This window comes from Helianthus annuus, chromosome 14 (genome assembly GCF_002127325.2).
Source record: "Helianthus annuus cultivar XRQ/B chromosome 14, HanXRQr2.0-SUNRISE, whole genome shotgun sequence".
NCBI lineage: Eukaryota > Viridiplantae > Streptophyta > Magnoliopsida > Asterales > Asteraceae > Helianthus > Helianthus annuus.
Genome location: NC_035446.2, coordinates 165,021,518 through 165,093,606, shown reverse-complemented (window position 1 = coordinate 165,093,606; position 72,089 = coordinate 165,021,518). Strand labels below are relative to the sequence as shown.

The 72,089-nt window shown below is 38.8% G+C and overlaps 2 protein-coding genes and 2 long non-coding RNA genes across 4 annotated transcripts; 2 read left to right on the top strand and 2 right to left on the bottom strand.

Moving 5' to 3' along the window:
* The first annotated feature begins 22,952 nt into the window (after positions 1 to 22,952).
* On the top strand, positions 22,953 to 27,036 carry LOC110886501 (probable methyltransferase PMT11). The gene is made up of 9 exons (XM_022134316.2): positions 22,953 to 23,980; positions 24,117 to 24,266; positions 24,345 to 24,615; positions 24,707 to 24,817; positions 24,909 to 25,068; positions 25,289 to 25,546; positions 25,635 to 25,757; positions 26,423 to 26,500; positions 26,587 to 27,036. The coding sequence occupies exons 1-9, from the start codon at positions 23,309 to 23,311 to the stop codon at positions 26,786 to 26,788; spliced, it is 2,025 nt and encodes a 674-aa protein (XP_021990008.1). The 5' UTR covers positions 22,953 to 23,308; the 3' UTR covers positions 26,789 to 27,036.
* A 5,079-nt stretch (positions 27,037 to 32,115) lies between these two features.
* On the top strand, positions 32,116 to 44,496 carry LOC110886504. The gene is made up of 7 exons (XR_002562843.2): positions 32,116 to 32,857; positions 33,673 to 33,751; positions 34,215 to 38,901; positions 39,717 to 39,795; positions 40,259 to 42,978; positions 43,791 to 43,869; positions 44,333 to 44,496. It is a non-coding gene; the product is annotated as an uncharacterized LOC110886504 (long non-coding RNA).
* Positions 44,497 to 46,438: 1,942 nt separating this feature from the next.
* Positions 46,439 to 48,399, bottom strand: LOC110886506. The gene is made up of 2 exons (XR_002562844.2): positions 47,827 to 48,399; positions 46,439 to 46,715 (listed from the first exon to the last, which is right to left on the bottom strand). It is a non-coding gene; the product is annotated as an uncharacterized LOC110886506 (long non-coding RNA).
* A 2,981-nt stretch (positions 48,400 to 51,380) lies between these two features.
* LOC110886507 (protein phosphatase 2C 37) lies at positions 51,381 to 53,144 on the bottom strand. The gene is made up of 4 exons (XM_022134317.2): positions 52,597 to 53,144; positions 52,184 to 52,510; positions 51,989 to 52,094; positions 51,381 to 51,880 (listed from the first exon to the last, which is right to left on the bottom strand). The coding sequence occupies exons 1-4, from the start codon at positions 53,017 to 53,019 to the stop codon at positions 51,549 to 51,551; spliced, it is 1,188 nt and encodes a 395-aa protein (XP_021990009.1). The 5' UTR covers positions 53,020 to 53,144; the 3' UTR covers positions 51,381 to 51,548.
* Positions 53,145 to 72,089: the final 18,945 nt, after the last annotated feature.

The following is a 72,089-nucleotide window of genomic DNA, read 5'->3' as shown; positions in this document are numbered from 1 at the left end:
AAGCTAAAGGAAGTGACATGGCTTATGCCATGAGTTGGGAGGAATTTAAACAGCTGATAGAAAGGAAGTTCTACCCTGAATACGAGAAAGAGCAGATGGCGAACAAATTCCTAAGCCACCGAATGGTGGATATAGATTGCCGAGGGTATACCTCAAAATTCTTTGAGTATGCCAGAATTGTACCTACTCTGGCTTCGCCAGAACCGGTACTTATTTCTCGCTATATTTGGGGTTTAATTAGCGAGATTCGTGATATTGTCAAAGCTGCGAGACCACGCACAATTGACGATGCAGTAGAACTAGCCAACACTTTAACTGACGGACTGATACGCACTCGAGAAGAAAATAGAAAGAAGGATTTGGCTCAGAAAATTTCTCAAGGATTTCGTGTGGGTAGTGGTAGTAACTTCAAGAAAAGAGGAACCGGGCGGTTTTCCAACATCCCATTCTGCAGTACCTGTAAAAAGAAGCATTTTGGAAAATGCAGAGGGTACTGTAGTTTCTGCAAAACTCCAGGACATCAGGAAGAAGACTGCAGAAGGAAGAAAACAATAGTCTGCTATAACTGTGGAGAAACCGGGCATTATAAGCCAGATTGCCCTAAATTAGTCAAACTAGCCGAGAACAAAGCTAAACCGGCTGAAGGAACCACCAAGAGGAACGCTAGAGCCTTCCAATTGACTACTCAGGAAGCCGAACTAATTCCTGATGTCATAGCTGGTACGTTTTTAGTCCACAACATTTATGCAAAAGTATTATTTGACTCTGGTGCAAACCAAAGTTTTATAAATACTTCATTCTGCCAAGCCCTTAATTTACCTTTAACCAACCTTAGGCAGATTTTTACAGTCGAAACGGCAGATGGAAATTCTGTTAAAATAAATAAGGTTTTGCAAGGAGGAACGATAGAACTATTAGGCCATAAATTCTCTGCAAACCTGTTACCAATGAACTTAGCCGAATTCGATGTCGTATTAGGAATGGATTGGTTAATAGCCAACCATGCTCGAATTCTCTGTGATAAAAATTCCATAGAAATCCATACACCCACAGGAGAATTAGTAATAATTACCGGAGACAAACCCCAAAAGCCACTGAAATTTATTTCAGTAATGAAGTTGGCAAGTTATTCAAGAAAACAAGGAATAGTATATATGGTTTCAGTAGTTGTTAATACCAAAAGTAAGAAACTGGAGGATATTCCAATAGTATCCGAATACCCAGATGTCTTTCCAGAAGAATTACCAGGATTACCACCCGATAGGGAGGTAGAATTTAGAATTCATCTAATTCCAGGAACTGTACCGATAGCCAAGGCACCCTATCGGTTAGCACCTACTGAAATGTTAGAACTAAAGAGACAATTAGATGAATTACTAAGTAAAGGATTTATACGACCAAGTTCCTCTCCATGGGGAGCCCCGGTGTTGTTTGTAAAGAAGAAAGATGGATCAATGAGAATGTGTATCGATTATAGGGAATTAAACAAAGTCACAATTAAGAATCGATACCCATTACCTAGGATTGATGATCTTTTTGATCAATTGCAAGGAGCTAGATATTTTTCTAAGATAGATTTGCGCTCCGGATATCATCAATTAAAGGTACAAGAAGAAGACATACCTAAAACTGCTTTCAGAACTAGGTATGGACATTACGAGTTTACAGTCATGCCCTTCGGATTAACAAATGCCCCAGCAGCATTTATGGACATGATGAATAGAATTTGTAAACCGTACTTGGACAAATTTGTGATCGTCTTCATCGACGATATACTTATTTACTCCAAAAGTCAGGAGGAACATTGTGAGCACCTACATGCACTCTTAACTTTGTTAAGAAAAGAAAAGCTTTATGCCAAATTCTCGAAGTGTGAATTTTGGCTCAAGGAAGTGCAATTCTTAGGACACATGGTGAATCACGAAGGTATTCACGTAGATCCCTCCAAGATTGAAGCCATCACCAAATGGAAAGCCCCGCAATCAGCAACGGAAGTTAGAAGTTTTCTAGGATTAGCTGGTTATTATAGACGCTTTATTTAAGATTTTTCTAAGATAGCCGTACCATTAACCAAGTTAACCTGTAAAGCTGTAAAATTTGAGTGGGGACCAAAACAGGAAGAAGCTTTTAGGATTTTAAAGCAAAGATTAACAAATGCCCCAATCTTAGCATTACCAGATGGAACAGAAGATTTTGAAGTTTACTGTGATGCTTCTATGCTAGGATTAGGATGTGTATTAATGCAACGCAAAAAGGTAATTGCGTATGCTTCAAGACAATTGAAAAAGCACGAAGAAAATTACACAACTCATGATTTAGAATTAGGAGCAGTAATTTTTGCCCTTAAGATTTGGAGACACTATCTGTACGGAAGTAAATTTACTGTCTATACAGATCATAAAAGTTTAAGGTACATATTTGGGCAAAAAGAGTTAAACATGAGGCAAAGAAGATGGATGGAAATCCTAAGCGATTACGACTGTGATATTCAATATCACGAAGGAAAGGCAAACGTAGTCGCAGATGCCTTAAGTCGTAAATACCACGAAAAGCAAAGGCGAATTCGTGCTCTTAGATTAAATCTCCAGATAGATTTAATGGAACAATTAAAGAACGCTCAAACCACAGCAATCAAGGATAATGCTGAAGGAATGAAAGGACAAATGAAAGAATTAGAACAAGGAAATGATGAAATTTGGAGATTCCATAAGAAAAGAATTTGGGTACCTAAACAGGGAAATTTAAGGAATAAGATTTTAGAAGAAGCCCATAAATCTAGGTATACCATGCACCCTGGAAATAATAAGATGTACCAAGATTTAAGAAATAATTTCTGGTGGATAGGTATGAAAAAGGATATAGCTAGTTATGTATCTAAGTGTCTTACTTGTTCACAAGTTAAGGCAGAACACCAGAAACCTTCAGGGCTACTTCAACAATTAGAAATGCCTGTTTGGAAATGGGAACTGATAACCATGGACTTCGTTACTAAGTTACCCAAAACCAGAAAAGGTAATGATGCGATTTGGGTAATCGTGGACCGATTAACCAAATCAGCTCATTTTCTACCCATGAAAGAAACTTTCAGCATGGCAAGATTAGCAAAATTATATGTAGATGAAGTAGTATCCCTACATGGAGTTCCACACTCGATTTTATCGGATAGGGATAGTCGTTTTACTTCACACTTCTGGACAAGTTTCCAAGAAGCCATGGGTACTCGATTAAATTTAAGTACGGCTTATCATCCCCAAACTGACGGACAAAGTGAAAGAACTATTCAAACATTGGAAGACATGCTTAGGGCATGTGTAATAGATTTTGGCGGAAATTGGGATGATCATTTGCCCTTAATTGAATTCTCCTATAACAATAGTTATCATACAAGTATTGAAGCTGCCCCGTTCGAAGCACTGTATGGACACAAGTGTAGAACTCCAGTTTGTTGGGCAGAGATAGGAGAAAATCAATTATCAGGACCTGAGATTGTACAAGAAACTACCGACAAGATTACTCAAATTAAAGAAAGACTAAAGACCGCTCGGGATCGCCAGAAAAGCTATGCCGACAATCGACGTAAGCCATTAGAATTCAAAGTCGGAGATAAGGTACTTTTAAAGGTTTCTCCTTGGAAAGGAGTAGTGCGATTTGGAAAGAAAGGGAAGCTAAGTCCAAGATACGTAGGACCATTCCAAGTAATCCAACGAATAGGACCAATTGCTTATCGTTTACAATTACCAGAAGAACTAGCAGGAATACATGATGTATTTCATGTATCCAATCTTAAGAAGTGTCTATCTGACGAATCTCTGGTAGTACCTCTCCAAGATATACAAGTAAATGAAAAGTTGAAGTTTATTGAGAAACCACTCCAAATAGAAGATAGAAAGATTAAGTTTCTCAAACATAAACGACTGGTGCTAGTCAAGGTCAAGTGGGATTCAAAGAGAGGACCTGAATATACTTGGGAACTGGAATCAGAGATAAAACGCAAGTATCCACACTTATTCCAGTAAATCTCGAGGACGAGATTTCTATTAAGGTGGGGAGGATGTAACAACACTCACCAAAATTAGTATTTATTAGTAGATTATGTGTTATTATATTTACCCGGAAACCCTACTTGAGAAACCCAAGTGATTTTACATAAACCCTAAAATTTTCAGAACAATCGGAAATCAGGATCAGGGCCCCTAAAACTCAGGGGGGTTAAACCCTAAGCTACGATTATCTAAATTAAACGTTGTCGAAATACAATTTTACGAATCCAGCGACTCAGCAAGGCTATGCAAGTGACGGGGCTACCCTAGGGTAGATGGTCACCCGCCGCGACACGCGACAGGATTGGTGTCCTGTGTCGCGACTCGCCTGGGGAACCAAATTTCAATATATATAGGGGGCTTGGCACTTGTAGTTTGCTGTTCGTTCGACGTAAAAATTCCAAATATACGTTGAGTTATACACTGTTTAATACAAAATACACACGAAAAACGAAACGCTGCCGCGACAAACAGGGTAATAACTCAAACGCTGCTACGATTAAATATCCGATCGATTTAAACTATCCAACAGGATGTTTAAGTGCTGCCCGCATTAGGGTTATACTTTGTTATTCATCGTGATTCTGACAGGATATTTGGGTATTGCCCAAATTCGGGCTATGCTCTGTTATTCGTTGTGAATCCGCTGGATATTCGAGTATTTGCACTTTGTCATTCGTTGTGAGGGTTACATCTCGTGAATTATCGTAAATGCTGTATTAGTTACTGACCTAGTTTTCGTATGCATTGTTATTTGAATTAGGTTAATCAAGCTAATCAGTAGGCTAAACCTTCGCTCGTTAAACTTGCAATGTGAGTCATTCTCTTTTTATCAACTGTTTTACAAAACTCCAAGTTATTTTCCAAAGTTATAATTACAAGGATTAAGTCGTGGTTATCTTGAATCACTGGCTAGTGGGGTATTGTGCACATTACTAATCTCTCACGGTTAGGCAAATAAGTCCTAACAGTGATAATCGTCACTACTTGGGGAAGGACCCAATAGTGGCATGACCATAGTCACCAGGAGGTGACAAGGCGCCAGATAAAAATAAGATACTGCCATTGTAATAGCTCTTATGCTGTAAATTATAACTAGGTGTCTTTTTATTAAAATAAATGATTCACTCAGTATTTCCCCGCTGACAAAATATTTTTACAACATGTTTCAGGTGACCTACTTTGAATCAAGTACAAGTGCTCAGGAGCACTCTGAAGCTTAAAGTAGTGGCTCGAATAAAGAAATAAACATGTTTGTAAAATGAAGAAATTATGAAATTTCTCTACTGTAAATTACGGGGTTTATCCCGAATTATCAATAAATAAAACTCGGGTATTTTCAAGTTTAAAATGATCCTGATAAGACTTCCGCTGTGAACATGAATACCACGTGATTTCTGTCCCGCGGCTCCTGGACCGGGTCAAACCGGACACGGGGGCCGTGACATGATGATATCCTGAACGTAGATCGATCTTAGAGAAACATGCTGCACCTTGTAGTTGATCAAACAAATCGTCAATTCGGGGCAAGGGGTATCGGTTCTTGATGGTTAGCTTATTCAACTCCCGATAGTCGATGCACATCCGGAACGACCCGTCCTTCTTTTTGAAAAGGACTGGCGCGCCCCAAGGAGAGGTGCTTGGGCGAATAAAGCCTTTTTCGAGTAGTTCCTGGAGTTGGTTCGAGAGTTCCCGCATTTCAGATGGAGCGAGTCGATAATGGGCTTTGGTAACAGGGTTAGCTCCAGGAATGAGGTCGATACGAAAGTCGATATCACGACTTAGTGGTAGTCCGGGAAGATCGTCAGGGAACACCTGAGGAAATTCACGAACCACTGGAACATCTTTGACTTCAACTTTCTTTTTCTTTCCCTTCTCCGCTACTACAATGTTGGCCAAGAAGGCTCGGTATTCCTTGCGGAGATACTTGCTGGCTTGAATACACGACATAAGCTTGAGACCTTTCGACGTTGTTTCACCGTACACACACAGAAGATCACCATTTGCAAGCGAGAATCGAATCATCTTTTCGAAGCATACGATTTCAGCATGGTTTTCACGAAGAAAGTCCATGCCTATTATGACATCAAAACTTCCGAGTTGCATCGGAATAAGGTCAATTGGGAAGATGTGATTGTTGAGTTCGAGAGTACAATCACGGAGTACTGAGTTAACGGCAATAGTTCTTCCTGTAGCAACTTCGACTTCGAATGACGAGGATAGATATGAGCGCTTACGACTAAGGAGCTTCTCGAATTCAAACGACACAAAGCAGTTATCGGCTCCAGTATCAAACAAACATGATGCATAAATACCATTCACAAGGAACGTACCATTAACCACGTTGTTATCCGCCTGAGCCTGGCGGGCATTGATGTTGAAGGTTCGGGCATGGGCTGCTTGCTGCTGTTGCTGAGGCTGTTGTTGCTGCTGTTGCTGTTGTTGCTGGGGCTCTTGCTTGACTACCCTGTTCGGGCACCTGTTTGCAAAGTGGTTAGGGTCACCACATGCAAAGCAGACTCGAGCATTGACTGCTGGTACTTGAGCTGCTGGTTGGCCTTGAGGGGCAGGGAGTAGAGCTTGGTTGACAGCGGCTTGAGCTGGGGCTTGACGGGGACCATAGCGACAGTTCGCAGTGAAATGACCGTACAGGTTGCAGTGAGCGCAAAAACGACAAGCTAGACCCACTGGATGATGATACGAATATGTCGGGCAGAATGGGTGAGGGCCTGTGTATGCACGCTTCGCTGGCGGTGCATTGATCACTGGAGCTGAGCGCTGGTGTTGCTACTGTTGAGCTGGTACAGCTTGTAGTGGAGTAGCGGTTGTCGCGGCAGCACAGCTCTTGTTGCTGGAGCTGTTGTTCTTCTTCCTTCTTCTTGAAGACTTGGAGGATTGAGCAGATGAGTCGGTGGGTGTTGCAGTGGCTTGATTCAGAGACTTGGTTTGCTTATCCCAGAAACCAGACTTGACTCGCTTATCGTTGATCTCAGCGGCGAGTAGGTAGGTTTCCTCGATCGTTGCTGGCTTGGCGGCGTGAACAAAGTCGGCTACACAGTCGGGTAGGGCTCGGATGTACTTCTTGATAGCTTGATCTGAGGTCTTGACTTGATCAGGACAAATGATGCTAAGCTGCTTGAAGCGAGCAGTGAGAGCAGCGTTGTCTCCATCCTTCTGCTTGATTCCCCAGAACTCGTCCTCCAGCTTTTGGCGCTCATGAGGAGGGCATAATTCTTCGATCATGATCGCCTTCAACTCCTTCCATGATAGCCCATAAGCTGCATCATTTCCGCGCTTGTTTCGTTCGGCCGTCCACCAATCTAGAGCACGGGACTGGAAGAAGCCTGTAGCATTGAGAGTACGGAGATGCTTGGGACATCCGCTCTGGCGTAGAGTGACTTCGACCGTGTCGAACCAGTGAAACATGGCTATAGGACCATCTTCGCCAGTGAACTCTTTTGGTCCGCATGCTTTGAACTGCTTGAAGCTGAAAGCAGCCTTGCTTGAATCCTTAGGGTTCTCAGCTCGGGATTCTTCTGACGACTTGCTAGCGTTTTCATACACCTCACTCACAGCTTTCGCCACAGTTTTGGAGATGATGGCAGCGAGACGTCTGTCCCTCTTTTCCTGGCGGGTAAGCGGAGTTCGGTGTCGGGATCCAGACGACGACATGGTCTGCAACAGACATCGTCACGAGACTCAACACAACGAAATCGAATCTCACCTCACGCGTCTACTACTATCTAAAGCTTGAAATCAGGTCGAAACACGTATCACACAGACACATAAGCACATAACCACAGATACACGTAAGCACAGAAGCACATAAGCACAGAGTCATATAAACACAAAAGCACGTAATCACTTATTCAAAGAGGTAGTCAGAAAACAGAAACCTATCCTTCAAAGCTCGCGTGTCGTTCGCTTAGCATGTCGAATAGCATCGTATTAGCCTAACTTAGTCGTATAGCATATCATATCGTAATATCGTCTAAATTGCAGCAACTAAGGATCGATTAGGGATAGAATAACAGTATGAGTCGTGTGTGTCGATTGAAATGATAGCAGAATCGAATAATATCCCAAAATATAAACACAAAACAGAGAAGCACGCATAAACATATAAAATCAACAAGTCATCAGAGTACGCGGTTGCGGTTCTCAGGATTGAAACACATAAAATCGAGAGGTAGATTGTCTGCGGCTACTAGACATCGACTACCCAAGGCAATTCGACTATTCACAGTAGGCTTGTCGTCACTTTCGACTCTAGAGGTCGTGTTTCTGCCTCGATTCTCGGGCATTCCACATGCGTTCCCTAGGTCATACTTGTGAGTTCAGGTCGTTGGAGTCCGTCGAATGCCTTGGTGAGATAAATAAAGTACAGAACAAACTGCCAAGGTCAGGGTTTCACCCCTTGGCTTAGCAATTTCTTCCTTGTTTTTAATAAAATAAAGGAGATTATGCATCAAAATATGGATTTCACTCCTGATTTGGTATAATCTCCCTTGTTTGTTGGTAAAAATAATGAGATAAGCATGAATAAACGAATAAAATTAGCATAAGTCAGGCAGTTTGGTCAGGAGTTTGCGGCTTTCACACCTATTCCTAACTAAATCTACCGACTTTATTTGAAAATTCGAGTGCAACGATAGTGAAGGATTGCAGAATAAGCACATAACCTTGGTCTGATGGTTCCTAACTATAGTCTAGGTTTCTAAAACAGCGACCCGGACTAGGTCGTGTCTGCCTAATTCCCTATAGTTATGGCTCTGATACCAATCTGTCACACCCCAACCGATGGCGGAATCATCGGGGTGCGGCACTGAGCGAAACAGATTGTCCAAAAGTTTCCACAACAACTATAATATAAATTCAGTTTAAATGACACGTCCCATACCGTGTCCCAAATAAATAAACAAGTTATCACAGAAAGCAACTAGGCAAATAACTCCGTTCCGACAACTCAGATTTAATTATTACAGACAAATGTTTATTATTTCTAGACTCCCTAGCCTTGGTTTCATCAGCATGCGCCTAAGCATCCTAGCAACTTAAACACCTGTCACATACGTTAAAATATAGTCAATACATATAATGTAAAGGTGAGCATACAAGTTTGATAATAGCATATAGAGTTCGAATAGTTTACGCATAACCAGCACGTACACAGAGGGCAATGATGCATGTAAATTACCGACATGGACCTATCAATACCAATGACTGCGGGTTGAGTGTCCGAGACAGTTCGCAATACATGATCACCACCGTAAATCATGCAAGTAGATTGTCCTTAACAACCCCCGTGTGAACGGGTGCTGAGTCCAAACTATAGTACTACGTTGCTAAGGCAGGCAGACAGCTTTCCACGTGTAAACATAATAACAAGCATACATTTAATCACGTAATACATGCAATCGGTTAGCGTTCGAATAGTTTGAATAGTGTGTTCGATTGTGATTTTGATAAGTAACGTATGTAACACCCAAAAGTGCTAAAGCAAAAAGGGTTCGAGTATACTCACAGTGATTGATTATGGATTGACGGGAGCACTGAGAGTAAGATTAGCCTGGCATTCCCTACTACGAACGAGTTGTGAAAACGATTAAGTGTTGAAGCATAGTATCTCATGATCCGAACAGTAATGTTTACCAATCGAGTGACCTATTCGATCGAACATTACTTCGTCAATACTATACTTCAAAAGTTTGGAAAAGTGGGACGCCATGTGCTAGCCGATCGGCTGGCCCGGTCGATCGACTGGTGTGTCCGATCGGCTGGGCTGTTCGATCAGCCTAGCCGTTCGGCCAGCAAGTCTGACCTGGTCGGCCTTTCGTCTAACACTTGGTCGTCTGGTTACTTGTCATTATATCGAGGTAGTTTGATAGCGAGTCGAACTATGATACCTTCGTTCTTACCCGTCTCTCCGGCTTGGACAGGAATCACCCAAGTCCGGCCGGTGAACGGTTCGGAATGTCGGTTTAGAGTTTAACCCGAAATCGGTGAACCTTGTTCGTAGAACCTGAATCTTGAACCTTTTAACTGTTTGAATGATTAGTTAGTCGGTTCAAGCTCCGTTTCTATCGGTTTGAAGGCATTGAGTGTAAAAGAGTTGAAAGAAAGTTGGAAATCCTTCTGTCAATCCTTCACATCATGAAAATGTTTAGATCTATGATAGATCTTAACTTGTTTATGAGGAAATCGGTTAGATCTAAGCTATTCATGGTTGAATGATGCCAAAATTTGATGTTCTTCAAGAACACCATGATGACATCACCCAAGAACACTTAGATCTTGGTGATTTCACGGTTAGAATCCAAGTTTTGAAAGATAGAAAGGTGTAGAATCAAGTAATGATCAAAATCTTACAAGATTTAGAGTGAAAACTTACCGGGATTGAGAGAAATCTGAGAAAAGATGAAGAACAAGAGCTGGCCGGTCAGTACTTTCCAAAAGTGGAAATGAAGACAAGGACAACCCTATTTATAGGCTTCCCAAAGAGGAAAGTGGCAGCCGATCGGCCAGGAGCTCCGATCGAGTGGGCTGCTCGATCGGCTGGCAAGATGCTAGCCGATCGGCTGGCCTGTTCGATCAGGATGCTTCCTGTTCGATCCGCCACACACTTCGAGTATTTTGCGACGATTTTCGACGTTTCGATTTCGATGGACGATGATACGAATACGATAGAGTTCCTAGTCAAATTACTTTTAATCCCAACCATTATATCTAACATACAATCTTCTATAAGTCACGTTTCGATGTCGGTTTCGATTAAGTTCGATTGCTTTTCGAGTTTCGATTCGATTTTCGATTGATTTGCTTGAATACCACACCAAACATAAAGTAAACACGCACAAGTAACACATAAGGCACACACACACGTATAACAATACCACAATTCGCATAATTCGAGTCTCGAGTTCGATTGATTGCTAGATCGGTTTGATTACTGATTAGTTATCTTTATCGCATTGTTACTTCCTATCATTCACAGTCGTAATTCGGTCGCATTGATTAAACATTCGATTACTTCGATTCTTGCTGATTACAACACTTACTCCACATAATACAACTAAAACATAAAATCGACTATCTACAGTCAAAGAAAGTCAAAGTTGACTTGGACTTTGACTTTGACTTTGACATTCGAAAACACGGGGTGTTACAGACTTACAGTACGCCCGTTGTGTGCATACTTAGTACATCACTTTACAATACATCTCATGCTACGTACGCCCATTGTGTGCATACTTAGTACATCACTTTACAATACATCTCATGCTACGTACGCCCATTGTGTGCATACTTAGTACATCACTCTACAATACACTTCATGCTACGTACGCCCATTGTGTGCATACTTAGTACATTGTTTTACATTGCATTTCTGTTGCATATGCTCATCCAGCATATGAACACATTATACTACATTTCGAACTGTTGTAACCATTTGACTATGTGAACCGTCTTAACCCTTTGATTATATGAACCGTCTGTAACCCTTGAACCGTGTGAACCAGTTATATCTGTTGACATGATTTACATTTGACAATAGACATTTGACTATACATAAACATTTCTACCATTGTTAAACATTTCATCTTGATGGTTGGGTTTGAGCAAGTGGTCTAAGTAACGAGGCGTGTGTAATATGATACAAGCATGGTGGATACGCCGCTGGTACTTCCTATATATAAGTGTTTGTATGGTATTACATATCGTAGCGTTATTTGAATCATTTCAATTTGAGACATATAACATTTTATACAAATAACACACTTTTCATGAGACATTGGTTTACAAACGACTTATCTTATACAAACTCATTTTACATGGTTATCCATTTAACCATACAGTGTTCTTTTATTTATACATATCATCTGATCTTATCGTTTTTCAAAGGATTTACAAGACAAAACAAATTACAAGGTTCATGACTAAACATTTTCTCAAACATAAGTCATGAATTCCGTTTTCACAAAACCAATGTATCTCACAGACATTTTTATGCTGACGTACCTATTTTCACATGTGTTTTCAGGAGATGATGCATAGGACTTATCAAGACATACTTAGGCGGACCTGTGCCTTAGTGACTTAAAACGAGACAAGAACTAGTTAAATTATGTTATGTACTCTTTGGTTCTTGTTTAAAACAATGTAAACTTTCATGTTTGATTAATAAAACGAAACTTCAATTGCCATGGATTTGAATCAACTGATTCTGTTACAACACTCCCCGACGTTTCCGCCACGTTTTGTATGTTCTACGTGGTCGGGGTGTGACATTTAGTGTACATATAAAACTTTTGCTGTAAACGGTTTAACATATTCGAACAGTACCCGGGTATTTCCACTTATTTAAGCTATAATATTTTAACGTTATAGTATTCGAACCGTATATACGCTTTTCAAAATTTTAACATTATATGCTTTTCGACGACATCGACTAAATAAATTAACGACGTCGTCGACTAAATAATAAAAAAAAAACATTATATATTTTTAACTCGTTATATATTTTAAGCGAGTTAACGTTGTAACCTGGTGAGAATTTATACCACAAATAGGCCGAATGTTGAAACAAAATTCTGAAAGGTTATATACGCTGCGTATAGAGCTATACGCAGCGTATATAAACCTTATAAAAATCTGATGCTTCAAACCTACCAAAATGACCCCAAATTTCCAGATGGTTTATATACGCTGCGTAGAGAGCTATACGTAGCATATATAAACCTTGTTTTCTGTGCAATGATTGGTTATTAGGCAGTAAGTTTCATGGTTTATCTACGCATCGTATAGGTCAATACGCAGCGTAGAGGGTTAACCCTATACGCTGCGTATTGACCTATACGATGCGTAGATAAACCCTAATTTTACTAGGGTTTGGTGTGTCAATAGGCACATTGGTGTGCCAATAGGCACACCCATGTTTAAATCCGAGTAAACTTCCGTTTTGCTCCCTGTGGTTTGGTCACTTTAACGGTTTTGCCCCAAACATTTAAAAATAGTCATTTTACTCTCTGATCTATGAAGCTTCTCTCTATTTCACTCCCCATCCCTAACGCCATCCAAATCAACTGTTAAATCCTAGTCATATGCCCCTCACATGAGGGGCATTTTAGTCTTTTCTATTCGCAGGTAATTTTAACATCTTTTTTATTTATAAGAAAAATAAAACTAAAAGAGAAATAATTATCATCTATTCACCATCATCTTCACCCACTTCATCCTGTATACTGTATTCACCATCTTTGATCTTCTTCTCCTGCAAGTGCCTCGTCGGCAATCATCACCACCGCCAACTCTTCTTCTGCCGCCGCCAATCATCACCATCGCCAACAATCACTTCCCTAACCCCAAAACACCGGAATCATCATCACCACCCCACCTACATCTGCCGCCATCACCATCACCACCCCACCCACTACACCTGCTCTCTCTCTCTCCCTCTCTCTCCAAGTCAACCACCTTTTTATCAAAAGGTTTTACCTTTTAAAACAAACCCTAGAATCAAACTCTAACTCGTATCATCAAAACCCCCAAATTTCAAAATCCCCATATTTCAAACTCCTATTTCTCTCTCATTCTTTGTTTAATTCAGAAAATACCAACAAAATGTGTATACAGAAAGAGAGAAAGGGACCGAATGAGAGAGAAATATGAGAGACAGAGAGAGGAACACGGAACGGTGGTGACGGTGGAGTCTGTTGATGATGGTGACGGTGAAGTCCGTTGAAATCTGGTTTTAGATCTGCATTTAAAGGATTTTTCGAGCAGTTAAGGAGGCCGCCGGAGCGTATGAGGGTGGTGCAAGATTGTGGCGGTCGGGTGGGGCTGTTGCAAGGTGGTTCTCGGGTGGGGCTGATACAACTTCATGGTAGTGGTGGTCAGTGGAAATGGTGGAAGGGGGTGGTGGTGGTTGTTCGGTGGGTTGGGTGATGTCTGATGGTGTGGGTGTAGGTTGGTAGGGAGAGATAGAGGATGGAATGGAAGGAAATGATTTCTTTTTTTATATACATATAATTAATAATAACATAAGGGAGAATGGGAAAAGACTAAAATGCCCATCATGTGAGGGGCATGTGATCAGGATTTAATAGTTGATTTGGATGGCGTTAGGGGCAGGGAGTGAAATAGATATAAGTTTCATAGATCAGGGAGTAAAATGGCTGTTTTTAAAGGTTTGGGGCAAAACCATTAAAGTAACCAAACCACAGGGAACAAAACGGAAGTTTACTCTTTAAATCCCATAAACTTCATCTCCAATTTCTTTTTGTAAGCTTCTCAAATCATGAAGAGATGATAAAATATGTATACCAACTTCAAGTTCGGGGCATTCATGCATAGTAGTTTAGGGCCTAATGTTTGAATTATAGTAAGCAGGGTACCCGACTATGCAGCAATATATTTGTAACGATAATAACAAAAAAACATTTAGGACTAACAATAGACAACATTTGGTGCAAGGCTCAAACAGATCTTGTGTCCACGGTTTTGAAGCTAATATTCCAACGACTCTTTATTAGTACTTACCAATAAAAGGAACCTTGTTGCTTAGGAAACTTTACTAAAGAACGAATATAAAAGGAAACTATTAGCACGTCATCAAGCATACTATGATACAGTTGGTGAAATGACATTTTGATTTTGAGAATCTTTAAGCGCATTTTTGTCACCAAACATGCTTTTTTAATTAGTATATAAGTATAACCGAACACATACCCTCTCTGCAAACATTATCCCAATTCAAAATCAGCGTACATGGTCCTAATTTACATGGAAGAGGTATGAATGTTACATTGCATATTCATGTTATGTCTGTTTGACTTTTGAAAGTCTTTTGTTAGATTGACACGTTATAAAGGTTTCGAAGATGGGTTAGAAAGAATCCTTTTTGCAACTGATTTAGTTGGAAGGGGCAATAGACATGTAAACCCAAAAGGAAATAGTTACATTTGGTTGGAAGAGGGGTTAAAAAGAATCCTTGTTACAACTGATTTAATTGGAAGGAGCAATATATATGTAAACCATGAGAAATAGTTACATTAATTTGGATTAGCACAACTAGGAAACTACAACCAAATGTTTTGTGCAATCAATCTTGCATTTAATATAATTACAAATGCATCAAGAACAAGGTATTAACGTACTAATGACTAAACTAACCTGGTTTTCCAGACTCGAACATCTCTTTCTCACGGTTGCATCCAAAGTTATACTACATGAAAAAACAGCTAAGTGAAGGCTAAAACATATATTTAACACTTGCGAAGACACAAATAAAACATGGAGATCTACAAGGTTTGTCCAATAAAATTGTCCAAAATACGTGGCTATGGACAACCTAAACTAAATGCATGTTAGAACGTGAGTTAAGCAGATTGACTACACACTTATCAGAGTGAACTATCGAAAAAGGCTCTCCAAATCGGCATTGTAAAAGGGAACCTCACGTCAAATGGCCTTGTTTCTCATTCAATTGTTGTCCAAACAGATGTCACACTTGGAAGGGAACTGATGTTGAAGGTAAATCCCCTAAACGCTACAAATCAACAGCAAGTTTAAGGTCAAACTAAATGAATTATTGAAGAATTATTATATGTTTAAGATAGGCATGTGCCATGATCAAATGAATGTCAAATTTATAACTTTTAAGTAGGGTTGATGAGTTTAAGATTTACTGTGTATTAAAATCTTGTTATGACTTTTGTAAGTGCATACAAACATTTTGCTGATGGGGGTATAGTGGTATACTCCATTTATGATACAAGTACTGAATTTTTCCAAGTCCCTTTTTTGTGTAACATGACAAATATGTACAATTTAATTTATTATGTACCTAACTTATTGAAGCCATTACGTGTTCGTAGATCAGTAGTTACATTTATATGTACAAGGAAGTGCGGTAGCTAATGGCTCGTCTTGCAAACGTTTTAGCCTTGGTGTTATGGACAATGGCCTCGTTGGTGGTGTCTCTAAAAATTTATGTACCATGTTCGAGCTCGAAAAAATATGTCATTTTGTAATGTTTTATTATTATTATTATTTTTAAAATCAAATGGGTATTGGACTCACCAAACCTAATGTCAATGGACTAACTTCTAAATCATAGAAAATGTTTTGTAAATGGGTGTTGGTTATTTAAAAAAAATTAACATATATATCGGATTTAAAAAAAAAACACATGCCCCTCGAAATCACGGCCCTATGTTGTGGTCCTCCCCACACACCCTCATCACCACCACTGAGCCTCTTAATAAAAATACTCTTCACTGACTGACATATACGTACATACAAAACATAACCATGATCAAATGAATGTCAACACATGAAATTTATAACTTTTAAGTAGGGTTGATGTGTTTAAGATGTATTGTGTATTAAAATTTCATTCTGACTTTTGTAAGTGCATGCAAATATTTTGATGGAGGTATACATGATACAAGTATTGTATTTGTCCAAGTCCCTTTTTTTTTGTATAACATGACAAATATGTATTATTTAATTTATTATGTGCGTAATTTATTAAAGCTATTATGTGTTAGTAGCTTAGTAGTTACATTTATGTGTACACGGAAATGTGGTAGCTAATGGATCGTCTTGCAAACGTTGTAGCCTTGGTGTTATGGACAATGGCCTCGTAATAACAAATACCCTTCACTGACATATACCTAGATACACAACATATAACAACTAGAGAGATGTAACCCAACTACCTAATAAATAATCGAAACCGGACGGATAGCACAACTACAAAACATATAACACTATACACGAAAGAGCCCAAAATAAGTACCTCAACAACGCTGCAATAAGTCATAGAGGTTAATCATATATAATGTATAAAGATAATATGTTCCTTATCAACACTCATAGTATATATACTTAGGTCACAACATAAAACAGAAATTAGAATATACCATATTAGTAGTTCAAAAGTCTTAGCAAATACGTGAATATGCAATAATGGATACATGTTCAGTAAGATCTATTGCATGGGAAACGTTTATATACAATCCAAAGTAATTACAAGGACACCATAGCAGAATGTCAAACAAATACCAGTTGTTAAATAAAAACTATAATTTAAATAAGTCTTTTACCATTATGAATTATCAAGTAATCTAAACATGAAATAAATAATAATAACCTCTAGCTTATAACGTAAGGGAACGCCTTGATCATCCTAGTTGTTTTTCGTCCTTTTCTATCGAATATAGCCTCTTACTATTTTATAGTATCAAGTAATCTTAATCTTAGATGTGATATACAGGGTTATAAGTTAGAAAAAGATGTAAGATAAAAAGAATATAAAATAGCCAACTTGTTATTCCTTGTCTTTCAACTCGGGCAAAATCTGAAAATAGATTTTTTAAGTAAATTACAAAAATCATAGACACAAGATTAAAAATTATGTCCTTTATCTTTAAAACTCATATTAGATGTTTACAAACCCTTACACATTATGTTCTTTAGCACTAACTGTGATGCGGAAGCTTAACGAAAAGTAAACCCGTTACCAAAATCCGGCAACGTAACCGAGAAGCCAAATCCGGCGATCTCAAAGAACCGATAATCAATTACGTCTCTAGCAAAGTTCACCATGAAAAATAAGAAAATAGGTTTTTAAACAAAGCTCCTATCCTGCAAGATAGGCATGGAACTTTTTAAAAGATAACAACGTTTCAAACTTCAAACCAAAAGATAAATAAATAAACTAACAAACTAAAAAAAACCCAATATCTCGAACCCGTGTGCACGGCTTAGGCCCGAGACGCGGACCGGCTCGCTATTGTCGTCTGGATCGGGATCATCCTCCCCCACTTGAAAAGGACTCGTCCTCGAGTCATCACTCTCGTCACTAGCTGCCTCGTACGGAATAAGATCAGCAACATTGAAGGTTGCCGATACGTTGTAGTGTCCCGGAAGATCGATCTGATATGCATTGTCATTAATTCTTTTGAGCACTCTGAAAGGTCCGTCAGCTCTCGGTTGAAGCTTCCCGTGTCTACCTGTAGGAAAACGGTCCTTGCGTAGATGAATCCACACAAGGTCACCCTCATTAAAAACTACCTTCTTCCGGTGTTTGTTTGCTCTCGCCTGGTACTTCAGATTGTGTTTGACAATTTCATCCCGCACCTGGCGATGTATAGCTTGGACCTGGTTAGCTCGTTCAGCCCCGTCAGCATAATACGTCCCCATATCCTCGGCTGGAACGAGATCGATGGGAGTGAATGGGTTCCGACCGTAAACCACAAAAAATGGCGACATACCTGTGGAGCTATGGCTCTCGATCTATTGTATGCGAACTCAGCTTGCGGGAGGATGGCGTCCCATTGTTTCGGGTTTTTTATCAACCAAACTACGAAGTAAATTGCCAAGGCTACGGTTAGTCACCTCAGTCTGATCGTCCGTTTGCGGGTGGTGGGAGCTGCTGAACTGTAATTTTGAGCCCAAACGCTTCCAAAGGGTCCTCCAAAAGTGACTCACGAACTTGACATCACGGTCAGAAGTGATCGTTTTTGGTATGCCATGTAAACGAACAATTTCACTGAAATAAAGGCGGGCTACCTGGTAGGCATCAAAAGTTTTGGCACACGGTAGGAAATGCGCCATATTCGAGAATCGATCGACGACAACCATAATGGAGTCTTTTTGTCGCTGGGTTCGTGGAAGTCCCAAAAAAAATCCAAAGTTACGTCTTCCCACGGGCCAGACGGAGTTGGAAGAGGTGTATATAGGCCCTGGTTGGTGCCGTGAGATTTGGCTACGTGACATGTTCGGCATCGACGAATAACCCGCATAACATCTTTTTCAAGCTTTGGCCAATAAAAATTTTCACGTACCAAAGTAACTGTTTTATCTCTACCAAAGTGACCCGCTAGAGTACCTTGATGGCACTCAAATGATGATGGCGTCTCGAAAGGATGACTTTGGAACACATAACTTGGACGCCTTGTATAAAAACCCGTCTCGTAGCACAAAGTCACCCGAAGGGTGGGTCTGGCACGCAACCCAATGGCTGCCGAAATCATGATCATCTCGGTACAAGTGTTTAACCGAGTCCAACCCGGCAATCGAAGTTCTGAAAAGAGCCGTGAGACAAGGACGTCGACTTAAAGCATCGGCGGCGGCGTTTGCATGTCCGGCTCGGTGTTTGATGACAAATGAGTACCCTTGTAGAAATTCAACCCACTTTGCGTGACGAGGGTTCAATTTAGATTGGCCTTGAATATACCGAAGTGCCTGATGGTCCAAAAAAAGAACGAACTCATTCGGTAGTAGATAATGTCGCCAATGCTCAAGTGTGCGGATAATAGCATAAAACTCTTTATCGTACGTGCTATATTTCCTCCGACAGTCGTTCAACTTCTCACTAAAAAAAGCGATAGGTTTGTTCTGTTGAGTCAAAGCGCCTCCTATACCCGTACCGGAAGCATCACACTCGACGGCAAAGACCACTTCGAAGTTCGGGAGTGCTAAAACAGGGGCCTCGGTCACGGTTTTCTTGAGGGTGTCAAACGCCTTTTGGGCCGCGGGGGTCCACTGAAATTTGGTGGACTTCAAACAATCTGTGATGGGCCCGACAAGAGAACTAAAATTTCGAATAAAACGCCGGTAAAACGACGCGAGGCCATGGAAACTCCGAATATCATGAAGTGATTTAGGCGTCGGCCACGTAACAATTGCATCGACTTTTTGTTTGTCCATCCGAATGCCTTGGGCGGAAACTAGATATCCCAAAAAAATCACCTCGGGTGTTAAAAAGTGACATTTTACCCGATTTGCAAACAACTTTTGGGCCCGTAGAACTTCAAAGATGGACCGTAAGTGGGCTAAGTGTTGCGGAACAGATTTGCTAAAAACAAGAATGTCATCAAAGTAAACCACAACGCATTTACCAATAAACGGTTTGAAAACATGGTTCATGAGACGCATGAAGGTACTCGGCGCATTGGATAGTCCGAAGGGCATGACCATCCATTCATACAAGCTGTCTCGTGTCTTGAAGGCAGTCTTCCACTCATCACTCGGTCGCATTCTAATTTGGTGGTATCCGCTTCATAAATCAATTTTTGAAAAAATAGACGCACCACACAACTGATCCAATAAATCTTCGAACCGAGGAATGGGAAAACGATATTTGATGGTGATCTTGTTAACTGCCCGACTATCAATACACATCCGGTAAGCACCGTTCGGTTTTGGCACAAGGAGAGCGGGAACGGCACAAGGGCTTATGCTTTCCCGAATAAGACCTTTATCAAGGAGGTCTCGCACCTGTCGTTGCAGCTCCTCAAATTCTTTCGGGTTCATTCGGTAAGCCGGTTTGTTTGGTATACTTGCACCCGGAAGAAAATCGATGCAGTGCTGAATTTCGCGCATTAATGGGAGACCTTTCGGAATGTCATCTGGAAATAAATCACTAAACTCGGACAACAACGGTGTGACTTCGATTGGTGGCGGATCGGCTATCGGGTTTTCCTCGGCTATGAGAAGGCCGAGAATCAAAGTGGACCCGGTTAGCCGTGAAAAATCCAAAAACTCGGAGCGAGAGACTAGCATGGCGGCGGGTTGGGACACCCGGGGGTCCATTGGAGCCAATGTAATATTAATACCATCTTTCTTAAAATAATAGGTATTTCGGAAGCCATCGTGTCGAGTCCGACGATCAAACTGCCACGGTCGGCCCAATAAAATGTGACACGCGTCCATCGGAATAACTTCACACCACACTTCATCAACATACTTGTTTCCGATAGAAAAGGGGACTAGACATCGATGAGTAACTTTGACAATGTTACCTTTTTTAACCACGAAAGCTGATAGGGCTCTGGATGGTCGTGTTTTTGAAACCCAAGTTTATCAACCATAACCGTAGAAACCATATTTTCACAACTCCCCCCATCGATGATCATGACACACACTTTCCCCTTTGACGTGCATTTGGTGCGAAAAATATTATGGCGTAACCAAGCGTTTTCATCCTCGGTTTTGGCAACAGTCGAGGTAAGGACACGCTGGGCAATGAGTGCCTCGCCACGGTCTGGAAATAAAATGTCGGACGGTTCGTCTTTGGCTTCGTCATCCGTGTCATAAACTGGCAACGTGTCGTCGGTAAGAGCCACGACTTGGCGATTTTGACACTCACGACGAAGGTGACCGATTCCATGACACTTGTAACAACGTTGGACCGAGGGAACGGTGGTGGCGGGACTGGTTTGGGCCGTGGCTAGTAAAGCATTTTGGGCAGACGTGGTTGGGCCGTCGACTTTGATTGGGCCCGGACGGCCCGGTATGTTACTTGGACCGGTGTTTCGGTTAGTGGTGGAGGTTTTTTGCTTGGCCCGTAGCTGTTTTTCAACCTTGTGTGCCAACATACAAACATCATCGAAACTCCAATAAGGTTGCAATTGAACAACATCGGCAATATCGGTGCGTAAACCCCCCAAAAATCTAGCTATCACTTGTTCATCTTCCTCATCAACCCCGCAACGCATACGTAATTTTTCAAATTCCATAATAAATTGTTCAACCGATAAATTGCCTTGCTTACAGTTGTGGTAATCAAGATAAGAGTCTTGACGGTGATTAGCCGGAAGGAATTTGGACTTTAGCAATTTTTTCATCTTCTCCCACGTTTCCACCTTTTGCTTCCCTTCGTATTGTCGCTTCTTCCGAACATGCTCCCACCATAACGAAGCATGTTTACTGAGTTTTATTGCCACGAGTTTGACCTTGAGATGTTCGGGAATATCACGTAATTCAAAAACCCTTTCAACCGTATGTAGCCACTCGATAAAATCATCGGGATGTAGTTGACCTTCGAACTCAGAAATTTCAACCCGTACTCCCAAAGCTTTCAAGGGGTCGATTGGAGGCGGTGACCGGTAACGATTAGGTCGTCCCCCGAACGGGTTTCGGCCATCATCAAACTCGGTATGGTAATCCGATTCAGTCAGTTCATCGTCCTTTGGCTCGTATCGAAGCTCTAATTCACGAACCCTACGTTGCAATCTTTCAAGTTCTACGTCACGAGGATCTGGATCACGATAATCTCCGTTGCCTCCTGCGGCGTATCGACGGTGAAAATCACGATTGTTCCTCCAGTTTTCAGCCATGGCTCTGATGCCAAATGATGCGGAAGCTTAACGAAAAGTAAACCCGTTACCAAAATTCGGCAACGTAACCGAGAAGCCAAATCCGGCGATCTCAAAGAACCGGTAATCAATTACGTCTCTAGCAAAGTTCACCATGAAAATAGGAAAATAGGTTTTTAAACAAAGCTCCTATCCTGCAAGATAGGCATGGAACTTTTTAAAAGATAACAACGTTTCAAATTTCAAACCAAAAGATAAATAAATAAACTAACAAACTAATAAAAACCCAATGTCTCGAACCTGTGTGCACGGCTTAGGCCCGAGACGCGGACCGGCTCGCTATTGTCGTCTGGATCGGGATCAAACTCAGTTGGTTTTCATAATAAAACCAGACCAAGTGAACCACACATAAGGGTATTTTGATCATTTTACCCTAAATACTAAAATAATTAATCATAAAATTAATAAATAAAACAATTATGCAGGGTCCATTTGATCAGATTTAACCATGAAAACTAACTAAGTTAGGGTCAAAAGACGTAATGTGCAAGGATTTGCAGAAATCAAGTACGTTTTTTTGTACTTTTTGAAGGTATAAGATCTATTTCACAATTTAGTGTCAACATAAAGAACGATTTTTTTTTTTTTTTTTTTTTTTTTTTTGTAATTTACTCTAGATTTACTGAAAAAAATAAAGAATAAAATATAACAGAATTCAATAACCCAAAAAACTGAAGGACTACAAATGAAACACAATAAAAGTTACGTGGTAAAGTTGTACATATCCCGTTGATAATCACGGAATCATGATTTTTTGTTGAACCAATCTTGATCTTGATGTGATACCGATACACAACGCAACCGACGGATTCATTCGCGGTTCTCGTTCGTCTCCTCGAAATCGCACACAGGATTTAAGGTTGGTAGGCACATGCTATATATTAATCTACACTTTCAGCCTTCGTGTAAGGCAATTCATTGTATGTAGGCACACAAATTTATACACAATATTATACAGCAACTAGAACCAAACACTTCACTGAATTGCTGCCACAGTTCAAGCTGAAGATAATGCGTGTTCCCACACAGATCTCCGTTGATTAAAATTCTAAATCACAGAGGTTGCGGATCAGATCAGATCTGGTGAATTTGATTGCAAAGATGAAGGGATTCAGTTGGTTAAAATCGCCACTACTAGTTAAAACAGCCGGATTTGCGTTCATAGCCCTAGCTTTTTTCTATTTAGGTAAGCATTGGTCCGACGATACTTATCAGCAATTGATCTTTTTCAGTTCAAATTCAGACCTAACTGCCAAAACTCCAATTGTTTCAATTTCACCAAATTTCAACAAAACTTTTGATGTCAAGTCGTTAATAAACGATACAAACGAAGTAGAATCAGTAGCTGATCACACGTTACCGGCGATTCCACCGGCAGCATTGGTTTCTCCGCCGCCACCACCGCCTCCGCCACCGCCGCCGCCGGCGGTGCAGAGGCTAGGGGTTGTGGATGAGAATGGAGTGATGAGGGATGAGTTTGAGGTGGGGGAGTATGATCCGGATGTGGTGGAGAATCGGAATAATGAAACGAAAGCGGCGGAGAGTGATGAAGGGGTTAAGTTTAGAGTTCCTAAGTTTGAGACTTGTCCGGTGAGTATGAGGGAGTATATACCGTGTTTGGATAATGTGGAGGCGATTAAGGCGTTGGAATCGACTGAGAAAGGGGAACGGTTTGAGCGGCATTGTCCGGAGAAGGATAAGGGGTTGAATTGTTTGGTACCGGCGCCTAAAGGGTACAAAGCCCCAATTCCTTGGCCGACGAGTCGCGATGAGGTGATCTTGCTCTTCGGTTTTATAATTTGCACTGAATATTGTTCTGTAATTGCCAGCTTAAAGAATTTGAATTATACAGCATTTTGCTAGCTTAATGTAGTCTTATGATATTTGTTTGTTTTGTACTTAAATACAGGTGTGGTTCAGTAACGTTCCACATGCGCAGCTTGCTGAATATAAGGGTGGTCAGAACTGGATTAATGTAGACAAGGATAAGTTTAAGTTTCCAGGAGGTGGTACACAGTTCATTCATGGGGCCGACAAGTATTTGGATCAGATTTCACAGGTATATTCTTAAAGGAATATCTGTAATGTTGCTTATTCCTGTAATAAAGTTAACAGTCTGGTTGATTTGTTTTGGAAGATGGTTCCAGAGATCACATTTGGAAACCATACGCGGGTTGCATTAGATGTTGGATGTGGCGTGGCAAGTTTTGGTGCTTATTTGTTTTCAAGAAACGTACTCACTATGTCTGTAGCTCCAAAAGATGTACATGAGAACCAGATTCAGTTTGCACTAGAGCGTGGTGTGCCTGCAATGGTGGCAGCATTTGCAACAAGGAGACTCTTATACCCGAGCCAAGCTTTTGACTTAATTCATTGCTCGAGATGTAGAGTCAACTGGACTCGTGATGGTAAGTGACATGTTATTTAGCTGCTTGTAATTCGTATTTGGGCAACACTCTAATTTTCCTTAAAAATCTTTTTACACGTATCATGATGAAGATGGGATTTTGCTACTTGAGGTCAACAGATTGCTAAGAGCAGGAGGGTATTTTGCCTGGGCAGCACAACCGGTTTACAAGCACGAACCACTGCTCGAAGAACAATGGGAAGGTAACCAGTTTTTGTTTAATATTTTCGGTAACATGCGTATTTACCAAACAGAAAAGCATACATCTCAACCCAAGTTTCATTTCTCTTTCAGAGATGGTTAACCTGACAACTCGTCTTTGCTGGAATCTTGTGAATAAAGAGGGATATATTGCAATATGGCAAAAACCGCTTAATAACAGTTGCTATTTAAATCGTGAATCGGGGACCCTACCACCATTGTGTGACGAGAAAGATGACCCAAATGATGTTTGGTATTTTTCTATCCTTCATTCTCAATCAGAACTCATACACTATATGAACGCGATAACATTTGCTAATTAATGTAAAAAGTTGTATTCACTGGCGAATACATTATATGTAAACATATACTGGTGAATACAAGTAAACACTAGTGAATACGTTATTTGAAACTGCTTGCACTTAAACGAATCTCCATTAAGCAGATTCAACGATATGTTGTTTTCGCTCCAGGTATGTTGATTTGAAGCCATGTATATCTCGATTGCCCGAGGATGGATCTGGAGCAAATATTACCGATTGGCCCGAACGTCTGAATAACCCACCTCCGAGGCTGCAAAGCATACAACTTGATGCATATGTATCAAGAAATGATTTGTTTAAAGCGGAGTCTAAATACTGGAAAGAAATAATAGATAGCTATGTACGAGCTTTACGTTGGGGTACTTTCAAGCTTAGAAATGTGATGGATATGAGAGCCGGATATGGAGGGTATGTTTGTCTTTTCGTGTCTGTTGCTAGGAATTGGTGTGTAACCAAATCTTCATAATACCAATCGTTTCTTTTCTTTGTTTGGCAGTTTTGCAGCAGCCTTAATTGGCAATCAACTAGATTGTTGGGTTATGAATGTTGTTCCTGTTAGTGGTCCAAACACCTTGCCTGTCATCTATGATCGTGGACTTCTAGGAGTTATGCATGATTGGTATATAATTTCATACCTTGTTACATTCCTTAATAAAAATTAGGGGTGCTAAATGGGTCGTGTTCGTGGGTTGGCACGTTTTCAACCCAACCCAACCCGAACCTGGAAATTTTAGATGAACCCGAACACGACCCGAAACCGAAAATCACGTCATACAAATGAACCCGAATAATCGCGGTTGACCCGAACACGACTCGTTCAACCCGATTTTTTTTTATATTTTTTTTTAAATATTTTTCCGCAAATTAATATATTAAAATTAAAATTTATTAAAGAAACACAAATGTATATAATACAATTACATTTAAATTATAAATCTTATGTCAAATTCTCTTTTCAAGTTATAACTATGACATAAAAAACACACCCAATTTAATTTATGACATAAAACATATTGTAAAAAAATATAATTTAATATAAAAGGGTTAAACAGGTTAACCCCACCAACCCGACCGGGCTGACCCGCACCCAACCCGTTTAGTTAAACGGCTCTGCGGGTTTAACCTGAAACTAACCCAAACCCGTTTTGACTAAACCCAAACCCACGAATTTCGTGTTAGGTTTGTGTCGTGTTTTCGGGTCGTGTCAGAAATTCACACCCCTAATAAAAACAATAATCATACTTAAGTTAGGACCGTAACCATCTTGATCACTTAATATCACAGGTGTGAGCCATTCGATACATACCCAAGAACCTATGATCTCTTGCATGCGGCTGGTCTCTTCTCTATTGAGCAAAAAAGGTATGTGCCATAACAAGTTTCTTTAAATATAAACATTTAGATAGTCATATGGTAATTTTGAAAATATCAATACATTACATTCTCAGATGCAACATTACAAGCATAATGCTTGAGATGGATAGAATTTTGAGACCCGGGGGGCGTGTATACATTCGTGATTCAGTTTCAGTGATGGGAGAACTTCAAGAAATAGGGAGGGCGATTGGGTGGCGTGTAGCGATACGTGACACCGCGGAGGGCCCACACGCAAGTTATAGAATTTTGACGTGTGACAAAAACCTGCGATAGTTATAATTCATGGTATGCGTATTTGGATTTTTATTTATATTTATATTCTTCGAGAGCAAGCTGCTTCATCTTTCTATATTTTCAAAGCAAAAAAACAGAGGATAAAGGTTCAGGTTTTTATTTGCTGGTTAATTTTACATTTTCTATAGTTGTAAGTTGTAACATGATGAGGTTTTGTATATCATAGTCAGATACTGGTTACTAGTTTTATTTATGATTACATTATGTGCAAGATTCTTGATTGTAAACATCTGATGCAACTTTTTTCCCACTTAGACCATGCGTAGTGGGCAATATTCACCCTTGGGCGTTTTGCGCCATGTGGCAGCCCAGTCAGCAATGGGGCATTATTGGGTGTTTTCTAAAATGAGTGTAGTGGGGTTGTGGGGATTGTGGGGCATTATGTTTGTAATAAAATAAAATAAAAAAGACATTTAAAAAATCTTATTGGCCAAATAATAGAAGCTGAAATGTGATTGGACGACAAAACTCCCCATTAGGCGTGATTTAAAAAACACCTCAACAACAAAACTGCCAATCAACAACAAAACTGCCAAACACGCCCATGCGTAGTGGGGATGTGGGCGATATGGGCGTGATTGAGCCCCAAAAACGCCCAAAAGGGCAACCACTATGGGTGGTCTTATGTGGCCTTATATTACTCATGGTTTATGCTTCTGCACTTTGTGAAAGAGGAGCAGGAGACCAGATGATAATCATATAACTTGATCATAATTTGCACTAAAGTCACAAGTCACAAGTTTTGTTAATAGTAACTTTAAACTGAATGAGGATAATCATATAACTTGATCATATTACATATCTTCTAGAGTAAAATTCATGAATGGCCTGTGTTAATCTTGATTGTTCAGTGTTGAATTGTTGAACTGAGAAAGATGAAGTTTGTGATACTAGCCCACTGCTTGGGTCAGGTCACCTGGGCCAGGTCAAGCCCATTCCATGCTGAGTGGTGTGATGTTGTAGATAATTATTACAAGTTTATTGGGAAATGATTCTAAGTCAATATTTGTTTCCTTATTGCTAGAAGTTTTATATTTGGTTAGGTAGCTTAAGGACCATATTTACTTTCTTATAAAAAGATGGTTAGGGTCTTTGTAATTTGTGTGAATAAGGGACTTAGGGGCTGTTTGGTAGCCTCTTAATGGTCATTAAGAGGCTACCTCTTAATGGAACCATTAAGAATTTTACTAATTAGAAGGTAGAAGAATGTGACATGTGATAATTTACCATTCAGAGGTTATCTCTTAACCATTCAGACTTGAGGTTACCTCTTATTCATTCAGAGGTTTTAAACCATTAAGAGGTAGCATCTGAATGGTCATTAAGAGGCTACCAAACAGCCCCTTAGTGATCCCCTGTCCAAAGAAGAACTCACCTAGGATGCATCGATTCACGTAAACAATAGTTTCCAATGAGAAATAAACGCTAAAAAAATTGATTACTTAATGTTGTAATTTTTAAATGATGCTTTTCTTTGGCATCTAATTTTCTGTGTTTTTTTGTATTTGATTTTCTATATTCTTTAAAAAAAATCTAAAAAATAATAAAAGTTGAATTTTATGAATTTTTAATGTAAAAAACAATTTTAAAATGTGCGCACACGACTGGTATGACGAAACCGAAATCAAACCGAACCAGGTTATAGATTTGTGTTTCAGACCTACCAAAACCGGTTATTGTTTGTGGGTTTACCTGTTTAAGAGTTGCTCGATCCAATTAAAATCCAACAGGCCCATGAGTTTATACAATATTATTAGGGTGTCCGGGGCGTACAGCGGGGACCCCATCGGTGACCACATCCACCGATCGGGAACACCGCCGCCAACGTTGCGGGGACCCGAATCGGGGAGTGGATTAGGCATGGGTTCACCGCTTGGAGGAGAGGGGAAAGATGGTGGGCCAGCTCACTTTCAACCAATCAAACCTTTTTTTTTTTTTTTTTTTTGAATAAAAAAATAAGGGGAGTTAAGAGGGGAGTGCCGCCATCAATTTAGGGTGTTAGGGGAGTTTAAGAGGGGAGTTGACGTGCCACACGAGGATTGGTTGGGCGTAAGAGAGGGGACTCACCTCTTAGGTGAGCACCCCTTACACCCTTAGTTCGGCCTTTAAGTTTAGAAATGAATTTGACAGGCCTTATTTTTGGAAGTTGTTGCAGGTGTCTGTGGTCCTTTTCAAAGTAAAATACCCTAAACAACCTTTTCACCCATTTATTTATATATTTTTTTTATAATCCTAACTTATTTAATTACTATTAATAAATAAAAGAGTAAATTCTTTTTTAAGTCGATGAGTTTTGATGTTTTTAACTACTTGTGTCTAAAACAAAATTTTTTATCTAAGCACCTGATTTTTCAATCAGTGACAATTTGAGTCCAGATTTGTAACGTCGTTCGATAAGTCTGTTAACTTTTACGAAAAGACAAATGGGTTAAAGAATAATAATCAAATAAAATCTATATTTTCATGCTCCTCTAAACAAACACAAATCTCATACTCTGCAGCGTTGAGGTACGGTGGTGATAAGCGGTTGGTTGTGGTGGTAGGTGCGGTGGTTGTGACTGATCGGAGTCAAAGCACACGTGCCGGAGTCGTCTTCTCCTAAGGTAACATTCATCTATAATGCAGAAAAACCCCTAATTTTGACATGGTTAACCGTATTATTATCTTTTTGTGTGTTTGTGTGTAAGTCAATGCCCGATCATCTCAATTTTGTATTATTCGTTATTTGAGTAGTGTTATACTATATGTGGATGTGTGGTTTTAGTGGTGTTAGGAGGTGCGCTGTTGGTAGGTAGGTGGTCTTGGTGGTAATGAAGAAACACCAAACTAATCAAGGGACTAGCTTGTGGTTTGTGACTCGACAAACAAAGGTTAATCTTCTTTGTCTCGTCCGAACTGCTGTGAAGATCCTGCAAAATATTCAACACATCGTAAGCTCGTTACAAGGAGGGGAATATGGAGGTTCTCCTTGTAACCACCATCCGGCGTGAGAATAAGTAATTTATTTTGAGGATAAAAGTGTGTGTATATAGTAAAAGAGTGAGAGAGTGAATCCTTAAACCTGAAGGTGGAGTCTTCTATTTATAGCCAGAGAATAGAGAAGGAGGAGGCCTGCCAGCTAGCCAGTGCCTGCTAGCTGTCCGGCCAGGAGGAATATCCTTTATGTCCCCTCTGACGTTGTCAGTTGCTCAGGTGACGTGGCGCGCGGTTATTCGTTCCAGCTGGGTACTCGCTTGTACTGGCCGTCGTCATGCCCTCCCAGGATCTTGCAAGCGTTGCTGGCGTCTCGCTATTGGTGCCACTTGTCCTTTTTGTCTGCAGGAGCATCTTTCTTGTCACCAGGTGATTTCTTCCAGAAGGTTCTAGAACCTTCTGGATGCGCTCGTGTGATGTGGACGCCAGCTTGGAGTGTGGTGTGGTCTGTTTGACATGTGTTCACTTGTAATTTGGGACCATACACCTTCACATGGGGTTGAAGATGGTGGTGGTGATGTGGTGAAGATGAAGGGGATTTGAGAGAGAAAGAGGTTCGTGCGTGTGTGTGTGTGTGAGAGAGAGAGAGAGAGAATTTGTGTGTGTATATATTAATAAAATGGTTAAATGTCCTGAAAACTTGGTCTAGTGGTAAATTGGCATGCGCTCCCTAGTGGAGACGTAGGTTCGAATCCCACTTGGGCCAATTTCAAGGGACATCTGGATGAAGGGAGGAATCGAGGCTTTAATCTCGGGTTCGAACCTAACAGGGGGTGAGGATTTATAGATTCCATCCGGTTCCCGCGCATCGAGAGGGCACGGTTTCATGGCGGTCGAGGAGTCGGCCTTGGACATAGCCCCAAGCAGGTGAGTTTACATGTGAGATTATTTTTCGTTCAAAGAAATGGTTAAAAGTATTTTGTAAGTATTTTATGCATTAAATGGTGTAAATGACTGAAATAGTCGACGTTACAAATTTAGACTCAAATAGTTACAGATTAAAAAATCAAGTGCTTAGATAGTTAATTTTTTTAGCTTTGGACTCAAGTAGCTTAAATCATGAAATCTCAGGAACTCTAAAAAGGATTTACTCTAAATAAAACCAAGTAATTAACATTTTTAGACTACAAAGAACATGTTTTGTTTAATAAGTACGTTTTTGTAGCATTATAAACTAACAAACACCATTGATGATTGTATAAAAGAGTTGAAAATAGCTTTCTCCACCAATATTATTGTAATCTTCAACGTTGTGTTGTGGTGATCACGACAAGGAGTAGGGTTTGATGTTTAACACTTTAATGCATAAACCGCATTTAATATTGATTGGAGTTTATTGAATAACTTATGAATTCATTAAGTGATTTTAAAGTGTTGTTAATATCTAGTTCTAAGATGACATTATGATGAGCCCATTGATCATGTCACTCAACATCATCCAAAATCGATCTTAACTTATATTAGTCAATGACAAAGCATAATCCTTGCACCACTATGACCACCAACATCCACCTTCTCGCTAATGCATTGACATGCTCACTATTTCGACCTAAAACATACGTGTACCATAAATTGCCACAAAATTACAACCCCACCAACATTAGCCCAAATCGAACTTGATAACCCATCACTAAAAATAGATCACAGCAACTGGCGGCTTTGATGGTGTACGGGGAGGACCTCCACACAAGGCCTGTGATTTCGAGGGGCACCCGATTTTTTTTAAAAAAAAAATTCGATAGATATATTTCAATATAGGCCAATTTACAAATCATATTTTATGGTTTAGAATTTAGCTCACTTGGAAATAGGTTTTGTTGAGCACTTGAGCCCAATACTAATTTGATTTTTTTTAATACTTAATAATTAAACATTACGGAAGGACACATTTTTTTCGAGCTCGAACAGGGTACGTGAATTCTTAGAGACGCCTCTGATCACAGCCCTACCATCAAAGATTTAGGGTTGTTTGACAACTTCTAAATAGTTAAGTGTTGAACCACTAAGAGGGCTAAAGTATTAAGAGCTAAACAAACAGCCACTTAAAGTTTAAATCTTGAATTGAATCAAAAGTAAATCATAACTATTGTTTTAGTTTTTAAACTAAGTAAATATTCATTCTTTCGTTGCAAAAGTATTTCAACTAGCAATAACACCCGCGCGCGTTGCAGCGCGGGTACGTCACAAACATCGAATGGATTAGTCCAAATGTTATGTGATGCGTTAATCATATGAAAACGCGTGTTTAGGCGTTTCCCGATTGAACTCAATGTAACCTATATAAGCATTGCGATTGGATCAAAACATAAAGTAAATCAAATTTATATCTGTAACATCCGTCAAAATGGATTGCCAAAATCCGACCCGTTTTGAATTTTGGATTCTAACCCTAGAAGCCCGAGAGCTTCGCAAAATAATTAACCGTTTAATTCGTTATAAACTCATTAGTTTAATTAACTAAATTGACTAATGTTACAATTAAAAGTCTTATTTTCCTTTCCTTACAAAAAAAAATAATAAAAAAATAAAAATAATAATCTAGTTAGTCTCGTTAAGGTTAAGAAAATACAAGTAATCTGGCTAGTAAGTCAAGTTAGGTCGGTTGATTAACCTTAGGGACTGTTTGTGCAAATTAGTAAATTAAACCACATGGACTGTTGTGCAAATTTTGGAACTTGGAACTCTCAATTAACCAAACGACGCACAGTACACATAAATTATGAGTCTTCTTTTTTTTGCCGCTCGATGCATATCCCCATTCTTTTGTCTGCTCTTTTTCCTCTACAAAACTTACACACACATGGTCAGCATACAACATCACAAGCAGGCCTCTCACCTCCCTCTCTCGACTGTATACGGCCAGAAACCGACGACCGGAGAGATTCCGGTGACGGCCGTCCGTAAGCCCTCACCACCACGGCACACCCCAACACCCGCATAACACCGTAACATCCTCCGAACCACTTCACGTTGACGGAGTTCAGTCGCAGTCACCGGAGACACCACAAGACACCTCAACCGTCGGAGACGTTGCCGGAACTCGGATCCTCGCCGAAGTCGTTACGTCGGAACTCGGTATACTTTTTCATTTATCAGTTGTTCCTCGTGAAATATTATCCATTTTCATCCTAATAATCATCTAAAATATGAACTTTATAGTAATGAACGGAAGATCAGAGGGTGTTTTGGTTTGGGTAACATTTAAAGAAAAAGAAATTATAAACACACATTTCGGCCGACCACCTTGTCTTCCTTCTTCTTCAATTGTCAAGTTTTATCTTGTTTCTATGTTCCTTAAATGGAAATGAGAAATTATAAAAAAAAAAAAAAAAAAAAAGAAACATAAACAGTTCGATGGTTCTTTAAATGAGGAAGATGACTTCCATTTGTGGTTTAAAAGAATTAACAATGTTAACCCAACACAAAACAAGCCTTAGTGTTGTTGCTGTTGTCGTTAAAATGCGGGAGGTCACGGGTTTGAACCCGGACCCTCCCTATTTTGTCGATGACTTTTGCTTAATTTATTAAAACCAATATCAGTTCATCGCAAAATCCATATAAAAGATTTAAAACCTATATCCTAGCGGGTAGACACGTAACCCAATTAGTCGGGCTACGTGCACGTGAACTTAGACGCGAGTTCCATTCTTGTTAATGGTTGTTTTGGCCGAAAATTTTGTATTTCATTTCTAAACTTCATTTTCCTTTTGGGTATATTTTTTAGCCTTTATTTTTATTTAATAATTCAACAGTTTTTTTTTTAATCTTTTAAAATATTAAAGGAGATAAATTATAACATTTAAATAAACAAGTTACAAACAATAAATATTAAGATTATATTTAATCTACAACTATTAACGAGTTGGTTATATATTATTTTAATTATTTAGGATAACCATTTCGTACTCTTGGATTTCCCAATCTTTTACCCGTGCGATATTTCACAAGGAATATCCAAGCGCAACCACTGTGAGTATACTCGAACCCATTTTTACTTTTAAACACTTTGGGTGCAACATGTATTCTATATTAAACGCACGTGACACTTGAAACTTATTTGAAACATGCTCTATCCATTTAAACATGAAACATGAAACTTGTGATACTTGAGACTATCTTGTGCTATGTGAACGTTTAATCCCTGTGTGTAGTTCCGCCTTAACAATAGTAGCGCTATAGGGGTAATGCACCTCCCCGTTAGTCTTTGGGGTATTGTTAGGATGAGACATATAACCTCCCGTTAAACTTTGGGAAAGGCACTTAACGCATTGGAAACTTGGGCTATCACTTGGACTGCGTGAACTAGCATGGCTGAAACTATTTTATTATGTTCATGTTGGATATGAGACTTTTATTCTATTATGCTATGTAAACAAACTTGTATACTCGCTCTTTGCTTTTGCATTGAACTCTATTTTAATACATGTTGCAGGTTAATTATTGAGACGATATTCAAGACGAAACAGGATTTAGGGTGGACTAGATACACACCTAGATCAATCTATCTTTTATTGTTATGTTATGAAACAATGTTGTTATTTCTTTTTGGATCTCGTATGACATTTAGTATTGCAATGAAATTTGAATTTAATTAAATATTGTCACATAATGTTATGACGTCTCTTGCAATCTATACACACTTCGTCTCATCCCGATGTTTCCGCCATCGGTTGGGGTGTGACAGATTGGTATCAGAGCCATAACTATAGGGAATTAGGAAAAGTAGGAATGCTTTAGCCTAGTCTATAGTTTTAGAGCTTTATTCTTATGTTTTACTTGAAACTACTTGCATGCTACCTTATTTGCTCTTATTTATTCTCTTTTGATCTTTTAAGCATATATGTCGCTTATGTGTTAACACTTGGCATGCTATACTTGCTTTATTATGTGCTAATACATGTTTTATTGTCCCACTCATTATGTGCTATTCTTGATATGCTTCATTATGCGTTTATATTTGTTTGTTTATTCCTTTAACATACTCTTTCCCTCATACATTTTACTTGATTATTCTAAATCCAACAACACTCATATTATACAAATGGGACGAGTTTACCAAAATAGGCGTGAAACCCACAACTTTGTAAACGACTCTCATCCCACATGATTCTATTTTTGCACGAAATTCACCATTTAGTTAGGAGTGAAATCCACATCTTGATGGAAATTTCAAATTTTAATTCTTGTGGACCCTCATCAACGTGTCGAAATTTGGTTTTGACCCGACGAGCACCAACCACATTTAGGGTACAAAGTGGTCAAGCTAGGGGTGAAACCCACACCTCGTCGACTAGTCCCACTCCTTAATTTTCAAAAATCCCGCAAAGTCTCGAATTTTCGATGGATTGGGAACACGTAGTAACTGGAAGGGTGAATACCGTTAACCGAGATATCGGCGAGAGTATTCCACCTATTAGGCCAAAGCATGTTTCTCAATTTCCAAAAGATCTTTCGACCACTTTGGTTAGTCAATGTTCCGTTTGGAACCATCCAAGTTTTATTCGAGCTTACGCTTTATTATTTTCGATCTTTTGTCAATTTTGAACAATTTTTCGAGATTTCATTTTTGCGCAACATCATACCCTTACTTTTCATACGATTATACATTATTAGCATGCATGATTTCACGTAATTTTATTCACGCTTTTATAACAACGAGCGGAGACATATCATCGAGGTAGGAGTGATTTCCTTAACTAGACGATTAACTCCACTTCTTTTTCTCATCTTACAACGACCTCACCAATGGGTTAGGGGTGATTCCATTACCTAGGTGATCGTTACCGATACTTTCTTTTAATAGACTATGTTATGTAAACACGATCATTTATACATCTAAATCGTTTATCATTAGTCAAATCTCTAATTATTTCAAAATGCATTGTTTATATGAATGAACTTCTTATCCTACAATCTATTTTCATATAGCTCACACACGTAAAATTTTTAACTTTTCCGTAGACACTTGTTTCTCAATATTCAAAATTTCACGAAATATTACTCGTCAACTTAGTCGGTCTAACAAATCCATTGCCCACGAATTTTGTATTCAACGTAACTATTAAAACAAGCTCATCACATATCATTAAACTAGAGATTTCTATTTTTAATTGAGAATCAAATCAACTTTTTCGCACACACTTATAAAATATTACCAGTATTATTTAAGCATTTACTAAAATCCTTTTCAAAACCAATAAAACATTTTTCAACAATCACTAAGCTCGTATACCAAATTCCTTTTTCTAAGTATCAACTTTTCCTCAAGAATCTATAAACTTCAAAACTTTCTAATACAAAAGTTACTTAAAACGATGCAAGCTTGTTAATCCCAAGAACTTTTCAAAACCTCGCTCGATACGCCAATTAAATTCAAAACACGCGGGCAAGGAAACTTCATAAGAACCGACAAATTCTCAACTATGTAAATTCTTTTTAAACCATAATAGCATTTCCATTCTTTTACAAAGTATCCTTTCGCATAATCAAAAGATGTTTTCTTTTATATTCTCCTTTCATTCACAAACTAGATTTTACATTCCATGACAACTCAATCTATTTTAACTTCACGTTTTGCGCGAACAACTATATATGCATATCATTTTACACGTTTTAGTCAAAACATCACAACAATCGCACGCATATGATTTGTTTTCTTTTCCTTCCTACCCAAAACTTCGTGCTTAAATTCGTATATTTCGATTAATATTGTAAACAAAAATCATTATTACTTACACTCATACTTATACGTTTTATGTCTACACTCATATACATACTTACACATTTATGTTATAACCCAAAATTCATACATCTTACGTTTATACCATACTCACAATTGTATATTTACTTCATACTTATATTCACGTTTATATTTGTATCCATGTTCATACATTTTACGTTTATATTCACACTCACACACTTTTCATACTTAAACGTGTTTTACACTTATATTCACGTTCGTAAGCATACTCATGCATCTTACGTTCATACTCATACTCATACTTATAATCATATTCATACTCACACGTTGTGTGTTCATATGTATGCTCGTATTCACACTCATACTCGTATTCATACTCTCATTTATACGGTTTATGCTATACTCGTACTCGCGTTTATACGATTTCTGTTATACTCGTACTTATGTTTATACTCTCATTTATACGAATTGTGTTTATACTCATGTCATTCGTTTGTGTTCAAATTACACTCACATTGGTACTCGTTTTTTTTTTCTTTTTTCATATGTGTCATGTTTATACTCGTAATCATACTATTAACCATGCGTTGTCGTTATGCTTGCTTACGTCTTCATATTTAAAACTTACACCATGCTCATGCTTTTATTCATACTCAAAAATTTATACTTTTGCACCTATATGCGAGCGAAACCTGAGGGATTCGCTTACGTTGACTTTATACTATTTGGAACGCAAACATGCTTATATGCTACATTTCTATACCACAATCTTATTTTTAAAATTTATGTATACCTTGATTCATACGCAACTAGTACAAGCTATGCGGATCATGCGACGATTAGTATAATCGCGGGTGCACACGGGATTATAGTAATGGACGTATGAGAACCATAGAGTGTGCTACTGCGTATGGTAAGACACTGAACGTAACATGACACCGAATACGAGACGGATGGAACATGGTTAGAACATGGTGGATACGCCACTGGTACATCCTATATATAAGTGTTTTCACCATGTTACTAACCTTTCGTAAAACGTGCCATGAGAAATTCAGTGTTTTTCAAACCTTTGGACCTAATTCAACTTTAAACAACTCACAAACGCATCATATCCGATTATCCACGGCGAGACCTCATTCTTAACATCGCCTTCGTTCATTCTGTACTTATGCTATTCTTATGCTCGTATTTGTGTATCAAAATCTATTGTTCGCTTTTATACTCCTCTCATTCTCTATTATTCTTTGCCTTTTATACAAACCCCATTCGCTATCTAGTTTGTTAAAACATTCGAATCCTAAGCTACCTCCTTACTTTTAAAACTATCGTTCTATTCCTTAGTGATGTGCAAACACTTGTAACCGTTTCGTACAAATTTTTCCTTCTTAAATACGACACATTCTAATACATCCCGAATTTGGGTTATTCAAAACTTGTTTAAACTCACTTTACCTATAAACGTACTTACACGTTTTACTTATGCTTAACGCCTCAACCCATTTAGGCCAAACACACTCCTTTTACAAAACCTATCATTCCGTCCTTCAAATTTCGTACTTTTCAAAATGTTTCAGAACTTCCAAGTCTCAATTTCAGGCAACCATCCTTCTAACCGAAATGCTTTTCTCCAATAAATTTCGGGACGAAATTTCCTAAAGTAGGGGAGACTGTAACATCCGTCAAAATGGATTGCCAAAATCCGACCCGTTTTGAATTTTGGATTCTAACCCTAGAAGCCCGAGAGCTTCGCAAAATAATTAACCGTTTAATTCGTTATAAACTCATTAGTTTAATTAACTAAATTGACTAATGTTACAATTAAAAGTCTTATTTTCCTTTCCTTACAAAAAAAAAATAATAAAAAAATAAAAATAATAATCTAGTTAGTCTCGTTAAGGTTAAGAAAATACAAGTAATCTGGCTAGTAAGTCAAGTTAGGTCGGTTGATTAACCTTAGGGACTGTTTGTGCAAATTAGTAAATTAAACCACATGGACTGTTGTGCAAATTTTGGAACTTGGAACTCTCAATTAACCAAACGACGCACAGTACACATAAATTATGAGTCTTCTTTTTTTTGCCGCTCGATGCATATCCCCATTCTTTTGTCTGCTCTTTTTCCTCTACAAAACTTACACACACATGGTCAGCATACAACATCACAAGCAGGCCTCTCACCTCCCTCTCTCGACTGTATACGGCCAGAAACCGACGACCGGAGAGATTCCGGTGACGGCCGTCCGTAAGCCCTCACCACCACGGCACACCCCAACACCCGCATAACACCGTAACATCCTCCGAACCACTTCACGTTGACGGAGTTCAGTCGCAGTCACCGGAGACACCACAAGACACCTCAACCGTCGGAGACGTTGCCGGAACTCGGATCCTCGCCGAAGTCGTTACGTCGGAACTCGGTATACTTTTTCATTTATCAGTTGTTCCTCGTGAAATATTATCCATTTTCATCCTAATAATCATCTAAAATATGAACTTTATAGTAATGAACGGAAGATCAGAGGGTGTTTTGGTTTGGGTAACATTTAAAGAAAAAGAAATTATAAACACACATTTCGGCCGACCACCTTGTCTTCCTTCTTCTTCAATTGTCAAGTTTTATCTTGTTTCTATGTTCCTTAAATGGAAATGAGAAATTATAAAAAAAAAAAAAAAAAAAAAGAAACATAAACAGTTCGATGGTTCTTTAAATGAGGAAGATGACTTCCATTTGTGGTTTAAAAGAATTAACAATGTTAACCCAACACAAAACAAGCCTTAGTGTTGTTGCTGTTGTCGTTAAAATGCGGGAGGTCACGGGTTTGAACCCGGACCCTCCCTATTTTGTCGATGACTTTTGCTTAATTTATTAAAACCAATATCAGTTCATCGCAAAATCCATATAAAAGATTTAAAACCTATATCCTAGCGGGTAGACACGTAACCCAATTAGTCGGGCTACGTGCACGTGAACTTAGACGCGAGTTCCATTCTTGTTAATGGTTGTTTTGGCCGAAAATTTTGTATTTCATTTCTAAACTTCATTTTCCTTTTGGGTATATTTTTTAGCCTTTATTTTTATTTAATAATTCAACAGTTTTTTTTTTAATCTTTTAAAATATTAAAGGAGATAAATTATAACATTTAAATAAACAAGTTACAAACAATAAATATTAAGATTATATTTAATCTACAACTATTAACGAGTTGGTTATATATTATTTTAATTATTTAGGATAACCATTTCGTACTCTTGGATTTCCCAATCTTTTACCCGTGCGATATTTCACAAGGAATATCCAAGCGCAACCACTGTGAGTATACTCGAACCCATTTTTACTTTTAAACACTTTGGGTGCAACATGTATTCTATATTAAACGCACGTGACACTTGAAACTTATTTGAAACATGCTCTATCCATTTAAACATGAAACATGAAACTTGTGATACTTGAGACTATCTTGTGCTATGTGAACGTTTAATCCCTGTGTGTAGTTCCGCCTTAACAATAGTAGCGCTATAGGGGTAATGCACCTCCCCGTTAGTCTTTGGGGTATTGTTAGGATGAGACATATAACCTCCCGTTAAACTTTGGGAAAGGCACTTAACGCATTGGAAACTTGGGCTATCACTTGGACTGCGTGAACTAGCATGGCTGAAACTATTTTATTATGTTCATGTTGGATATGAGACTTTTATTCTATTATGCTATGTAAACAAACTTGTATACTCGCTCTTTGCTTTTGCATTGAACTCTATTTTAATACATGTTGCAGGTTAATTATTGAGACGATATTCAAGACGAAACAGGATTTAGGGTGGACTAGATACACACCTAGATCAATCTATCTTTTATTGTTATGTTATGAAACAATGTTGTTATTTCTTTTTGGATCTCGTATGACATTTAGTATTGCAATGAAATTTGAATTTAATTAAATATTGTCACATAATGTTATGACGTCTCTTGCAATCTATACACACTTCGTCTCATCCCGATGTTTCCGCCATCGGTTGGGGTGTGACAGATTGGTATCAGAGCCATAACTATAGGGAATTAGGAAAAGTAGGAATGCTTTAGCCTAGTCTATAGTTTTAGAGCTTTATTCTTATGTTTTACTTGAAACTACTTGCATGCTACCTTATTTGCTCTTATTTATTCTCTTTTGATCTTTTAAGCATATATGTCGCTTATGTGTTAACACTTGGCATGCTATACTTGCTTTATTATGTGCTAATACATGTTTTATTGTCCCACTCATTATGTGCTATTCTTGATATGCTTCATTATGCGTTTATATTTGTTTGTTTATTCCTTTAACATACTCTTTCCCTCATACATTTTACTTGATTATTCTAAATCCAACAACACTCATATTATACAAATGGGACGAGTTTACCAAAATAGGCGTGAAACCCACAACTTTGTAAACGACTCTCATCCCACATGATTCTATTTTTGCACGAAATTCACCATTTAGTTAGGAGTGAAATCCACATCTTGATGGAAATTTCAAATTTTAATTCTTGTGGACCCTCGTCAACGTGTCGAAATTTGGTTTTGACCCGACGAGCACCAACCACATTTAGGGTACAAAGTGGTCAAGCTAGGGGTGAAACCCACACCTCGTCGACTAGTCCCACTCCTTAATTTTCAAAAATCCCGCAAAGTCTCGAATTTTCGATGGATTGGGAACACGTAGTAACTGGAAGGGTGAATACCGTTAACCGAGATATCGGCGAGAGTATTCCACCTATTAGGCCAAAGCATGTTTCTCAATTTCCAAAAGATCTTTCGACCACTTTGGTTAGTCAATGTTCCGTTTGGAACCATCCAAGTTTTATTCGAGCTTACGCTTTATTATTTTCGATCTTTTGTCAATTTTGAACAATTTTTCGAGATTTCATTTTTGCGCAACATCATACCCTTACTTTTCATACGATTATACATTATTAGCATGCATGATTTCACGTAATTTTATTCACGCTTTTATAACAACGAGCGGAGACATATCATCGAGGTAGGAGTGATTTCCTTAACTAGACGATTAACTCCACTTCTTTTTCTCATCTTACAACGACCTCACCAATGGGTTAGGGGTGATTCCATTACCTAGGTGATCGTTACCGATACTTTCTTTTAATAGACTATGTTATGTAAACACGATCATTTATACATCTAAATCGTTTATCATTAGTCAAATCTCTAATTATTTCAAAATGCATTGTTTATATGAATGAACTTCTTATGCTATTCTTATGCTCGTATTTGTGTATCAAAATCTATTGTTCGCTTTTATACTCCTCTCATTCTCTATTATTCTTTGCCTTTTATACAAACCCCATTCGCTATCTAGTTTGTTAAAACATTCGAATCCTAAGCTACCTCCTTACTTTTAAAACTATCGTTCTATTCCTTAGTGATGTGCAAACACTTGTAACCGTTTCGTACAAATTTTTCCTTCTTAAATACGACACATTCTAATACATCCCGAATTTGGGTTATTCAAAACTTGTTTAAACTCACTTTACCTATAAACGTACTTACACGTTTTACTTATGCTTAACGCCTCAACCCATTTAGGCCAAACACACTCCTTTTACAAAACCTATCATTCCGTCCTTCAAATTTCGTACTTTTCAAAATGTTTCAGAACTTCCAAGTCTCAATTTCAGGCAACCATCCTTCTAACCGAAATGCTTTTCTCCAATAAATTTCGGGACGAAATTTCCTAAAGTAGGGGAGACTGTAACATCCGTCAAAATGGATTGCCAAAATCCGACCCGTTTTGAATTTTGGATTCTAACCCTAGAAGCCCGAGAGCTTCGCAAAATAATTAACCGTTTAATTCGTTATAAACTCATTAGTTTAATTAACTAAATTGACTAATGTTACAATTAAAAGTCTTATTTTCCTTTCCTTACAAAAAAAAAATAATAAAAAAATAAAAATAATAATCTAGTTAGTCTCGTTAAGGTTAAGAAAATACAAGTAATCTGGCTAGTAAGTCAAGTTAGGTCGGTTGATTAACCTTAGGGACTGTTTGTGCAAATTAGTAAATTAAACCACATGGACTGTTGTGCAAATTTTGGAACTTGGAACTCTCAATTAACCAAACGACGCACAGTACACATAAATTATGAGTCTTCTTTTTTTTGCCGCTCGATGCATATCCCCATTCTTTTGTCTGCTCTTTTTCCTCTACAAAACTTACACACACATGGTCAGCATACAACATCACAAGCAGGCCTCTCACCTCCCTCTCTCGACTGTATACGGCCAGAAACCGACGACCGGAGAGATTCCGGTGACGGCCGTCCGTAAGCCCTCACCACCACGGCACACCCCAACACCCGCATAACACCGTAACATCCTCCGAACCACTTCACGTTGACGGAGTTCAGTCGCAGTCACCGGAGACACCACAAGACACCTCAACCGTCGGAGACGTTGCCGGAACTCGGATCCTCGCCGAAGTCGTTACGTCGGAACTCGGTATACTTTTTCATTTATCAGTTGTTCCTCGTGAAATATTATCCATTTTCATCCTAATAATCATCTAAAATATGAACTTTATAGTAATGAACGGAAGATCAGAGGGTGTTTTGGTTTGGGTAACATTTAAAGAAAAAGAAATTATAAACACACATTTCGGCCGACCACCTTGTCTTCCTTCTTCTTCAATTGTCAAGTTTTATCTTGTTTCTATGTTCCTTAAATGGAAATGAGAAATTATAAAAAAAAAAAAAAAAAAGAAACATAAACAGTTCGATGGTTCTTTAAATGAGGAAGATGACTTCCATTTGTGGTTTAAAAGAATTAACAATGTTAACCCAACACAAAACAAGCCTTAGTGTTGTTGCTGTTGTCGTTAAAATGCGGGAGGTCACGGGTTTGAACCCGGACCCTCCCTATTTTGTCGATGACTTTTGCTTAATTTATTAAAACCAATATCAGTTCATCGCAAAATCCATATAAAAGATTTAAAACCTATATCCTAGCGGGTAGACACGTAACCCAATTAGTCGGGCTACGTGCACGTGAACTTAGACGCGAGTTCCATTCTTGTTAATGGTTGTTTTGGCCGAAAATTTTGTATTTCATTTCTAAACTTCATTTTCCTTTTGGGTATATTTTTTAGCCTTTATTTTTATTTAATAATTCAACAGTTTTTTTTTTAATCTTTTAAAATATTAAAGGAGATAAATTATAACATTTAAATAAACAAGTTACAAACAATAAATATTAAGATTATATTTAATCTACAACTATTAACGAGTTGGTTATATATTATTTTAATTATTTAGGATAACCATTTCGTACTCTTGGATTTCCCAATCTTTTACCCGTGCGATATTTCACAAGGAATATCCAAGCGCAACCACTGTGAGTATACTCGAACCCATTTTTACTTTTAAACACTTTGGGTGCAACATGTATTCTATATTAAACGCACGTGACACTTGAAACTTATTTGAAACATGCTCTATCCATTTAAACATGAAACATGAAACTTGTGATACTTGAGACTATCTTGTGCTATGTGAACGTTTAATCCCTGTGTGTAGTTCCGCCTTAACAATAGTAGCGCTATAGGGGTAATGCACCTCCCCGTTAGTCTTTGGGGTATTGTTAGGATGAGACATATAACCTCCCGTTAAACTTTGGGAAAGGCACTTAACGCATTGGAAACTTGGGCTATCACTTGGACTGCGTGAACTAGCATGGCTGAAACTATTTTATTATGTTCATGTTGGATATGAGACTTTTATTCTATTATGCTATGTAAACAAACTTGTATACTCGCTCTTTGCTTTTGCATTGAACTCTATTTTAATACATGTTGCAGGTTAATTATTGAGACGATATTCAAGACGAAACAGGATTTAGGGTGGACTAGATACACACCTAGATCAATCTATCTTTTATTGTTATGTTATGAAACAATGTTGTTATTTCTTTTTGGATCTCGTATGACATTTAGTATTGCAATGAAATTTGAATTTAATTAAATATTGTCACATAATGTTATGACGTCTCTTGCAATCTATACACACTTCGTCTCATCCCGATGTTTCCGCCATCGGTTGGGGTGTGACAATATCGTACAATCATAATGTATTATATGTGACCCGACTCATACATATAAAACGTAACACATGTAACGGGAAAGCTGACACATATAATTAAAAGAGATTAATTAGAACTTTGTGAAAAAGGGAAAAAAGAAACCCCGATTTGACTCCACTCGATTCGAAACAATTTTTACCAAGCATTCATGAAATAAGTACGAAAACATATTATATTTGATCTGACTCGTTTCCCAAAAAAGTTTGCGTCGAAACATACACCAACTTGAATGTATACCGAAACGTATATAAAAATGGTTTTTTTTATACGAAAACGTGTTATATTTAACCTATCTCATTTTTTAAAAAAAAAGTTTACTTCAAAACGTAGAGCAAATCGAATTCATGCCGACAAATATATAAAAATATACACGTAAAAATAGTTTCTTTTAAAGTAAAGAGGTATAGGGGTAAACTCGAAACAATTTATTAGTAAAAAACTTAATAGGTTAAATACGTTCGTAAAATCGTGCCAAGTAGCACCAATGCCACACCACTGCCAACGACCACCAAAATCAGGAAAGCTCGTAAAAATAAAATAAATAAGAAAGGAATAAATAACACCGAATGAAAAAACAGATGTAAAATTGTTGAACCACGGACGCCCATTGTGTCATGTTAATGCGAAAAATTAGACTGTAACGTAAAAACGTAGAAAAGAATAACTAAGTCGATCTAGGACCCGACGTTGCGATGACCTTCTCAAACAGAGAAAAACAGACGTGTTGTGATGGACCTGTCAAACAGGAAAAAATAGACAAAAAACATTGAACCCCACACGCACATTGCGGCGTATTGACTCGCAAATTTAGAATGAAACATAAAACGAAAAACTTGTGAAAGATAAAAGTATGAGGGAGTAAAATTGAACATAAAAAAAGTGTTTGTGTTAAATTGCGAAAGATTAAAAAGGTTTGGGTAAAAGTTAAAAAATCAATAGGGTTAAAATATAAAAGATAAAAGACTTTTGGGTTTAAAGTAATAAAATTCAATTTTTTTTTTTAAAAGTATCCCATGCATAGTGTACAACCATATAAAGCAATAACATGTTGCTTATTTATAATGTGGTAATTAGTTAGATGATCAATATCTCCATGGTGCAATAGAACACAAAAGATGAAGCCGAATATATTCCACATATGATTTGGAAAGTAGTAGATTTGTTTTGGTATAAACGATGATCAAAATTAGTTAATTACCAAATATCATCTATAGTACTAAGATTATGTCGGACATATCGAATATATTAAGAAAAACATTTTCATTTTGTATACCATCGTAGACAACGAATGGTTCTTTGGAATATGTACATCACTTAGCTTCTTTGACATTAATTCAAAAGGACCATTTTTATCTTGGAATATGATTTTGTGGTAGGAACGAAAATTTTATTCTCCAACAAGATATGTTCAAGTGATATATACCCGATGAACAAAAACGTACTCTACAATTGAAACCAATTAAACACGTTCCAACCACAAAAAAACAACCACACATGTTCATTTTATTGCTTTATCTTATCCACCAAAAAGGAACCCGATGAAAATGCTCATGCTTCCTTATAATAACTAGGTGTTGACCCGCCGCGTTGCGGCGTGGTTGATAACCCGATAATCAGTACAGTCCGCGCTTCGCTGCGGATTAAAGCACACAAAAAGAATTACTGAAATAAATTCCTAGATCTTGCAATTTTAGTTTTAAACTGATGGAAGCAACATCTAAACTGCACAACAGCAGCCAAACTACACAACTGTTTTCAATTTGTATTTTCAAAACTAAAATGGTAGTCCATAATTGAGTTTCATGCAACCTCTAGTAGTTCAAAGTCAGCATAAAAACAGGCTAAATTAACATTGAAATGGTAGTCCTTGATTGAGTTGAACACTTGAACACCAGTTTTTACAAAACACACAGATTAAAAAACACCGACATATAAATTAAGATAACTTTTACCTTAGTGCAGAAATCCCCAGATCAGCTCTTAGGTTGCAATTTCACTGCTGCATGCAATTCTTCCTCACCAAGGAGTGCCAATCACATGTTTTAAACTCAACACAATCTTAGTTGTCATCACCAACAGCGCTGATGTACCTGTGTGTCTTCCTGTACATACATATAACCATTAACTTTGTGTAAGCTCTAGACTAAATACATAAAGAAACACATTTTAAAGATTTATATAAATATTAGCAAATTTACATATACTTTTCTTTGTTCCTCATATTCATATCTAACGTCATACACATTAAGATCAACTACAGTTGAAACCTTTGCTTCGGTGATCAAATTGAACAAAGGAATCAACGAATCAAAGGCTGATTCGTTCACAGGAAGTCTTAATTGGTGTAAAACGGCAAAAAAATGGTGGAAATAGAAGTAAATTGAAGAAGAAGAGTGAGAGATCGGACAGAAGAGCAGAGATGGAGTTGAATTAGGGTGATTGTGCGAGAATGCCTCTAAGCTTAGACCTCAGAGATATCGACCAGAGTCTCCTTTTCTTTTCTTTCTCTTATCCCCTTCTGGTGGTAAGATAGAGTCGTGGATGAAGGAAGGTTAGACAACAAAAATTCAACGTCATCAACCGCCAGCTGAAGACCTAAACCACCGTAACGGCGTTGCCCTAAAATCCAGACCGCCGGAGACGATGGCTCTATAGCCATGAACCAACAGACCGCCGGCGGTAGCGGTTTTCTGCTCTCTCTCTCTCTCTCTCTCTCTCTCTCTCTCTCTCTCTCTCGCGTCTCACTTCCGTAAAAAATGCAAGACTACCCTGTCTAGGGTTCCAACGAACGAAGTTGCCCTAAATTCCAGACCACCGGAGACGATGTATCCATGAACCAACAGACCGCCGGCGGCAGCGGTTTTCTGCTCTCTTAGTTAATTATCAAAAACCAATCACTTATGCACTGTCAAAACTAATTATTCAAGCATGAGTTACACAATTCAACAGATTAAATTTCAAAATCATCACATAACAAAAAGAAAACCAATAACAACCTATAAACATATACCCAAATACACACAAACCAATTCAAAATCTTTACAGATTCGTTATAATCCGAAACCCTAGAACAAAAAATACCCACGAATTAAACAATCATAAACCCACAAATAATCAAGAACTGAGTAATCAAAAACCCATAACTAAATCAAACGCAGGCATCTTTATACGATAAAGTTAATAGTATAAAAAATAGAAATTAAATCTTTTTACCTTGCAGTGGAAAGGGGGATTGAAATTGAAAAGGGTTCCATGCGATTGAATCTCCGACAGAGCGAGAGTAGATGTATTAGCGGTGTTGGGATGGTGCTTACCTCCGATCAATCTTCATCTAATTTTTTTATACACCAATGTATTCCATCATGTGTAGGCTTCGTAACCACAAATCAGAGCATCATGATGCCATGAATATGATGCAGGTAAACGGAAACCTCCACACTTCCTCCGCCTCGATCCAACACTCTGACACCGCATTCCTGCGACCGCTGTTGCCGTGCGCCGCCACCACCCACCGATGGTCGGCCGTTACTCCATCAGAAAGAGAGAAGCGAGGGTTGGAGAGAGGGAGAGGGCTGAAGAGCTTGGTTTTGTTGGGTGTGACTTGCCGGAAAAGCGGCGCCGGAAACCCCTTCTCTCGTTGCCGGAAAGTCAGATGAGTGAGAGGGTGGGGGAGCCTCTCTCTCTCGATTATGTGCAGGTTTGTGTTTGTATGAAAGGTATAAGGAAACATGGGGCTAGGGTTTGAGTTGTTTTGAAGTTGGTGGTCAATCTGAAAAGCCAAAAAGATCCCTGGCGCAAACACATGATAGTATTTGATATATATAATAATAAGTTTTTTGTTTTCTCAACACAAGTCACACACTATCCTTAAATTTACACCTTCAACAATCACTATTTTTTATTTGGGACAATTACATATTTCCTCTTAAAAAACTTCTAAATTGCGTATTTACTCAACTAAAAGTTAAAATTGCATATATCCTCTTCCTTAACTATTAAAATTGCAAATTTACCCATTTTGATTTATTTCATTAAAAACAAGTTATATAATGACTTTTTACCCTTATTTTTTACTGAAACTTTAAAAAGTTACATATTTACTCATTTTTACTAGTTTTTGTGGCTTTTTAACAATTCTTTTTTGTGTTTGTTTTTTTCCGCTTTGCTAATTGTTCTTTTTGTTATTTTTTAGCCTTTTTACTAAGTTATTTGTTTTACTAAGATATATCTAGGGGTGTTCGTGATTTTCAGCTGATTTATAAATATATTATATATATATTAAAATACGTTTAATGATTAAAAGAAAAAACATAAAGCAAATAACTTAGTAAAAAAAACTAACTAGAATGATCTTCGGCTGATCTATAAATATATATACATTAAAATACATTTAAAACAAGTTACATTCTTTTCTTTGGTCTATAATCCTCTGATTAAGCTCCCACTTATTCAGAAATTATTTATATTATATGGAAAAATATGAATCTACGTACTTTAGCGGTTTATTTTAGCGTTTAGATTGTAAAGAAAAAATAACAAAAGAAAACGAACTAGCAAAACGTAAAGAAATAAAAACAAAAAGATTGTTAAAAAGCCACAAAACTAGTAAATATGTAATTTTTTTAAGTTTTGGTAAAAAAATATGGGTAAAAAGTCATTATATAACTCGTTTCTAATAAAATAAATCAAAATGGGTAAATTTGCAATTTTATTAGTTAAGGAAGGGGATATATGCAATATTAATTTTAAGTTGTGTAAATACGCAATTAAGAAGTTTCCTAAGGAGAAATATGCAATTATCCCCCGTTTTTTTTTTTTTTTTTAAGGGGGCACCATTTCAATTGGGAATGAGTATTTCGGTACCAGTATTTATCAAATTTAAGTACCAATTTGGTGGCTATCATCTTATCATTTATAATTTTAAATATTTTATGTTTTATTACATTAATTGATTTTAAACATATTTTTTGCTCGTACAATTTATAACACATGATCAAAGAATCTATTATCAAGCGCGAAAATATTAAAAATAAATACTAGTACCAATACAAATGTCTAGTCGGTTTCGATTCAGTTTGATAGCGGTGCAATGCCCGTTTTCGAAAAAATATCGCAATGTTGAACTATAATAAACATGGAATGCAAATGAATCAAACCGTTATCAACTAAACAACATCGGTACTGGTATCGATATTCATTATGGCTTCAATCAACGTAAGGTTTTCTTCTTCGATTACTATAGCTAGTGTCAGTACCATAACGAACCAAATTGATACTGACTGAATTCCCATCACAAAACACAGGGAATCTCACTAGTTTGAAATTACGTACAATTGTTCAAATGAAATTAGTTTGGAGTGTTTATGGTTTTATTCGATGATTTGTATATTTGTGTAGATGTATTATTACTTGTGGATCAATAGGTAATTACTAAGTTTGAAACAATAATGTGCTATTAATTGTGCTTTGGTCTTGTAATAATATTTGTATTGTAGTTGTTGGTCTGTGTATCTCTATAATTTCGTCTTTTACAAATTTTTCATTTCACGTTTCGGTTTAAAATCTACGAATTCATATGCTGCAACGTGTGTGTGGTTCAACGTTGTTACTTATATCTTTTTCTCGTTTAACAGCTCCGTCACAACGCGCAGGTCTTCGGTCAACTTAGTTATTATTTTCTATGTTTTACTTTTTGGTCTAATTTTTGTCATTCACATGTTGCAACAGACGATCATAATTCAACGTTTTTATGTTTACTTTTCGTTCAGTTTAATGATCTCACCGCAACGGACAGGACCTAAACACAAGTTTGGTTCATTTTACAAAAACAAGAAATGAAGGGGTATCCCTAATCCATTTCATTTGGACCAACTTTGTTGGTTCCATTGGGAAGTTTCCCTGTTATTGCCTTAACTAGAGTAATCTCTATGCAAAATATATTTGAGAATCAATCATCCATGTAACAAAGAGTATCGATCGGTTCAGACATCGTCCAAAGAAATAAAGAACATGTCCATATATACGTGTCTTGTACCAATGGAGAAACACAGGTGTCGTGGAACACATGAGTAGAATATCGAAGTCAAAAAGCCAAAGACTTATCAGGCTACACGGTATCGTCCCGTCCTCCACCCGGCGCCGCCACCGTGTCACCGTCCATCCACGCCGCCCCCCTCCGTCCCCCCCTCCGTCCCGTCCTCTTCGTCCATTTTTCGCCGTTTGCGACGGAGCAAACAGGTGGGCCCCCCTCTGCGACGACCGTCCTCCCACGCCGCCGCCCCCGTCTTCATCCCCTCCTCCCACGACGCCCGTCACCATACCGGAAAGCCTCATTCCTAATCTTCCATAGAATAAATAAATCATATAAAAGAATAATATCGACGAAAAGTAGAAATACCTCACCTCTAGAAAAGAATATATCCATATATACGTGTCGCGTGAATATATCCATATATACGTGTCGCGTTTGTGTGTTGTACCAATGGAAGAAACACAAGTGTAGTATAAAACATGAGTAGAATATCAAAGTCAAAAAGTCAAGACTTATCATATCCTTTCTAAGATGCTTGGAATTTTAACTTACATGATACTTTATTGACACTTGTAACCGATTAACAAGAGTAGTCGTCTTTTACGTCTTTAAAAGGTTGAACATTGATCGATCCGAACATATCTTCGTCAATAGCAATCATGTAGGTCGTGACTCACAACTTAATTTAATATATTATAATAAAATTCCAATACTCAATTCATAATATCAAATCGGATGAGTAATAAAAATATATTATATTGCTTCAATTCAATTCCCCAACTATACATTTATATACTTGTTGATAACACATCAAGCCGTTCATCTTCTTTGATGGGCCGATGTAAATACGATTACAAAAATCTAAAATAAATAAATAATAATAACAACAAGATCCAAATCTGTGTCATAAATTTCTTCTAAGATCAACCACCAGGACGCTAACGTTATCCGTGCTCCGTCTAGCCAAAGCTAACTTCGTTAACAGAATTGAAGCATCGGAACAAGCCTTATCGGAGCTTTCACCACGGGCAACATTTAACACACTTCCGGGAGACCGCGGCGGTGACGGAACCTCCTGAGAACGTAGACACATGCGCGCCACACTGCATGCAACATCATTTGATACCACGTCCCACAAGCCATCACTTGCTAAAATAAGACACTCATCTTCAGCTGTCCGTTCCGTTATCGTTACTTCTGGCTCCGGTATCACATAAGGCTTTAAATAGTTATCACCTGGTGATTGTTTACTAACAACAATTAGTCTATAAATCCAGATCTCGTTATATTAAAAATTAATATTAATAATAAATAATTATCAGAAGTTCAGATCATATTACATACCGATTGCTCTAGACATGGCTAGAACGCCGAGAACTCTAGCGCCATCCCAATATATAACACGACCACCGGCCTCTTCGATTCTTGCGAGTTCATCCGGCCGATCAGGCTGAATTCAAAAACATATTTGTGAGTCAACTAATAGATTTAACCAATCTAGCAGCATACTATTTCAAAATATACATAACTAACTAATACCTTATGATCTGTGGAGAGGGGTATGGCAACACCGTTTCGGCATAACACAGCACGTGAATCACCGCAGTTAGAGACGACAATCTTATCTGGAGAAACCACCGCAACCACGGCGGTAGATCCAACGGCGTCGCACTGTGGAGTTTGAAGTTCGCATCTACAGTTTGAGCTGGAACTGGAACTGGAAACAGAGCTGCTCAATTCAGCTACGTCCTTATCCATTCGTGAGAAACTCTTCACCATCGTCTCCTTCCATTCGATTGATTCCTCGCAATTCTCCACTTCTTCTTTTACTATCTCGTGCATCCTATCTTTGCACTTCATCGCCACCTATAAAAGTTATTCAACAAAGTTAGATCAGCAATAGAATCATCATCTTCGGGAAAAGAAATTTTCTGAATCGGATAATCACTTACATGTGAACATCCATGGCCATCATAAACTCCATAAAAGTGTAGATCATCGGAAACTGAAGAATTCGTCTTACAAAACGACGGTTTTACCGCAACAGCATCTTCCAAATCTCTCCTCCTCCCACACACAACAGTAAGACCGAATCTAGAACCTTCTTTATCCAAAACTTCCTCTGGTTTCACATCATTTGGTTCAACTGTGTTTTTTAGCTTAATTGAAGCGATATCATCATCCTTAGTTTCAATCTTCTCGATAACCTTTCTCCGCTTACGGTTGTTCTCCGCCACCACGTTAGATGCGGCGACGGCAAACAATTTAAGCTGTTGAATCTCCATACGACGTCTAGTTTGACCACCACCACCGCTAGGCTCAACAGTGGATGTTGTTTTTGTCTCGCCAACAACACCGCAACACATACCAGCCATTTGAGACGTAATCAATTAAATATTGTTCCGACACCGGCCTTGAGTGAAATCTTTAGATGTAACGAAGAAGACGAGAGAAAATGAGAATGAAAATTAATAATAAGTTTTTTTTTGTGAGAAGGGGGATGGGGAAGAGACCATATTATACCTGCTGGGAGAGTGGTGGGGACGGACAGCTGCCCGTCACCGTCACGGGAAGACCCATCCGACATGTATAGTTGGTATGACGTAGAAATTTGAACACCAAGATGTAATCTGTGCCGTTGATTTGAAAATAAAATCTTTATGCTGGTGATATCCTGAGGGTACACGTGGGTAGTTGTAATGTGAGTGTTACGTGGCCCAATGAGATGGCACCACGGTTTTATGAAAAGAAATAGGCTTCCTTTTTTGACATGGTTGTGGTCCTGATTTGTGCACTCCCGACCCGATATGTTACCCGTTTCCAACAAGAAGTATTGGCGTATTAAAATTAGAAGAAATGAATTATTAAATTCGTTGAGAAAAGATCTTCAAGCGATACTCCTTCCTCCTAAAAAGATTTTTATCCAATAATTGATTGTGAGCTCTACTCACTCCTTTCTCCTAAATTGATTGTAGAAATTGGGATTTTTAATTGAATAAGTTTTTCAAATTTCTCATAAGTTGATTGTAGAAATTGGGCCATTTTTTTCCAACGTCAAAAACGACGTGTCAACCACCGTGACACCGGACGCTGTGGTCAAGTTCGACTACTCTACCGTCGCCAGCCCCTTGTTTCTCCCTAATGTGCGAAAACCAGACCTCCACCCACCTGAAGGCACGACAGTGAAATAATCGGTAAAACCTCGTCTCATATCCAAAACTAACGACATTTAAAATGATTTTTAATTGAATGACTTTTTATTAATAATAATCACACATTCATTTGATTTGGTATGAATACTGCCCCTCCTTGATATTTTACATATTTTTTATATTCTTTTAACTTTTAGCATTTTTAATAAAAACGTTGTAGCACAACTTGTTATCGGTGTATTTATCATTTGTTTGTAATTGATTGTTTCTAATATAAAAAAATATATATTCTAACTTTCAAAAAAAAAAAATAGAGTTCCAGGTTTGAATTTTTTTTAATATGACTTGCATTCGTTTAACATGTTCTTTACATTTAAAATCAACTAATAATTTAATAGTAATAGTTTTCGTTTATTGACTAATTAATTTTTAAATATAATAATAGGAAAGATACCAAAAAATAAAATAAAAATATGTAATCCTAACTTGAGAAAATAAAAAAAAAGATGATTAATCACTTGTAATGACAAATTCGATTTTTTAAGTTTTCCCTATATGTTGGCGTTTTGTGTGTTGATATTTTTGATTAAATTATATATTATTTCATTTTCCATCCAAAAGGGTTTGAAAGATTTAAAAAATGTAAAAAATAGAAAACACATCAAATATTTTTGATTAAATTATATATTATTTTTGATATACAATGCTTTTAACTTTGGGCATTTTGTTTCATGTGGCAACACATCGCGTTTTCTAAAATGAGTATAGTTGAAATGTGGGCATTCTGGTGTAATAGAATTAAATTAAAAAAAAACCATAAAAACGTTATTAGACAAAAAAGGCATGGAAACAGGCGTGGAATAAAGCACGCTCCAAACGGTTTTTGCAATAAAAACGCCCACGGGGGAAGCTTCCAGGGCGTGCTCCGGCGTTTTCAACCAAAAAAAGGCCCAATTTTAAACGAGTACGGATGGTCTTATGGCTTTATAGACCAGTGACATTTTAAGGGTGAGATAAGGGTTTTAGATCAATGGGTCATGGGTTAGATTCTTATAAGGGAGATTTTTCCTATATTTATTGGGTTTTCTCCTGAAATGCTATATAAGCATTATGCCTTTTGGGGATAACTATAATCAGATGATTTCGCTGATAGCATGATAATAAGGATCATGCTAATCACACACGCCAAAATAATTTTCACACCCCTAAGCGCTCCGCTTTGGCCAAAGCGCGGCGCTTAGGGCGACAAAAGGTGATACGAGGTTTCGAATGACTGACTGAGTGACAGACTGACAGACATAAAGTGTGACTAGGTTTCAGTGAGCCCGTGAACCCTAAGCGCCGCGCTATGGCCAAAGCGCGGCGCTTCGATCCCACATTCTGGCTTTAAATCACTGGCCAGACAACGGATTCATCACTCGAATTGTTTTCTGTCGATCTTCTTTGCTCTATTAGTTAAATTTTTTGAAAAAACGATGTCGTGGTTCAGTAACTATCTTTTCGGTGATTATTCTGACGAGTCGGTTGTTCCTGATTCTTTCGAGGGGACCGCTATTTCTGACTCGTTTGAGAAACCGGTGTCGTCCAACTTGAGGGAGACAGAGGTTGTCTCTGGCATTCGTTATCGTGATAACACGGTGCAGCTGGATTTGAATACCCCTGTGGAGGACCCTTACGCACAACAAGGTTATTCGAATTTCGGTTACGGTGGCGACTATAGCTTTGTACAGCAGGAGTGTAATCCAAACGACAGTTACGGTTGTCATCAAAGTTATTCAAATTTCGGTTACGGTGGCGAGCAAAGCTTTGTACAGCAGGAGTGTTATCCAACCCAGAGTTACGGTTGTGAACAAAGCTTTGAACATCAAGTCTATTCGAATGTCGGTGACGATGGTGAGCCGGAGGATGTGTCTGTTGACGAGGAAGGTTGTTACCCGGTTACATTTTCGTTTGATACAACGCAGACCTTTTCGTCACGTAAAGAGATGGTGCGTTGGGTACAAGACACGGCAAAAGACAATGGTTACCTCATTGTGACAAAGAGGTCGAATAAAAGAGGAGAGAATTACAAGATTTGGTTTCAATGTACTTTTGGTAGGGAGCATAAGAGTGTAGCTACACAGAGGAAAACGGGTAGCAAGAAAATAGGATGCCCGTTCGAGATGATCGGGTTTTCGGAATCATCCGGAAGTGTTTGGAGGATCGAGGTGACGAAGGCGAAGCATAACCACACTCCTATTGAAAACTTCGAGGGTCACGCGTATGCGAGAAGGCTTTCTTCGGAGGACAAAAAACTTGTTAAGGAGTTGGCAGAGCAAGATATTCGCAACCAAAGTATTTGGCGAACGCTGACAAAAAACAATCCGGCTAGAAAGCTTATTCCGAAAGATATACACAACGCTGTTCAGAAGATCAACGCCGAAAAAAATGTAGGTAACTCTCCGATGCAAAAACTTGAAAACATTCTTATCGAAAAAAATTACACTTATTACATGCGCACGAATGAGATATCGAACGAAGTTGAAGACGTCTTCTTTGTTCACGAAAAATCATTCACTATGTGGTGTGCCTTCCCGCATGTGCTAATGATTGACGCCACATACAAAACGAACATGTACAACCTGCCATTTGTTCAGGTCGTAGGCATGACGTCGACAAACAAATCGTTTACGGCTGCTTGTGCTGTAATTTCCGCCGAGAAGTCAGAGAACTACCTATGGGTGTTGCAGAGGATCAAGTCTATGCTGGCAGGATGTATGGAACCGCGCGTGATTTTAACAGACAGGGATTTTGCGCTAATGAACGCGTGTGAACAAGTTTTTCCAAAAGCGCATAAGTATCTTTGTCGGTTCCATATTCAACAAAATATTAATAAGAACAGCAAGAGGAAATTCTCTGACAAGGAGTGGAAAGAATTCGTACGTACATTTTGGACATTGTGCGAATCTACGACCGAGGAAATTTACATGTATAACTTGGAAAACTTTGAAGCACAGCTGAAAGAGGCTGACCGTGAACGTGAGTATTTCTTACATAATTATGTTCAAATTTTATATAATAACAAAAACTGACTATTTACGTTTTTTAATTTTAGAGGTTTATGATTATATGAAGAAATCCTGGTTGGATCCGTACCGTGAAAAGTTTGTATCTTGCTGGATTAACCAAACTATCAACTTTCGCCAGACTACGACCAACAGGGTTGAGAGCATGCATGCAACATTAAAAAGTCACTTTCCAAGTCATCGCAACACACTGGATAAACTTGTACTGTATGTTGATCATGTTGTTGCTAAACAATACGCCGAGATTAGAAGTACCTTTGAAACAAGCCTCCGAAAAGTGATGACGCACCACAAGAAGCAGCCCATGCTTGCATATATTCTCAGAAAGGTTTCAATATATGCGATTGAGCTTTTGAGTATCGAACTAAAGCGTAAGGAAGACGGGTTGAGAGCCTACGGTGCAAGCTGTGGTTGCCAACTTTTTACCAGCTGTGGTTTGCCATGTGCCTGTCGTTTGGAAAAGTTGGAAAATAAAGGTAATTATTATTTTTGAACTTTCTCGTTATGATTTTGCCACCTAATTTGTTTTCATCCACAGGTCAGCAAATCCGGATCACACACATAGACGTGTTTTGGAAGAAGCTTGACTTCAAGCCTGCAAGGAATAAAATAGAGGATATTGATGTAGACGCGGAATTTGAAAAATTGAAAAAACAGATCGATCCAACACCCCCTCAAGTGAAAAGGAGCTTCTTTGAAAAGTTTCAGCAAATCCTCAATCCAGGGGACAGTAACAAAAAACCTCCTGCTGTTCTGAAGAAAACTCGTGGTCGACCAACATTGAAAAGGCAGGAAGAAAGAAAGGCTGAAGCTGCTAGACAAAGCTCTTACAATCCGTCAGAAGAAACTTGGGTCGATGCCTCAGACGATCTTCCCCGTCACAGCTCGTACGTATCAGCCGAAGATTCTTGCAGAGGAAAGAATACCAAACCGCTCAACCTACACCCTGATTTCCCGAATATCAAGCTCGGTCCTAAGACGGATATAGCGATCCGCAACTACGCATCTCAGATTCCCAACGTGATCCATCCATACATCGTTAAAATAAAGGACGTGAAACCAGATGGTCATTGTGGATTTAGATCGGTGGCTGTTGGGTTAGGATTGAAACAAAATTCATATTTGAAGATCCGGGAACAGCTTTTAAAGGAGTTACGTATGCACGAATCGCTTTGGAGGCAGGTTTTCGATCCGGAAAATGTAGGACATTATGATGAGCTGGTTAAACGGATCGATTTCAAGGGGGTGGGACGAGCAGGTATCGAAAATTACATGACGATGCCTGAGACGGGGTTTCTTATTGCCCAACGATACGGTGTGATTGTTCACACCTTCGACATTCGTGGGAGCGATACAATTTTCCCTATGCTGGGCGGCCCAAACGAAGCTGATGAACCTCACCTGGTAGTTGCGGTTGTGTTTGTCGACAAGGGTCATTTCATACATGTAGAGCTTGGAGGTTCTTATCCAATGCCTCCCCCAAACCTACTATGGACAGCGAACAAAACAGAGCGCGCAGCAGCATGGCATACATTATACAGTGATCAGATCAACACGTACGAAATGCTTACGTATCGTGCCCCCGACCTTAATGCAACCCCATATGTTCACGATGTATCTTAAATGTGTTTAATAATAATCACGTTTGTGTTCGTGTATCCTAAATGTGTTTAATAATAACCACGTTTGTGTTTGTTCAATATACGCGTTACATCACGTTAAAAACCGAATGTCACCGACACGATCCAATCGGATTCAATACGCACTTGTACGACCCGAAATGACAACATACATCATAATACTGCAATTAATGAAAAATTAAGTCATGTTCATGTACGGTAGGCGGCTGTTACACATAACACTTCTCACAGGAGTACTTGTGATTTCAAACCTAAATGACACGAGATAACGGAATAAGACATCACACGTAACCGATTTGATCCGAAACTTGCCGTATAGTCCATATATATTAAAAAATGATGTATAAAAGAAAAAACGGAAAATTTAGACTATTTATGGACCCGTTTGTTAATTAAGTACAATTTAAAAAAATTTAAAAAAACACCAAAACGCCCCGCTATGGCCATAACGCAGCGTTTTGGGCCCAAAGCGCCGCGCTATGGCCATAGCGCGGCGCTTTGTTCCCTCGTTATACCCTGAAGCGGGGCACCTTCCCCCTCACTTCACCCAAACAACCAAACACACACAAACGGTGCTATTACACACACTCGAGCCATTTTCGTTGATTTTCCGAGCTTTTCAGCGGCTAAAAGGTTAGATCTAAAGCCCTTAGTCTTCGTGTATCATTTAATTCGATTATATTGCATGTTTGTGTTGATTTGAGGTTAGATCTGCTGCTGTGTTCGCTGCTGTTCTTCAAAATGAAGAACCAAAGCGCCGCGCCGAGGCCATAGCGGGGCGCTTTGGTTCATGTTTATTTTTTTTTTTTTGCTTTATTTAATAATCTATTTAATTATTATTATTAGTTTATTAATATTAATTATTATTTGTTTATTTATTATTAGTTTATTAATATTTGTTTAATAATTATTATTTGTTTAATAATTATTAATATTATTATTAGTTTATTTATTATTATTTAATTATTATTAGTTTATTAATATTTGTTTAATAATTATTATTTGTTTAATAATTATTATTAGTTTATTTATTATTATTTAATTATTATTTGTTTAATTATTATTATTTGTTTAATAATTATTATTTGTTTAATTATTATTAATATTATTATTAGTTTATTTATTATTATTTAATTATTATTAGTTTATTAATATTTGTTTAATAATTATTATTTGTTTAATAATTATTATTAGTTTATTTATTATTATTTAATTATTATTTGTTTAATTATTATTAGTTTATTAATATTTGTTTAATAATTATTATTTGTTTAATAATTATTATTTGTTTAATTATTAATATTTGTTTAATTGATCAACGTGCAGGGATGGATTTATCCGATGAGGAGATTGAGCATATTGATGAGGGAGTGGAGGGGGGCGAGGAGGAGCCGGAGTGTCCGTATCTTCAGTTTCCGGTGGGGTCACGGGCGAGAGGGAGATGCGCTAGGTTGCGCACTATACCGATTGGGGAGCACGTAGGTATAGACTGGGAGCTGCTAGCTACCGTGGGGGAGATCGAGCGGGCGCGAGAGATAGTTGGGCTAGATACTCCTTGGTCGCGCCTATTTCAGTTGGCGATGGAGGACTCGTACCCGAAGCTTACGTACGAGTTTTGCTCTATGTTTACATACGCGCCGCATCCGGCGGATTACGTGGAGGACCCTTTATTTCCGGTACACGAGGTTACATTCCGTCTGGCCGGTCAGCAGTTTGAGATGAGTGTGCGGGAGTTTGCTGTCCACACAGGTTTGTACACTGAGCCTGAGCTTGATACTGATTTGTATACGCAGGCTGTTACGATGATGGACAGGCAGACGCTTATTAGTTTCTGGAGGGCCATTTCCAGGGTTCCCTTTGGGAAATCCTGGCAAAAGGCCACCACCATTGTAGATCCCTTGTACCGATACCTGCACCAGGTGATTGCGTCGACTATCGTGCCGCGGGGTTCCAGCAAGGAGAAGGTCAACCTTAGTGACCTTTTTCTTTCTTTACTGCCTACTACGCCGCCAGCCCTGCGATCTAGCAGCCAGCCTGGCAGAGTACTTTGCTACTGCATACCACCGGCAGCTCCGCGGGTTTCTTCACACTGGCTCGTTTATCACTGCCATTTGCACGATCGCTAGGGATCGTGCCCGAGCTAGATCCGCTGCTGTCCGATCCGGTCCCGTCATCTAGGTTGGGCCGCGCGTCAGTATCCGCTATGCAGATCACCCGTACCTTTGATGTCGGTCTGCGGTTCAGGGGTGCTGACGGGCTGATTTTTCAGCCAGTGGAGTTGCCGGAGGTCATCCCGGTTGTTATCGAGGCGAGGCCTGGGATCTTAGCCCCTCCTGATGTTCAGCAGGCCGCTCGGCGGGCTCAGCGACGGGCTCTGGGCATCGATGAGCCTGAGGATCAGCCTGAGGGTCAGGCTCAGGCTCAGGCTCAGCCTCAGCCTCAGCCTCAGGCTCAGGATGATCCGGCGCAGGAGGACCGGGTCGAGGAGGTCCACGTACCACCAGTTGAGCCAGCTCCTGAGCCTCCACAGTACCCGCAGCACGTTTACGCTGACCTACCTCCGGTAGCGCGTGAGGTGGCTCGGGACTTCGACCGGCGCCTCAGACGTCAGGGCGCACTCATTGAGTGGATGGTCGAGACGCTCGTTGAGCTACGAGAGCTCGCTGCGTTGCCTCCACGTCCCCTCCCACCGTCCCCACCGCACGAGGATTAGTACATTTAGTTTGTTTGTTTAGTGTTTTGTTATGTATTATTATTGACTCAGTTGTACCTTTTTGTTGTGTATTGTATGTACAAACTGATATATATATATATATTGCAGTTAATCTTCTATTTACATCACGTTGGTTCTGGATTGTTTACGTTTAATGCTTTCTGTATATTTTATTTAACGTGTTCGCTTTATTTAACGCTCGTTCAACTTATTATATACACCTTCTGTAAAAATAACGACGTAACGATGTAATTATAAAACAACGTTAATTTAATAAAATAACGACATTTTAATTCAAAAAAGGCAACATTCAATCATTCAAAAACAAATTCCCATTCATAACGACAAATATCACATAAAAATTTTTTACTTCAAAAATATCTACCATACTAATTCAACCAAAAATCCCTACAAAACTAACCAAAATCAACCCAAATAATCTCCACCCCAAGCCCCAAGCCGTTTGTCTTTTTGCAAACCCAAAGCGCCCCGCTATGGCCAAAGCGGGGCGCTTTGGCTTAGTCAACAGACAAGGACTGACAGAAGTCAGTCCTTGTCTGTTGACCAAAGCCAAAGCGCCCCGCTTTGGCCATAGCGGGGCGCTTTGGGTGTGCAAAAAGACAAACGGCGTGTGCGAATAGACCTAGCCGATAATAATTTAGTGGTTTGTTATTGATCCAAATTTAACATTAGAAAAAAAAGAAAAAAGACATCAAGTAGTGTATGAGATTGAACAAGATGGATGGCGGGACACATGTGGGACCACTTGCCAAGGTTGATTGACGGACTCTCACAGAATATCAGAAACCTCTCTGCAACACGACACGTGCTTTATGACGTGGATCTTGCTTCATCTCTCTCCCTACACGTTTCTACTTTCATTAATCATTTTATTTTTATAATTATTCTTTTCTTTCCATTTATTTAAAAACAAAAAATATTGCCGTCCAATTCTTAAAGACACAGAAAAACACACCAATACATACATGCATCTTCCACTTTTTAATTTTATTTTTTAATCATCAATCGACAATAATATAACAATTGTAGTTTTTTAATCGGTCAGATACCATAAGCTTTATACTATATTTTACTTTATACATTTGATTTTAATGCATGCATACATACAAATACACATGTTAAAAAGTAATGTTACCATCAATAAAGACAGTCACACACCGAACTAGATCAGCCGTATTATTACTTTACTAAAACAACAATGAGCAAATTCTTCTCCCCTCACAATCACATCCCTCTATTGTTCATTGAACACTGAATTTCTTTTTAATTATCTTTTATTATTTTCACTATTATTAACTTTATATATAGTATATTTTATTTTTCTTTATCAATTTTAAAAATACAATATACTACAAACTTCTAATTGTGTCGTTAGCATTATTCTATTCTAATACTACAAAACATCTCCTTTAACTACTGGAGAGACGGAGGGTTTTGCACTGTTGCATTTTGTAACGTGAGAGGACACGATCTATGTAAGCCTTTTGAGACAATCCTAAGATCCTTTTGTGTCTATCTCGGTAAATTTCGATGCCAATAACGTAAGAAGCATCTCCAAGATCCTTCATGTCGAAGTTATGCGAGAGTAACCGCTTCGACTCATACAACATGTCTAAACTATTACTTGCCAATAGAATATCATCTACGTAAAGGACAAGTATAGTAAAGTTGCTCCCACTCATCTTGTGTTAGGTGCATTGATCCACTTGATTCTTCATAAAACCTTGTTTCTTCATGACTTCATCAAACTTGAGGTACCACTGACGTGATGTTTGTTTCAACCCATAAATGGATTTCTTCAACTTACAGACTAGATGCTCCTGACCTTCAGGTTTAAAGCCTTCAGGTTGTTTCATGTAAACATCTTCGTCTAAGTCTCCGTTAAGGAAAGCGGTTTTAACGTCCATCTGATGTAACTCTAAATTAAAATGAGCTACTAGGGCCATGACGATCCTTAATGAATCTTTACGAGAGACAGGTGAAAATGTCTCTTGATAATCAATTCCCTCTTTCTGAGTGTAGCCCTTTGCAACGAATATCGCTTTGTAGCGTTCAACGTTCCCATTCTGATCCAGTTTTGTTTTGAACACCCATTTACATCCTACGGGTTTGACTCCGTTGGGTAATTCTACCAAATCCCAAACGTCATTTTTCTTCATGGATTCAAGCTCATCAATCATTGCTTTATTCCATTCAGAAGACTGATCACTGCTTATGGCTTCATTGTAAGAGATAGGATCATTGAGCTTTTCGGGATCCATTTCAGTCAGGTAGGTAACATAATCATCCCAATTAGTAGGCCTCCTTTGCCTAGATGACCTTCTGAGTGGATTATCGGGTTCAGCATTGTCTTGGTTTTGAGCGTTTGATGTTCCTTCGTCATGAGGTATAAAAGGTTCTGATTGTAGAGGTGAATTTGCAGTTGGTGCAGTAGCTTCAGGTGCAGTAATTGCATTGGGTACAAGAGGAGTAATCAGAGTAATGGTAAGCGACGAGTCTCTCCCCCCCGCGTCTTGTACTTCTTGCAATTCTTCATAAGGGTTGGTACTGCTCCCACTGACCTTGAAATCCTCCAGGAACGCGGCACGCTTGGTTTCAACAATACGGGTGACATGGGAAGGACAATAGAAACAATAACCCTTAGAATTATCAGGATACCCGATAAAGAAACAGGTAATTGTTTTAGGGTCAAGTTTCCTTAGGAAAGGATTGTAAAGTTTTGCTTCAGCAATGCAGCCCCATACTTTCATATATTTAAGACTCGGTTTCCTTCCTGTCCAAAGTTCATAAGGAGTTTTTGGGACAGACTTAGAAGGAACTCTATTGAGTATATGAACAGCTGCTTTTAATGCTTTAGTCCAGATGAATAATGGCAAATTAGTGTTGGCTAACATACTACGGCTTTCGCCACTTCCTTGGAGATGATAGCAGCGAGGCGTGTCTCTCTTTTCTTGGCGAGTCAGACGGTGTCGGGATCCAGACGACGACATGGTCTGCATTAGACATCGTCACGAGACTCAACACAACAAAATCGAATCTCACCTCACACGTCTACTACTATCTAAAGCTTAGAATCATGTCGAATTACGTACATATAAGCACAGGATCACAGATACGTATAATCATGGAGCACAGAAGCACATAGAGCACATAGGTCACAAAAGCACACAAGCACGTAGAGCACAAAACACAGAAGCACATAAGTACCTAGGTATTTAATCACAGAAGCAGTCAGAAAACAGAAACCTATCCTTCAAAGCTCGTGTGTCGTTCGGATAGCATATCGAATAGCATCGTATAGTATAGCCTAACTTAATCGTATAGCATAACGTAGTGTGGTATCGTTTAGGTTTGCGATAACTGGATGTCGATTTGAGATAGAACAGCAATTGCGAGTCGTGTGTGTTGATCGAAATGACAGCAAAATCGATTAATGCCCCAAATATAAACACGTAAACAGACAAAGCACACAGAAACACATAAAATCAACGAGTCATCAGAGTACGCGGCTGCGGTTCTCAGAATCAAAACGCATAAAATCGAGAGGTAGATTGTCTGCGGCTACTAAACATCGACTGCCCAAAGCAATCCGACTATTCACAGTGGACTTGTCGTCACTTTCGACCTTAAGGGTCGTGTTTCTGCCTCGATTCTTTAGCATTCAACACACATTCCTTAGGTCATACTTGTGAGTTCAGGTCGTCGGAGTCCGTCGAATGCCTTGGTGAGATGGAATAATATACGGAACAATTTGCCAAGTTTAGGGTTTCACCCCTGGCTTAGCAATTTCTTCCTTGTTTTTAAGAAAACCTAAGGAGGATTTTCATCAAAGTGGGGATTTCACTCCTGATTTGGTATAATTCTCCTCGTATGTTATTGAAATGTCAGGATAAGCATGAGTAAATGGATAAAATCATCATAAGTCAGTCAATTTAGTCGGGAGTTTGCGGTTTTCACACCTATTCCTGACTGTAATTGAAAATTCGAGTGCAGTGATAGTGGAGGATTAGATTAAGGCACATAAACTGGGTCTGTTGGTTCCTAACTATAGTCTAGGTCTCTAAGACAGCGACCCAGACTAGGTCGTGTCTAACCTAATTCCCTATAGTTATGGCTCTGATACCAATCTGTCACACCCCAACCGATGGCGGAATTATCGGGGCATGGCACTGAGCGAAACAGATTGTTCAGAAGTTTCCATAACAACTATTTATATAATCCAGTTAAAGATACGTCCCATACCGTATCCAAAATAAACAAATACATAATTACAGATAACATCCAAACAAGTGGTTCTGTTCCGACAACTCAGATTTAAATATTATTACAGCAATTGTTTATCTGCTTCTAGACCCCTATTCTGTTGACTTTCTGGCTGAAATGCCAGAGGACAAGATCTACAGACAACTATGCCCCAGACGCTTGTTCTTGGCAGACAACCATTTGTTGGGGGCTTCTAGAAACGTATTCTAGCCTCACTTTCCTAGCACATAAGCATCCTAAATACCTGTCACATACGTTAAAATAAAGTCAATACATATAATATAAAGGTGAGAATACAAGTTTGATAATAGCATATAGAGTTTGAATAGTTTACGCATAACCAGCACGTACACAGAGGAAAATGAAGCATGTTAATTATCGACATGGATCTATCGATACCAATGACTGCTGTTACGCCCTAATACGTTTTACCTTAAAAATGACGCAGCGGAAAATAGCATTAAAATTTCTTTCCTTATTAACGACATTACTTTCGAGAAGGTTCCAAAAGCTAAAATGTTAAACGTTCTATAAAAGAATTCACAACATTCATACTAAAATTTACATTTCTAGACGTTATATATTTCAACTATATGATCGATCTATCCGTGCAATCCTTGCTCTTGACTCGATCTACGTCCGCTTCACTTCCTAAGTAGCAGAAGAAGTCCGTGTATCACCTGTGGGCATCACATACAACTTAGCCATTAGTCAACGACAACATCATATATCATTAATCTCATATAATTAAGGATTGAATAACGTTTGACAATTTAACATTAGTTCATCCAACTATCCTTACTCATCCTCTTATTCCGGGTTGGGCTTAAATTTCGTAAGAATCCGATGTACTCGTTCCTGCATTACATACCAACCTCAAACGCATAATTAGTAACGTTAAAACTCTACGTATTTAAATCATGCACACGTACCATCTTACATGCATACATACTCCTCTACATACATACATACCTTTCTTACAACTTTACGTACGTGCATACACTCATACATGTCTTTACACATACATACACCACCACATACGCATATATCTTTCCTACATCCTTATATAATCATACAATATTTACATGGGACTTAGACTTAGATTCATAGCCCATAGACATCTAAGGAACCATCAAAATCATGTTTGGAAAGTTCACCGTAGTCCACGGATAACAAACCGAAGCCTACGATACATAAATCAACTTAAATAACAAATTTTTAGGTTTTTGAACTTGGGGAGGGCGTCGGCGACGGCCCTAGGGTCGTCGGCGACGGCCCTTGCAATTACCCGTAGCCAAAAATCCCCGTAGACAGTCAAATAACCCGTCAGCCAAAAATTCACTTTCTGGAGCCCGTCGGCGACGCCCCCATACCCGTCGGCGGCGCCCTCTAGAATTTGCAGTTTTCTGCAGTTCCGTTTCGTCGTCCGTACGCACTAAAACGCGCATAACTTTTGAACCGTTTACCCGTTTAACCTCCCATTTCTTCCTACATGCTTGTAAATTCACATTCTATCATATTAACTTAAAATCCTACCTCCGGATTAAGGAAATTCTTAACTTACGTGCATTCGACATATTATCATTTTCTAACTATTTGACCCGTTCGTGCATTTATCAACATAATCTGTTTATTTGACCTCAATCTCATACGAGCTTTAATAATTTCATTGGCACCTATCATAAAAGATTAAATTCTCGGACGTCTTGCATCCTCTTAACCCATTTTCGCTCAAAAGCTTATTGTTGACCCGTTATGGGTATTTGCGCATTAAGTGGACTATGACATACAAAACCCTATACTTCGCTTTCATACTTGTCCAAGACATTACTCTAATCGAATAGCTCGTTTCCAAACGACTTCTAAGGTCGTTTGCCTGATATACCTATCAAGGGCATTTTAGTCAACTATGCTCTATCCTTAATAACAAAGGAATTCCTTACATAAGTAACCAATTCCACTACTTAGCTATAATTTCTTAATCACACCCACCTTGCTCGGATCAAAACTAACATCCGTTTATGTCACACCCCCAAATTACCACCTAGGGAGTGTCCCTGTTAGACGTGTGACGAATAGCAATGAGCCACCAATTACATTGAATCACAAGTTTGAATTGAATTTCCATTGTTTAATAATATCGAAATCCCAAACATAAGTTATCCAAAACCATAAGTTCAGCGGAAGCGTTAATGTATCATAATGTAGATACTACCCAAACAACCACAGTAAATAAATGTCTGATAAATAAATTCATCAATGCAACCATGACCACTCTCGTCCTCCAGCCAACAAGTTCCTGTTTCCAAGTACCTAACGATCTGCGAGCATGTAACAAGTGTATCAGACAAAGCTGGCGAGTCCACAGTTTAAGAAAACGTTTGTTACCAGTTGAATGTAAAACAGTTCAATAACCAATGCAAGTAATATTGTTAATATCTCAATTCCGAACAAGACGGCTCCTGAAATACATGACTGCCCTTCCCACGTACTCCTATCTAGTACTGGGCCAGACTGGGTCATTAGTTCACCTCCGTCCTCTACAGGCACGGGGTGAGGGTGCCAAACCTAAGTAGCGCTACTAACTAATACCCGATGAGGGACTTACAAAAGATGATAGGTGAGAATATTAACCAATATACTCGTTTTTACCCAAAGACTCATTCCCCCCATGGGATACCCACTGACTGTCCCCAACCACTGGGACGCATGCTCGAATGTAGTGAACTCACCTTTGGTTTGCTCGGTAAGATTATGTACTTGTTTATCAGTTAATCAAACACGTCCTAAAAGGGTTACCGGTAATAATCAGTTTTGCATACAAGTAATCACATATTTAATACACACATTAAGCAAGTAACGTATAAGAAATGCACGTATCAACTTTCACACAAGTCTTAGCAATTAATCACGTAACATAACCGTCTATTGACATTGTATAGTCCATATAGAGGTGCCGCCCTGTTTACCGAATAAATGTGTGCGGCCCAATCTTGAAGTCTGGTCCACATCCAATTCACAACCTACGGCCCAGATTCAATTTACCAAAGTAACCCGGTTATAACCTAGTCCAGCCCATAACCTAAAGCGAAGCCCGAATCCCTTAACTTTCCTTTTTGTTTCGCGTATGGTCAAAGCCCATTACGTTCATAGGTTATACAACCCACACTTCCCATTTAATCAGTGTCTAATTTACATACAATCAGTTAGGTTTAGTGATTACACAACATTCATTAGCATCCTATACTTAATTCAGATCAAACAGTGTTATATTACTAGCAACCGAGTAACCTATTTGTTACTTGATTCACTAACTTAATAACAATGAGTCGGATCAAGATTGTGACCCAATGATTTAGCCATTTAACATCTATAATCATAATCACACCTGTTGCTACTCGATACCCATCAACAGTCCATGAGAATTTAATATACAAAACAAATTCTATAACCATCCCACATGCATATCGATTCCAACTCACAGTGCATGCATGGGTGGCCCAAATCCCTTGCATGACTCTTGCCCTAGTGTGTGACCAATATTGAGAGTGTATGACTTCACTGCATGAGTGGTGTGCACATGAAATTTGTGTGACATGGGTATGCGGCTACATGTATATTAGTTATTCATTCCACCAATCACGGCTCAACAGATTCACAACCATCATATCACTTTTAATTAGTATTAAATCTTTGATGCAATACCACAATATCATTACCAATCAAATCGGACCAATAATAATCATTTACCATCAATTTGTATCATCCTAATCATTACCTAATGATCAACAAATCATGCAGCCCATAACATATCATTACCACGATTTAACTGATTCGTACACATGTTTTATCATAACTATGCATCCAAAAATCATTAACCAACAGCCCTGCATCGATCTATCCATACCATTCGGTCAACACCTGTGTTCTAGCAAACCCTAGGTTGCACAAGAATCATGGCCGCATATATCATTAAATCGATAAGCTTTACATCTCAATCATACTGCTCGTCAACTTAACCATGAAGCACAAGATAAAACATCCCAATTTTACAATACACAAAACAAACTATCCATTTTCATTTCATAATTCAAAAAGGAACACACAGAGTTTGAAATAGATAATCAGCCAAAAGCCATCACTCTTCAATTAACAGTTTAACAAATATAGACGAAGGGTGTTTATACATACTCGACCGAGGGGCTATGGACCTCTTCTGTCGGCCCCACTGAAGTGAACCAAGGCACCGATGTGTCGTCATTCCACCGGAGCCGAACCACAGTCACCATGCTTGTGCCGCCGTTGCCGATGCTGGAGCAGCTGCTGTCGTAATACCGTCGTCGCTGGCTGCCATCGTCGGCCACCACTGGTGCCATCGTCATCGATCAATAGCCGATCGGTAATATCCCCACTAACAGAGCAACGACCGGAAACGAGAAACGGCCTGTCAAAGATTTGTCGGAACAGAGAAACCACCGTCGTCGGAGACGGCACCGGCTTCACCAATTCTCTTCTCTCTCTGCTTCCTTTCCGTCGCTGTAGTAACCACACGCCGCCGTCAGCCCCTTTCTTTCTCTCTCTCATCTCTTTCGTCCGACGTACGCTGCCACCGTTAATGGTGGTCAACCGTGTAAGTGAGAGAACAGGGAGGAAGTGGAGAGAGATGTGCATGTTGGCTGTTATGGGAGCGTTTTAGGGTTTGCGTGGGGAGGGGGAAACGATGGGTTGGGTAATCAACAATTTTAATATAATAGTTTAAGTTCCTAATTTTCATTAGTGCCCCTCAACTTTTAAGAGTACTCAATTTACTCTAAACTTAATCCAATTGTTGTTATATTCCATATAACCGTTATTATTATTAATATATGTATATATATAAAACAAACATGATCGCCAATCGTGAAAGCAAATAATGCGGACGGGTATTTTGAGTTTTGCTGGGATTAGACAGAGTAAGGAAATGGTGTTTACCTGAGAGTGCGGGCTGTCACATCATCCCCAACTTGAAAGAGATTTCGTCCCGAAATTTAATAAGCAATCCCAGAGGAGTGAAGTGATAAATCAAGATAACTGAGGATTTTTCCTCGGGTGCCACATCATCCCCAACTTGAAAGGGAATTTCGTCCCGAAATTCGCTAATTGCATCAAATTTAGATTTGTCACTTGAACTCCGGTCTACGCCTTGAGTTCCAACGAACTCTTGTGACCGGACTTCGGCTACGTCAACTAACCTTAACTTCTTGGTCCATGTTTTCGATAGATTCCCTGATAAATACAACTTGGTCAGGTAACCTTAGACTCTGGTAAGGATATCACAAGTATTTTTATCGAACAACCACTGCCTTAGATTCGAGGCATCATTATTATCGCGAACGTTATCCAATTCGTCAGTTAACTCAAGTTTGTGAGCCATGTCACCAATTCGTTCCAGAAATCCGGATGTCCCAATGCATCGTAAACTAAGCTTGCCACGTTGTCTATAGCGTATCGCACCCTCCCAGGGTGAGACTTTCGATCATGACACGTTCGCCTGCAGCGAATTCCCAGTGTTTCCGAAGCTTATCAGCTTTCTCGACGGTCACACATTGCCGCCAATGATTTCCGATCTTAACGATTATTCCAAAGAGTTTCGAGTACAAGTCCTGGACTTGTGATTAGGTTGCCACTCACCTTAGCCCAACAAGGAGATTGGCGTTATCATCCATACAATGCCCAAATAGAGTCGTCTGAATACTAAAATGATAACTGCTACCGTAGGACTTGCCAAAGGTATGTGTCCTTCCAATTTCACTAAGTCAGTCACACACATGCTCGCAGTATGTCTTTGAGGGGGGGGGGGTTCGTTTACTCTAACCATTTGTCCTGTGGTGATAAGTATTGCTCATGTCTAGACGCGAGCCAAGAGTGTTGCATAGTGTCTGTCATAAATCAGGTATATATCAAAACCAGAGGTAACAGGAGTTGGCACCCCGTGCCTACAAACCGCCTCTCTCAGAGGAACATTCACAGCTGTGAAGACTCGTCAGTTTCCTTGATTGTAAAAATGTGCGGGTAACGTGAGACCATCAACAATCACCTAGGTGATATTGTTTCCATTTCGAGTTTTAAGTAAGGGCAAAATCCATGGCAATCTGTTCTCATTTCCATATGGGTGTTTCCGGTTGCTGATACTCCACCTTAACTTTCCCACAAGTCAAACATCATTCACATACATAGCTAGGGGACCTTCATGCCCGACCACCAGTACAGGATTTATAGATCCTAGTAGCTCTCAGTACCCAGACGACTAGAATAGCGTGGCATGTGTGCTTTGCTCAACACGAGTTTCCTACAGTTGCCGTATAACGAGACCCACTATCGTCTTATGAGGTAGCGAATATCGTCCGACCTGCCAACGGGTGCTTCTCCATGCCCCGCATGGGTTTAACTTGAAAAATCCTCTTCCTTCAGTTGTCCAGTTAGAACAGAGCAAGTCACGTCAGGTAGGTTAGAGTCGATAGTCTGCAGCAAAGCTCGTGCATGTTCAGGTTTCACCGTCGAAATTATTCAGAGGTTCCCTCTAGCGATGTCGCCACATATTTAGCTCTTTCG

Bases quoted from the DNA above. Each gene is read 5' to 3' on its own strand.
- LOC110886501 (XM_022134316.2), top strand. From the start codon at position 23,309: ATGAAGGGATTCAGTTGGTTAAAATCGCCACTACTAGTTAAAACAGCC. The intron at 24,818-24,908 runs GTAACCAGTTTT...TTTCTCTTTCAG, and splicing joins GCTCGAAGAACAATGGGAAG to AGATGGTTAACCTGACAACT. The intron at 25,069-25,288 runs GTATTTTTCTAT...TTTTCGCTCCAG, and splicing joins GATGACCCAAATGATGTTTG to GTATGTTGATTTGAAGCCAT.
- LOC110886507 (XM_022134317.2), bottom strand. From the start codon at position 53,019: ATGGCTGGTATGTGTTGCGGTGTTGTTGGCGAGACAAAAACAACATCC. The intron at 52,095-52,183 runs GTATTAGTTAGT...TTTTGAATTCAG, and splicing joins CCCTCTCCACAGATCATAAG to CCTGATCGGCCGGATGAACT. The intron at 51,881-51,988 runs GTATGTAATATG...AACAATCACCAG, and splicing joins AGCCATGTCTAGAGCAATCG to GTGATAACTATTTAAAGCCT.